The 66257-nt window shown below is 35.5% G+C and overlaps 1 protein-coding gene across 5 annotated transcripts; it reads left to right on the top strand.

Annotated features, from left to right (window-relative positions):
* The first annotated feature begins 32070 nt into the window (after nt 1-32070).
* Nucleotides 32071-58038, top strand: TMEM106B (transmembrane protein 106B). 5 transcript variants are annotated; one of them, XM_019443462.2, is made up of 10 exons: nt 32071-32280; nt 33716-33817; nt 34765-34858; nt 35301-35522; nt 38781-38844; nt 45393-45552; nt 49138-49278; nt 49529-49578; nt 55680-55733; nt 56507-58038. In XM_019443462.2, exons 4-10 carry the CDS (start codon nt 35303-35305, stop codon nt 56643-56645), a joined length of 828 nt encoding a protein of 275 aa, XP_019299007.1. In that variant the 5' UTR covers nt 32071-32280; nt 33716-33817; nt 34765-34858; nt 35301-35302; the 3' UTR covers nt 56646-58038. The 5 variants fall into 5 exon arrangements, with proteins under 5 accessions (XP_019299007.1, XP_019299008.1, XP_019299009.1 ...); XM_019443463.2 differs by lacking the exon at nt 34765-34858; XM_019443464.2 differs by lacking the exon at nt 33716-33817.
* The last annotated feature ends 8219 nt before the right edge of the window (nt 58039-66257 follow it).

The following is a 66257-nucleotide window of genomic DNA, read 5'->3' on the forward strand; positions in this document are numbered from 1 at the left end:
CTTTGACCCCATAATTGGTTCAGAGTGCTATTGTATTTTATTAATTCTCATCATTTTGGAAGATTAAATGTATTTTATTAAGGGAACCTGATAATTTTCTACAAGTCAAGGAGGAAGAAACATGGACAGCTCCCCTCCTGGTATGTACACTTAAGCAATATAAAAAATACTACATGTCAGAGAACATCAGGTTCTGATACAGATTTTAAGACATGAATGCAAAGCATCTCTAGTATCTGGTATTATGGCAAATATGGTTTGCTCATTTTATGAATCTGAGTTATTAAAAAAATGTCATGTAGCAGAAAAACTGCTATCTAGTATTCTGGTTGGTGCAGACCCTAAGAAAATTAGCCAAAAAAAAAAAAAAAATTAATCTTAAAAAAAAGAGAGAGAAAAAACACATCTTTCTACATTCTTTCAGGTGGACAGATCCCCCTGAAAAATGTGAGGGTGTTTGCCAAGCCAATGACTTTCTTCTCTGATCACTACATTCCCCTTCCTCTTGCCCACACAGATGTAGCCCTTGTTAATATGATTCTTCTAGGCATCCTGAATTCTTCCAGGCTACATTTATTTAGTTTAGAGGTAGACATTTCATCTAAGCTTGTCAAACAAGAATTTCTTTCCTGAAAACTTGGATTTAGCCTTAGAGGCTGCAGTTTTAGATATATAATATTTTTTTCACTAAAAAAGTGATCTATAAATAGTGTTGGATTGTTAGTTGTTGGACATTACAGTCTAAGTGATTTCACCCAGTTCCATGTACTAAATACCATCTACAGTTGATGACCACTGTGTTAGTTATCTGTTGATGCCTAACAAATTACCACAAACTTAGCCTCTTGGAAGTTTCTGTTTCAGCACTTTACCTGTGTCTCACAAGGCTGCAATCAACTTGTCTGCCAGGCTGGCTGTGTTCTCAACTGTGTTCTTGAGCTACAATTCAAATAGGCAAGTGTCTGTTTCTAAAACTTCTCCAGGTTTTTGGTAGAATCTCCATGCAACTGTGTGACTTATGGCCCAGCTTCTTAACTGGCTGTTGGGTCAAGACTGCCCTCAGGTCCTAGAGGCTACCTTCAGTTGCCTATCTTGTGGCTCCTATTTGCAGGCAGTTCACCACATGACTTTGCTTATTCAAGGCCAGCAAGAGAATCCTTTCAGTCTGCTAAGACATTTATATAACATAATCATGGGAGTGACATTCCATCACTCTTGTCATAGTGTTTGTCAGAAGTCATAGGTTGACAGGTTCTGCTTACAGTCCAGAGGAAGGAATTTTACAAGAGCATAACTCATCGGGAGCCTCCCTAGGGTAGGTTTGGCAGAACAACTCAATGAGTATAGCTACCTTTGATCTCTCCCATGGGCCCTAGACTACCCTACATCTCCACTTGATGTTAAGCAGGTAATGCCAAAAATAAAATGTTAAAAAAAAAAAAAAATTGCCTTGTCCCTATACATAACCCCCAGCCAAACTTGCTTCTCCATTTCAGTTGATGATACTACAATTTATACTTTCCTCGGGGCAAAATCATCACAGTCATCTATGATTTACCTTCTCACCCCACCTACCATATTTAATTCATCAGTAAGTGTTGTTCAACCTTCAAGTCCCAAATCTAACCACATATCAAATGGGTTGCTCATCATCCTAATCATGAAAAGTCTTCCTACAGGTCTCCCAACTTTAGCTCCCTACAATGAATTTATGGCACAGAAAACATGATTATATTTAAGGTAAGAATAAGAGAGCACAAAAAGAGGGAAAAAAGGACAGAAAAGGAAAGACAAGGTGGGAGACAGAGAAGAGCAGAAGAGAAGGTAAGTGAAGGAGAGAAGAGAAAGTTAAGGATAATGAGGTGTATATGAGAAAAAGACAAAAGAGGAGAAGAAAGGAGAGATGGGGAGCTGAGAAGAGGATAGACAAGGAAAGGGGAGAGTTGACAGAGAACAAGACAAAGACACAATGGAGTTATCCTCCTTTCTCCCTTTCCTACCATTCATACATGATCTATCACCAAATCCTATGGATTCATCTTCATAATATACCTGAAATCTGTCCATTTATCACTACCTCCACCACCACTACTCTAATACAAGCTATCACCTCTTGCCCAGACTAGTTTCAAAGCCTCTTAACTGGACAACCTACTTCTGTTCTAGCTGCATCTCACAATCTATTTGTCACATAGCCAAAATGATTCTTTTAAAATGTAAATCACATGATATCATTTCCCTACTAATTCCTCCCATGGCTTCCCATCATATGGACCAGTAATAACAATTCTTGATGAGCTGAACCTAGGCTAGATCTCTGACCTCGGCTCTGATTACTATCCTCTTGCTCACTCTTCTCTAGGCACACTGGATAACCTCCAGGCTGAAGTATGCCTCACAGTTTCCTACTTCAGAGTCATTGCTATTCCTCTGTGAGATGTTCTTCCTACAGATAATCACACAGCTGGCTCCCTCCCTTTGATCAGATTCCTGCTGGAACACCAAACTTTCAGAAAGGACTACATTAAACATCAGCCCTTTCATCATTCTTTTATCCTAATTTATATTTCTCCATTGCACTTACCAGTATTTGACATTTTATAATTTTTTTATTTAATGTTTGTTTGTTTGTTTGAGAAATACAGAGCATGAGCAGGGGAGGGGCAGAGCGAGACAGAGATACAGAATCTGAGGCAGGCTCCAGACTCTGAGCTGTCAGCACAGAGCCCAACATGGGGCTCGAACTCACCAGCCATGAGATCACAACCTGAGCTGAAGTCAGACGCTCAACCAATTGAGCCACCCAGGTGGCCCAAGTATTTGGCAGTTTTGATCCATATTGGTTTTTTTATCAGTGTTCCGCTACTTCCCCATGGGTAAGTTCCCTGAAGACAAACAAGGACTTATTTTGTTTACTTTTGTATGCCTATAATTTAGAACAGTGTCTAGCACACAGAAGGCATTTAGTGACTGTTGAATGAATACAAGGAAACTATAAATCTAGACTTATTCTAAAATCTCCACCTGTTAGCATGAGAAAATATGAGCTAAATGTCCCTACTATGCAATTTAATTTAAATTGAGTCTGATTCAATACTTTTTTTTTTTTAATTTATTTTTGGGACAGAGAGAGACATAGCATGAACGGGGGAGGGGCAGAGAGAGAGGCAGACACGGAATCGGAAACAGGCTCCAGGCTCCGAGCCATCAGCCCAGAGCCCGACGCGGGGCTCGAACTCACGGACCGTGAGATCGTGACCTGGCTGAAGTCGGACGCTTAACCGACTGCGCCACCCAGGCGCCCCTGATTCAATACTTTTGAAAGTCCCTTCAAGTTATAGTTGATCATTTGACAAAACACTAGATCCTTCAAATCCTTCAATGACTGTCCCCATCACCACTTCTCTCCCTAAAATAGTGATTACGGACATGGGTGACTAAGGAATGAGGCTCCTTGCAGCAACAAGAGATAGGTGACCCTTAGCTAATAAATTTATCATGTATTTTGTCTGGGATATTTTCTGCAATTACTACCTCTTGTTTGATGTTTGCTTTTTTATGATACCTGTATTTGGCTTGTTTTCATTACAGAAAATATCAGAATTATAAATGTTTTTATTTGTATAGATAATAAGCAATTTTTAATACTTTTGAATTTCTGCTCAGAGTTGGCTGAGTGTTGTATACCATTTGTTATAAAATATTCAATAGAAATCTGATACTAATTCCTGATCTAAAAAAAAGCATATACTTGAATTGAATATGATCAAAGACACTGATTCCACAGAAACCATTCCTTACACTTTTACTTGTGAATGTCTAAACTTGTTTAAGAAAAAGAACAAGAGTCCGCCTGTATTTTGAAGATTATCAACTGATGAATATTACTGTTTGAATTTTCTTCTCTAAAAATGCATAGAATATGATAGCATTGATATTTAGATCATGAACTTGTTTTATGATCAAAATTATACAGAAAATTTTGTTCTGACCAGTACTGTCTGCCTAAGTAAATGTTTTTATTTTTAATATATGAAATGTTTCCTTCTTGAGAAAAACTAATGTATTCTTTGAAGATGGACTCTCTCCCTTATATATTAAAAAAAATCCAGCTTTGCTTTAATGATTAGAGCTGGGTTATTATGTGTTCTGACTCAGAAACAAGGCATGAGTTTGCTGCAATCCATCCCATATTTGCTTATATGGTGTTTTGAGAACAAACTCAAACCATATCTTTTCCTTCATAACAGCCAGCAAAGCTATAGAAATGGGGGCTCAACACCAACTAAATCTTGATCCAACAAAGGTAATTGATGGCCTTGTCCATCCAAAATTTCAAGATTCTTCTACCCTGCCCCAAAGGTGATAGGTACGATTTCCATTTTTTTTTTTTTTTGGCCTTGTTTCTACTATACCTAATAAATGGATTTTTGTACTTTCCTTCTACATGGTGTTGAGTTCTTAATTCACATGAAAGATGTTGTTGACCTAAGAAGAACTGGAATAGACTTTCTGTAATTAACTGCTACAAGTTTCCCACAACAGATGGATATATAAAATTAATCCAAGAACCATGAGAAGTTTTATAGAGTAGAGGAGAAAAGAAGAGGAGGGAGCAAACTGTGATTAAAGAAATGGAATTCAAGGGGGTATACTTCGGTTTCCAAACCTACAAAAGAAGTTGTAATATCTTTTAGCAAAACAAAAGAACCTAGCAAAATAGCAGAAACTACAAAGATAATTTAAGACAGGTGACACCAAAGAACAGCGGCTACCTAAAAATATTAGGGACACCTGGGTGTCTCAGTCTGTTGAACAACCAACTCTTGATTTCAGCTCAGGTCATGATCCTGCGGTTGTGGGTTCCAGCCCTGCGTTAGGCTCCCGCTGAGCATGGAGACTGCTTGGGATATTCTCTCTCTCCCTCTGCTCCTCCTCCCTGCTTGTTGTCTCTCTCTCTCTCTCAAATTAAAAAAAAAAGTAAATTAAAAATATTAATATTTCTATTTTTTTGTCAATGTCTAAGATAACGTATTAAAAGTATGTGTGAGTTTTTCACCTTTGTTCTCAACACTAATTCCTGAAATTGTTAGCCACAATGTTTCAATAGTTTATGAAATTGTATTTATTACTTGACAGTTATTGAATTCCAGAAAATGTTTCATACATAATTCTGTTGTCTAAGTAAAGCTGAATTTTTTTTAAGTTAAGGCTGAATTTAAAACAAGTCATATTACATATAGTTTCCCTTTACATGAATGCTCTAAACTTTCTTATGCATATAAAAATTAAAAATAGCCAATAATTCTTAAAATAAACATTTTGATTAATGACCCAAGTATATGATTTTCTACCAAATCTATTCATCATTATCTTATTAGTAAGTCAGTTCTCTAATAATTTGGAATTTAAATTTTTTTTAAATTCTGGTTGTTTAGCAGATTTACAACCTTCAACTATTCAAGTTAGCACAGAATTTATTAGGTCAGTTCCCATAAATACCAGTTCCATGTATGTTTTCACATGTCAGACACAAACATATCTCAGATTCTCAGTTTTACACTAGATGTCTTTTACATATACCACATACACCCAGAATTCAGCTTTTACTTGCAGAGTTTTTCCACATTGACCTGAACAGATAATTCCAGATAAACAAGCACTTTAAAAGCAGAGGAAACACTAAAAAAATATAGGAAAATAAATTTCTTTAACAGGTATTTCACTTTAAATACATGAGTTTAAGAACTTCTAGTAGTTCTCCAAATAACAATAATATGCTTCCTAATATCAGAGAAAAAAATTTGTGTAATACATATAAATTCATGCACTGCATTTCCAGAAATTTAAAGTAATATTCTTAAATACAATTTTATATATCTTTAGTTTAACAATTTCCTTTTTTCCAATTACAAAGAATTCTTTGAAGTGTACTTTATCTTCAGATAAAAAATTTGGCATATCAGTTGCATATTTAATTATTCTTCAATCTCATCCTTATGTTTTTAATACTGAATGCTAACTACTAATCTTAAGGGAGAATGATTTAACTAAAAGTTTCAATTGATGGGTCTTTACTGTCAAACATAACTAACATTTTTAGGTTGAGAAACCATATTCCATTCCACAGTCAAATAATTATAATGAAAAATGCAAGTTATATAATAATACATGACTAAAAATTATCATGTGAAAACTATCAGTATGCTGACTTGACAAATTTTATGTGGTCTCCTTCAGCTTAAATGTGCATATAAATCATTTAAAAGAATGGGTCAAAATGCACATTCTGACTCTGCAGGTCTAGATGTAGTCTGAGATTCTAACAAGTTCCAGTGTTGCTGACGCTTACAGACCATGAAACATACCGAGTAGCAAGAGAAGATTTTAGAAAATTCCTTACACACTATATTTTAACTATTATGAATATTATCCTGTCACAGATCATGCTAACCTCCTAAATATGAATATAAATTAGTATTTGTGCTGGACACAACTGAAGTGACTATCCAACTCACAGATTCTTGTAGTGGCTTTAGTACTAATACCATTTCCCATCCACCTCCACCCTGATGAAATGATATTGATCCAATTAGAAACATTTGACATGAAGACAATAATATTCTCTCTGGATGATTGTTAAAGCTTACTCACTTTAATGGAAGCCCCTCAAAAAAATCTCAGTTTTCTGATACTGAAGTCCTTGGAGCTGCCTTTCTGAAATTTAGTTGATGAATTCATTTTTAATCTGAGTTAACTGTAATACCTATCCAATAAATCCTCCTCTTAATTTAAGTTAGTTAAAGGCGACAAGTGTCTCTTGCAACCCAATAAACCTCAATAACACAATTACTTACTTTATCAAAGTAAGAATCAAAATATAATTATTATAAACATCCCCTGTACTGAACGCCATACAAAATAAATGCCGGTGTGCTGTTCTATAGAGGAGCTACCGGCCATATGTGACTATGTAAATCAATTAAAATTTAACAAAAAACCTAAAATTCAATTCCACTGTCATATTAGTCACATTTTAAGTGTTTTATACCAATATGTGTCTAATGGCTAGCATATTAGTGCAGATAAAGGACCACTTCTCTCATTGCAGAAAGTTTCATAAGAAAGCACTGTCCAGAATAAATTAATTGGGGTTTGTGAGTATAGCTAGGTCTGGAAAAAGATTACTTAAACATGCTAAGAAATTCCTCCACTGGCCATTGTGCTAAGAACAAATTTTATAAACTATATCTCTAAGTCCTAATTTCTTTTACAGAAGGAAACTTCATAAACTGCCCATTCCTCTAAGAATGCTATGATATTCTTGACCCTATTTCTATGACTCTAGTCAGTATGCTTATAGTCATTAGTACAGTACATAGAGTTATTATTTGATAAAATGAATTTTCATTAACATAATAAAATTAAGTCTAAAATGAGAATTATAAATGTAGAAAAAGGCATTAAAGTATTGGATCACTAATTAAGTCATGATATCTATTATATTAAATAAAATATGCTAAAATATTCATATAAGTTAAATATGCTAAAATGAGGTCATTCTCAAAGAATTTACAATAAATCAGACTCATAGATTCATTGCAGACTGATGAGGAGGGGTTCAAAGGCCATTCACTTTCCATTGGTTGGGCAATGATGCCTTTCCTTGACAGTACAAGATATCACCTTGGTATTTTATTTAATCTAAATCTAAAGTTGTATGTCATACTTTATTTCCACATTACTTACACAGAAAAAGTAAAATATTACTTTTAAGATGTTAATGTCAGGGACTAAATATTTACCATACAGCCCCCCTAATAGGCACATATTCATTAAAGTGTAACATCAATCTTTAAAAAAAAAATCTTAATGCTTATTTATTTTTGAGAGAGACAGAGCTTGAGTCGGGGAGGGGCAGAGAGTGAGACAGAATCAGAAGCAGGCACCTAACGTGGGGCTTGAACTCGTGAACTGCAAGATCATGACATGAGCTAAAGTCAGACGTTTAGCCAATTGAGCCACCCAGGCATTCCAAATCTTTTAAAGGGAAGAGGAGCTATATGCAAACATACATACATATACCCACAAATCTGAATTCAACACTTACTTGTCTGAATTTTGAGCCCTGTGCCTTCCAGTCATTGTTTTCTCCCTGTATGAAAAGATGTAAGCAGGAAAGTAGCCCCCCACCCTTTTTTTTTTGTTTTTTGTTTTCAAACAACACTGAATCTAAGGGGCAATAATCAATTCTAAAAAATCCCCTTATTAATGAAAGTAATAACCAAGGTATAATCTGTATCCATGTATAAAAGTGTCTTTGTAGGAAAACAGCATATTCTGAAGGAAATTTACTTTGAAGCCAACACTTAAAAACTGATGTGTTCTCTAAAGTAACTCTTTTTCTGAATGATGTGTTTTTTTTACATTTATTTATTTTTGAGAGAAAGAGAGTGACAGAGCACAATGGGGGAGGGGCGGGAAGACAGAGAGAGAGGGAGACACAAAATCCAAAGCAGGTTCCAGGCTCTGAGCTGTCAGCACAGAGCCCGACACGGGGCTTGAACTCAGGAGCCATGAGATCATGACCTGAGCCAAAGCCAGATGCTTAACTGACTGAGCCACCCAGGCGCCCCTCCTGCATGACATTTTAAATTCAACATGGTACCTTTAATCTGAGTGTTATGATGAAAATATATTGACCATTTAATAGGTTTTTAAATAGACCATTTAATATCCATACCAAAGTATGGATAATACTTAGAACATAAAAAATTCTGACATTGCAATTTAATTATTTAGGCTTTTGAACAATGCAGAAAGTTTTGAGTATAGATGATGAATTAACTACTTGATAAAAGCAGTATGCTAATAAGACTTTGGTTCTGTATACATCAATTAATTTCAGTCTTTTTCATACCTCTTAAATCTCAAAATGGTGTCTGTGGGTGTAAATAATACATGTGTGTATGTGTGTATAAAAGAGAGAGGAAAAGAGAGACTGAATTAATGCAAGTGATCCTACATCAGGAAGAACTGCTGTGAGTACATGTGCTACTTACATTGGATCAATATTATTATTTGAAAATGACTCTTAATCATATTGCTTGTTAATTAAGTTACAATATCCTCTAAATCTGGAGACTATTATGGTCTCCATTATATCAAAAGCTATTCTATAATTGACAAAATAATTTTGGTGGGGTTTCCCAACAGATTTACCAGTACTGATTCCAGGAATTAAATCAACCTATTCAATTGAATGAATGTGGTTCAATTCCATATAACTGGCCTGTGCTCTCCTAACTCAAAAAACAACAGTCATTAAATTGTAATACATCTGATTACTCTGTACAAAAGCAACATACATCTAAGTGAGAGCAGCTGTGGTGAAACAAAATACTCTCTTCCCTTTTGGAGACCATTAGAAAACTAAAGCTGATAGATGAATCAAATCCACAGCAAGGGGGGGGGGAGGGGGGGGAAGCTCTAATAGAACAGTAAAACATATGGATAGTGCTCCACTGCAGAATTATGATCCTGTTAAAGGAAATTTCTCTCTAGAAATGTCCTCAATGACTCCTATGCTTGTTCACATTAGAATACCTATATTGTATGACAAATGGAAAATAAATCTGATTCAAGTATGCATTGTCATATTAAAAGACTCTGATGCTTTGCCATTACTCAAGTGTCCCATTTCTCTCTTCAATGTTAAAACAGATGTCATGATGTTACTATTAGCATTTCATGTTTATACTTTTCTGCATTTTCCTAATAAAATTATTTTTCACTGACTCTGTATGCTTTCTACTTACCACTGATACAAATTTTATTTCATATTTACATTAACATGACTAAGGAAATATTATCTTGCTTTACTATCATTACTGCTGATTACAGTGTTTGCAAATATCCAAGGTAAGTCAGTGAAAGAAAGACACGTTCAAGGCATTTCTACTGCAACAAAATGTGAGTTTTGTTCATGTAGTTTTTAAATTTTTGATGTACATTAACATGTGAATATAAATGTGAATGATTTACAAGAACATTCCAGTTGATTTAAAGTTGGTGAGCTACATAAGAAGAAGAGGGTTTAGGGGCACCTGGGTGGGTGAGTCGGTTAAGCATCCGACTTCGGCTCAGGTCACGATCTCGCGGTTCGTGAGTTCAAGCCCCGCATCAGGCTCTGTGCTGATGGCTCAGAGCCTGGAGCCTGTTTCAGATTCTGTGTCTCCCTCACTCTCTGACCCTCCCCCATTCATTCTCTGTCTCACTCTGTCTCAAAAATAAATAAACGTTAAAAAAATTAAAAAATAAATTTAAAAAAAGAAGAGGGTTTAGAATGGAGAGGCTTGTAGGATTCAAGTACATGGAGAGAACAGTAGAAAACTAAGAAATTTAAACTACAATGTCATGAATCTTTAATTGTAAGATCAATGTTTTGTAACAAATACTTTTCCACTGGGAGGTGGAGGAAGCAAAGGAGAAAAAATGTTTACCAGATGTTGGGCATTCCAAATAAGAAAAAGAAGACATTACTCCTATCACTGCTTCTGTAGCACAGATGCTATCTATCACTACAGTACTATAGTCAGACCATGTGGTCCACTTTAATGAGTGTCCTCCTAAGTGGCTATTAATTAGCATGTTCTTATATACTAAGTCTCAATATCATTCCAAAGTTTATAGTTGGTTCCTTACTTTCTTCTTTCTTTAGAGTATGCTTTATGAGTTTTATGAAGAAGTTCCAGTGATTACAAGAGCTCAGAGCATTTACATGGTTTTGGAGGCGGGGTGGGGGAACAAAGTATTGACAACTGGCAGAGAGGGAGTAGACAATAAATGAGCCAACCCCAATGAGGATAATAAGTAATAATGAAAGACTAAATAATAATGATGAGTGGAGCCAGTTCATTAGTTTTCCATAGCTCAGGCTTTTGCCTCACTTAACTGAATAAAATATATATGGTTCAAGTTGTAGTGAAAAAATATTCCTCTTTCTGATATGCATTTATTCATACAACAACTATTTATTGTTTACCTACCATATTTCTGGCAATGTGGTCTGGGATAAAATTACTTTTCAAACTTCCTGATAAACATGAATTTAGCGTCCTTGCCTTCTGCACTTATATAAGATAGTACCTTCTGACTTCATCCTGTGAAAAACTCTTAAGAGGTGAATGAAATACTGTAATAAAAGAAAAACATTGACATAACTTAAAAACACATGAATAAATCTTGAATTCAAACACTGTAATTTGAAAAACAGCCTGTATACCTGACAAGGCTTATATTTTCACTTTGAAACAACACATGGTCTACCCATTTGTCACACCTAAGAGATGTCTAGGCTACTTCTATATCTTGTGAACAGTTTCATGGATCTACAACCACCATGGCGATCAAAAATTCTTTCCTGAGGTGTTTTGTCAAAATGAAATTAATTTTTACTATTATGTGAGAAAATATTAATTTGGGGTATACCTGAAAGCATTATTTTTTCACATCTAGGTTGTATGTGAGGTTCCAACATGGAAAACAGGTCAGTGGAACTTTGGAATGATTTGTTCCAAGAAGGGAAAAATATAATCTTATATAATATCAATCATATAATTAAGTATACAGGCAATTATTCTAAGCCATATGATTTATTGGCGCCTGGGTCTTAATATTTAAAAATAAATCCTTCAGTTTCTTAAAAGACTATGTTTAACCCACCCACTTTCAGATAACTGTGAACAAAAATTTTGAGGTTTAATAATCTATATGTTTAGAATTATTTGTAGGTATTCTAACTGATATCAGCATAAAATAGTTAAGATAAATACTTCAGGGGTTATTTTTTATTACACAAAGTTATCATGGTTAACATATTTCTGCAATTTTCAGCTCCATTCTTTCATTCAAAATCAGTAGAATTCTGTACTCCACTTATGAGTAAACCACTTAGGCAGTTACCTGGAGAACACAGAATATCCATAAAAGAAAGAGATAGGTACAGTGAATATTCTCCAAAAAGAAAACTAAGCTATATCTGGAAATATAAAATTGGCACTAAGCATTTTATTTAAAACATATGAAAAATTTCAAACTTCATAAAAATGATAACTAATACACACAACGCTTAAAACAGATTTTGAAGAGTTGGAGTAAGAATTTAAAGAAATATATAAACCAATAGGGACCATAAGCATCAAGGGACACAGCAGAATATCTAACATACTAGGAAATCACACACACACAAAAAATGTATCCAGACTTGATTGAAAAGAAGGCAACATTCTGACAAACACCAGGGTAAATTTTATTGCCATTTCTTAGTGAAAAAGGAATACGGAAATCCACTGCCTGTTGCATATTATTATGTTTCCAGTTGATTGCATACTAAATTTTATATAGTTCTCATTCTATATAGTGAGTTTGGTGATTCTAAATATAAAGTGTTCATAGAGTCCTAATAAAGGAATCCTCCCAGGCATATTTGCAACAATGACCTCTATGTAATTAGCCAAGTTCTGGTGCCAGGAGTACAAAGAAACTAGTAAGAACATTCTCACAGATGATTGTTTTTAACAAGCTTATTTTTGTTTGGGTGTTCTACTTATTACATATGCATGTCTGATCTCTTGCAAAACTAAAGCCATATAAGAATGTCAAGGTTACAAGTGAGGTTCTTTAATTTTCCATTAGTCATCAGGTACTAGATTTAAACAGCAGACTGTTTCAATTGGTTTAGTTGGCTAGTGCCAAAGCCTATTCAAATGTTCTCTGTCTGTTGTTTACTTTTGTATTTGTAACTCAAAGTCTTGCTGCCAAGTATTCTATGAGCTCTCCAAAATATTTTAATGCAAATAGGTTGGAAATGTCATCAGGACAATTACATTAAGGAACAAGCTCAAGTAAATCCACAAGCAAATGGGGTTGGGGGGGGGGGGCACTTCCACATAGATCATTAATTCTTAATGATGAGGATAATAAAAGTAAGGCACTGATGATATACTATGTATATTAACATTAGCTGGGAAATAATGATTAAGCAGTAAAAACATAAAACTGATTGGAAGGTGATGAGCACATTCCAAGCAGAAAGCAGAAAAGAAACCAGTGGCAGGAAGAATAAGACAGGAAAGGCAAGAGAACAAGGACTGCAGAGTCCTGGCAGTGTTTGTACTTGGATTCTTTTGCGGAAGCCATCAGTATCCTGTTAAATAGCCACCCAGTCAACAGTCAAGCCCATACGCCCAAGGTCAGATACTGAGGGGCTAAATTTTGCAACAAATGTGACCAGACGAAAAAAAAGGGCACAATTGTGTGGAATTAATCAGCCAGCTCAGCAGGACCCAATTCTCATTTCTTTTTCTGGTATCTAACAATATTCTCTAACTCCTTCTCTAGATTAAAGTGCAAATGGCATGTTGCTATTATCATCTGATATTAACTACTTTAAGCCACCATCAACATTGCCTTTTGGTTTACAGGATTCAATCCATATCTACTATCTGTTTCAAAATTCTGAGTATCACATGCCTATTTTATAACTCATCGTAGTCTTTTCATCCAACCAAATCTTTTTTTTTTTTTTTGAAGTTTATTTATTCTGAGATAGAGAGGGAGAGAGCACATGCCCAGTGAGCAGGGGAGGGACAGAGAGAGGGAGAAAGAGAATCCTAAGCAGGCTCTGCACTCTCAGTGCGGGGCTCAAATTCACGAACCATGAGACCATGACCTGAGCCGAAATCAAGTCAGATGCTTAACTGGCTGAGCCACCCACGTGCCCCTTTGTCGAACCATACCTTAAAAATAAATCAGAACACAACTAACAGTAAACATGTAAAAGAATTTAAGATGTGTAATATACAATTGTTTTCATGACATTTACTATACATACTGAATTTAAAAGTTTTATCCAAATTATTTATGATCAAATCAGGCCAGGTGTATAGGAGACAATGCACCTATTCAAATACAGTCAAAGCATCAATTCCCATTTATTATCTACCCTCATTATTTTATTTTTACAAAATTAATTTCTTTCAAAATTATAGTATGCCATGTTAACATGTATTTCAAAAACAACATATGGTTCCTCTATTCCATGGTGTTGCATCATGGAGATGGTACAGTGAATGATAAAGATACATAGACACAAGAAGGAACTTTAAAGTTCACGCAGGTACAGAAGGTCAAATGGGTTCAACATCCTAGAAAACAATCTGGGCAACAGAGACACAAAATGAAACAAAAGACTGGGCAACACAGACCAGACAAAGGCAAACCTTCACAGAATAGGAATTTAGAGTCCAACCCTGAACATTAATGGGAATCATAGGATACCCACATCAAATAGGGCACCAAACTTATCAAGTAGATTTATGACCTTATTTGTGTGAGGGTAAAAATAACATGTATTGAGTCTCAGTAATGAAAAGACAAGACAAATAGGAACCTCCAGGCTGGAAGATGAAGCGAGGTGAAGAGAAGGAAAAGTGTACCTAATACTTTGACTTTTTATTAAGCATGAATTTTAAATTTTTATTGAAGTATAATTTACATACTTTAAGATGAAGATCCTAAGTATTCAGTTCAATGAGCTTGGGTAATTGCATGCAACCCTTCAACTATCCCTCAAAACAAGAACATTTATATAATCAACAGAAAGTTTCTTTATATCCCATTTCCTGTCCATTTCTACCTCCACCTCAGGCAATTACTTTGAGATTTCTGTAACAATTTCTAAAACAATAAGTTTTACCTTTTCTTGGAATTTATGTAAATGAATTACAATGTATGCATTTCTTTTTTTTTGCATGTAGATTTTTTATATCACAAAATATTCTAGAAATTCATCCATGCTGCTTGTATCAGTAGTCTGTTCCTTTTCTCTGAGTAGTATTCCATTATATGAATGTACAAATGTGTATCATTTGGTTTACCTGTTGATGGATATTTGTTGGGGGTTTTTTCTTTGTTTTAATTTTTTCTACTATTATCTATTATTATATTATTATTTTAAGAGAGAGAGAGCACGAGGAAGAGGTGTGTGTGTATGTGGGAGGGAGGGAGAGAGGGAGAGAGAGAATCTTAAGCAGGCTCCACACTCAGCACAGAGCCTGATGCAGAGTTTGATTCCACGACTCTGGAATCATGACCTGAGCCAAAATCAAGAGGAGTGCTCAACCGACTGAGCCTTCCAGGCACCCCTGTTAGGAGGGTTTTAATTCAAATATTGGCTTAATAAGAGTAGGCTGCTATGAATATTTATGTGCAAGTCTTTGTGTGGGTGTATGTTTTATGTTTCCGTACATAGCTGGGTCACAAGAGAGATGTATGTTTAACTTTATTAAGAAAGTGCCAGATAGTCCAAATAATTTATTTTTACATTCCCATTAACAACTTATGAGCATTTTAGTTTCTCTACATACTCACCAGTAGAGTTCCTATGTACCCTACAATATTGATACTTTATATTAGTATGGTAACTTTGTAATAAATAATAAAACAATATTGATACATTTGGTATTGTCAAATTTTTTGTTTTTGTTTTTAGCCCTTTAAATGGATAGCAGGCAGTGTATCATTATGCTTTTTATTTGCATTTCCTGATGATTAATGATATTCATTACTTTTTCATTTTCCAATTGTCCATTACTATGTATTCTTTTGCGAGGTTTCTGCTATGTCTTTTGCCCATTTTAATTGGATGCTTTATATTTTTAGTGTTGATTTGTAAAAATAAAGGTCTTTTGTCACATAATTGTATTTCCCCATCCTTAACTTGCTTATCTGATGGTGTACTTGATAAGAAGAAATCCTTAGTTTTGACAAAGACCAACAAATACATCAATATTTCCTTTTGTAGTCCTAATAAATCTTTTTAATAAATAATCTATTTAATAAATAATTTAATAAACAAATCATCTAATAAATATTTTCCTGCCCTAAGTTAGTAAGAAAATAGTACTGAGAATTCCCGTGTACCTTACACCCAATATCCCATGGTACATTTCTTATAATTAATGAATCAATATTGATAAATTTACCAAACTTTATTCTCATTTCCAGAGTCTTTACCTAAGGTTCTTTTTCTGTTTCAGTGTCTCATCCAGGACACAACATTGCATTTAGTTGTCATGTTTCCTTAGGTTCCTCTTGGTTTGTTACAGTTTCTCAGACTTCCAATGTTAATAATGAAAGTTTTGAGGAGTGTTAGTTAGGTATTTTATAAAATGTCTCTCAGTTAAGATCTTTTGTTTTTCTCACGATTCGATTGAGTGTGATGGTTAATTTTATGAGCCAACCTGGCCAGGCCATAGTATCAACATTTGGTCAAACATACTCTGGATATCTCTGTCAGGGCATTTGTGAATGAAATTTACACTTAAATCAGTGGACTTTGAGGAAAGCAGATTGTTTTCCATAATGGAGGTACGCCTCATTCAATCAGATGAAGGCCTGAATAGAATAAGATTGATCTTCCCAGGGCTAGAGAAAATTTGGCCAGCAGATAGCCCTCAGACTTGAACTGTAACATTGGCTCTTCCTGGGTTTCCAACTTTCTCTCTCTCTCTCTCTCTCTCTCTCTCTCTCTCTCTCTCTCTGTCTATATATATCTCGATATCAGTATACATATAGACAGAGAGATACATCCAGTTGGTTTTGTTTCTCTGGAGGATCCTGACCAATACAGTGGAGTTACAGGTTTGGGGGACAAAGACTTTATAAAGAAGTAAAGTGCCATTCTCATTGCATTATACCAAAGGTACATAGTATCAGCGTGACTTATCACCTTGATTGCCCGTCTGAGGTATGTGGATCAGATTTCTCAACTGCAAAGTTACTATTTTTCCCCCTTCTATACTGTGCTCTTTGGAAGGAAATCACCATATGCAGTCCACAGTTAAGGAGTAGGGAGTTATGCTCCACTCCCTTGAGAGAAGAATATCTACATAAATTATTTCAAATTTCTCTACATACATCATTTGTCTATTTATCCCCATTTATTTATTCAGTCTTTTATATATATATATATATATATATATATATATATATATATATATATATATATATATAAATGTATGAACTCAAGGATGTATATTTTATAATTTGGATTACCATCTACCACCACCTTATTTATATTGTTGCTTAAAGTGTAAAAGCTTTGGCCATTGGAAACTCTTTCCTTTGGCTGTTGTGTCCCTTTGATATATCCCCCTCATTGTGAGTTCCTATGACTTGTGTGTGTTTGTTTCCTTAAGCAATTTCTTATTTTCTGACACTACAAGTTTCTCCAGGCTCATCTTGTATAATTCCTGATTCAGTTCTAGAATAATCCATTTCTCCCAGGAGCTCTAGCTCCTATTATTAAAGAATGATATTAGAAATTAAGTTCTGGCTACTAGGTGTGGTCATTGGTACTGAGGTGTTATTGCTTCCACACCCTCTCAACTGATAGAGAAAGGAAATCTGTGTGTATACTAATGTGTATATACAAGAATCTGTAAACATTCCTGTATGTAATTATCCATATCCCTATTAAGCTAAATATGAGTTTATACTGGCATATACAAATGTAACCCATACTACATTTATTATTGTAGCCTCTTCCCCGTGCTTATCTGTAACTTCCCAGTCCAATAACAAAAACCTTGGCTCCACCTGTCTACCATCCAATTACTTACTGGTTCAATTCCCATATATATGTATGGTGGTACCAGAATTCGTATTCTGTAGCTCAACATGGGACAATTTTATGAACTATAGTACAGTGTCTATATACATTTTCTTTTGCCTTTAGACTTAAAGACTCTATTCATTTCTGAAGTTACTTAGGTCAGTATCTTTTTCTCCTAATACCTTCAGCAAAGTCATTTCATATATTTATAATAGATTTTGTCTACATCACTGCTGGGATCTCACACCTGGTAAATCTTTTTTTTTTTTTTTTTTTTTTTTTAATTTACTTACACTTAGGCTCATTCTTTGTATTGTAAAGTTCTATGGGTTTTGACAATCCATAGTGTCATGTGCCCACCATTACAGTATTATACAAAATAGTTTCACCATCCTAAAAAAATACCTTGTGCTTTTCCTCTTCAACCCTCTTTCGCTTCTGCTGAAAGCCTGGCAACCACTGATCTTTTTTACCTCATGTAACACCTACTTCACTACTACCTCATGTAGTTTTGCCTTTTCCAGAAGGTCATGTAATTGGAATCACAGTAAGCCTTTTCATATTGGCATATATATATAAATATATATATATATATATATATATATATATATATTTATATATATATGTTATAATGTTTACTTATTTTTGAGAGACAGAGCATGAGCAGGGGAGGGGCAGAGAGAGAGGGAGACACAGAATCCAAAACGGGCTCCAGGCTCTTAGCTGTCGGCCTTGACGCTCCGACCCAGGACTCAAACTCACGGACCACAAGATCATGACCTGAGCCAAAGTCAGATGCTTAACTGACTCGAGCCACCCAGGCGCCCCACACATTGGCTTATATTTTTCTATAGAAGCATCTAGTGATTCCAAATTAAAAGACTGGTCCTTTCACTCTTGAGCTGACTTTGTAGGAAGTTAATTGATCATGGGTCAATTAATGCATGAGTCTACTTCTGAACTCTGTTATGTTCTATTGATTCTATTCGGCTATTCTAATAACAATGATACATTATCTTAATTACATTAACTTTATAGCTTGAAATCTGGAATTGCAAGTCATTCAATTTTGTTGTTCTTTGGCAAGATTATTTTGGTTCTTCTAAGTTCTTCCATTTGCATATAAATTATAGAATCTAATTGTTGATTTTATCAAAAAAGACTTCGAGGATTTTGATTTATATTGAATTGAATCTATAGACCAATTTGAAGAGAAAGGAACACCTTAATACTGAACCTTCTAATTTGTGAAAATAGTATCTCTGTTTATTTCAGTCTTCATTAATTTCTCTCAAATAGATTATAGTTTTTAATATAGGTATCTTGCATGAGTTTTATTAGGTTTATTCCTAGGTATTTAATTTTTTTAATGCAATTATAAATGGTATTTTTAGATTTTTATTTGAAAATTATCATTACAATTGATTTTTGTATATTTACTTTGTGTCCTATGAACTAAAATAATATATTACTTCTGGAATATTTTTCTGGGACCCATAAAATATTTTACATACAAAATCCTGTTTCTTTACAATTTTGTTTATAAACTTCATGCATTTCAATCTTTTTCATGCTTTATTGCACTGGCTAAGAATTACGATGAAATGATGACACAAAGTCATTTACCAATTTATCATCATATATGATTCTATCCTCTATGATGAAATTTTTATAATCAATGAGAATTGAAAAACTAGTCAATTTACTTTTTTCTGCATTTATTTAGATGATCACATGATTTCTTCTTCTATATTGTTATTTTGTGAATTACATAGATTGAGTTTCAATGTTAGCCACTAGTATTATTCATTAATGTATTCCTGTATTGAATCTGCTAATATATATTTTTAAACATTTATTTATTTTTGAGAGACAGATAGAGACAGAACATGAGCAGGGGAGGAATGGAAAGAGAGGGAGACACAGACTCCAAAGCAGGCTCCAGGCTCTGTGCTGTCAGCATAGAGCCCGATGCAGGGCTCGAACTCACATACCGGGAGATCATGACTTGAGCCGAAATTGAGTTGGACGCTTAACAGACTGAGCCACCCAGGAGCCCCTGAATCTGCTAATATTAACAAATTTTGAATCTTTGATCATGAGAAGGTGTATGGGTCTATAACTTTCCTTTCAGGTATTGTATTTACCAAGTTTTTATATCAAGGTTATGCTGCTTCATAAAAATGAGTTGGGAAGTGTTCCTTCCTGTGTTTTTTTAAAATTTATTTAATATTAGTTTTCCTTTTTATTTAACATTTGATGTAATTTAATGGTAAAGTCACCTGAAATTTGAGTTTTCTTTGTGAGGTTTTGATAACAATTTAATTTCTTTAATACATGTGAGTCTACATAGATTTTTCTATTCCTTTATGTGTCAATTTGGTAAGCTGTATTTTTTAAGAAATTCACTCAATTATTTAAGTTACTGAATTTACTAACACAATGGAGAGATTCTCAACTTCAATATTATGGCTATTTGAGGCTTTGCTATGGGAGGATGCTCTATGTTTTGTAGGATATTTAGCAGCATCCGTGGCCTATATCCATAAGATTCCAGTAGCACCTCTTCCCTTCGGTTGTGACAACCAAATTATTTCCAGATACTGTGAAATATCCCCTCTGGGCAAAACTGTCCCCACCTGAGAAACATGGGCATGAAGTTATTCATAATATCCCTTTATTGTGTCTTTAATGTTTGTAAGATATGTAATGATGTCCCCTATTTTTTTAATGATATTGGTAATTTATAATTTCTTCATTTTTTTTGTTAGGGTTTTATCAAATTTATTAATCACTTCAAAGAATAAACTTTGACTTTATTTTCTCAGTTTATCTTTTAGTTCACTAATTTCTACTTTTACATGTAATATTTCATTTCTTCTTCTTAAGTCGGGTTTAATTTTATCTTCTCTTTTGTTTTCTAATGTAGAAGCTGTGCCTTCCTTCAACTTTTTTTTTTAAGTTTATATTTTAAAAAGGGAGAGACAGAGGGAGGGGCAGAGAGAGAAAGAGACAGAAAATCCCAAGCAGGCTCCACACTGTCAGTACAGAGTCTGGCACAGGGCTTGAACCCATGAACTGTGAGATCATGACCTGAGCTGAAATCAAGAGTCTGACACTTAACTAACTGAGCCACCCAGGCACCTCTCTTCTTTCCTAATATAGGCAATTAATGTGATAAATTTCCATTTTACACCAGTTTTGGATGCATTCTATAAATTTTGATATATTATGTTCTCATTATAGAGTTTAAAATATTTCTCACTTTTCCCCATGTGATTTCTTCTTTCATTCATGGATTATTCAGAAAAGAATTACTTAATTTCTAAGTATTTTGCCATTTTCCAGATATTTTTATGTTACTGATTTCTAATCTGTGGTCACAAAACATGTATTATATGTTTCTGATTTTTTTGAAATTTATTGAGACTTTTTTTATATGCTAGCAAATAATTGGTTTATCTTGCTGAGCGTTCTTTGTGCAGTTGACAGGAATTTGTGCTTTTAATTGATGGATTTCATATTGTATTAACTTCAGTGGATCAAGTTTGTACACAGTGTTATTCAAATTTTCTATACTTTTGTTGATTTTTCTGTCTATTTGATCAATTATTTATTATAGTTTTGTCTATTTCTCCATTTAATTGTGCCAATTATTGTTTTGTGGCTTTAAGACTCTGTTAGTAGCTGCATACATGTTGGGAACTGTTATATCTTCTTAAACAATGACTTTTACCACATGAATTTTCCCCTGTATCTCTGGTAATACTCTTTTTCTTGAAGTTTTATTTTTCTTATATTACTATGGTGGTACATTCTTTCTTATGCTTACTGTTTTCATAGTATATTCTCCCCTACATTTTTTACTTTATCTATCTTCAAATCTTAGTTTACCTTCAAATAATAAAGAAAAATATAAGAACACTGCAATACTATAATTCTATTTACATTTCTTTCTACATTTTGAGCCCTTTTTGGCATATATTTTACTTCTATGTATGTTATAAACTCAAACTATATCATAACTGTATTTACTCAAGATATACAGCTATAGATAGATATAATGGATGAAATACATAAAATAAAGATAATAAAAATTACTGCTATATGTTTATTCATATAGCAGGACTTCTACCTGGTATTATTTCACATTAGCCTAAAGAACTTCTAAAATTTCTGCTAGAAATGTTCTGGTGATCAGAACATCTCCTTGTATTCCAAGTATTCCACATATAGTGTGGTAGGTCATTTGATACTGTCCTGGAGATATCAGATATTTTCTTCCATTTGTCCTTTTTTCTGCTCTTTATATTTGGTTTGTATAATCTCTATTAATCTGTCTTAAATTTATAGAGTTTTTTCTCTGCTACTTCCAGTTAGCTGGTAATACTATGAAGATTTTTTTATGACTGATATTTTATTAATTTTTCTAGTATTTCAATTTTTTAACAGTTCCCATGTTATCCACTTTCTCCACAGACCCTGCAACGTATTTATAATAGTGATTTTAAAGTCCCTTTCAGATAATTTCAACAAATGAGCCATTTTTGTGTTTACCTCTATTAACAGTTCACTCTTGACCAAGCTCACATTTTCTTTTGCCTTCACACATCTCATAAGTTTTATTAAATGCTAGATATAAAAAAGAGAGAGACAGAGAGACAGAGAGACAGAGAGAGAGAAGGCTAAATAATATTTGCCCTAAAAAATATCTTGCCAGTTTTTCTATTGGACTTCTTTGCTTGGAAGTTTGAGTGTATTAATACTTTAGATTTGCTAAGTCTGGATTCTTTTGAAGCTTTAATTATAGTGTTTAGTTGCTTAAAACATGCTTAGGTTCTCAGCACTGGAAAAACTCTAGAGATTACTTGTACCTGATAGCTCATCCACTAAAGTGCTACTCTTTTAGCTCAAAAGCCCAGTTTCCAGCATGTCTGAGGGTTGTCTTTATTCCTCAGTCTTGCCTGTCTTACTGTGCCTGAGTGTAACCCTCTCCATCCCATTGCCTTGCCCCAGCCTTCCAAGGGCTGCTGCAGTACAACTTAATGAAGCTTGGAATCCTCAAAGGGACTGCTCCCAGCAATCCTGCTTCATTCCTGCCTTTCACATACTACTTCTGAGCACTCAGTTAAGACCTTTGGAATAGAGTTAAAGGGTGGATGCACACTTCCTCTGACTGGAGCTCCATGAGATTGTCATCTATCATTCCAACCCACACACAACCATTAAACATTGGCTGGTCTCTCTTTATGTCTGTTTATGGTGCATTTATGTAGTATAAAGGCAATGTATGCACCATAAACTGTTCTGTAAAAAATGAAAGCAGCTGTGATTCTCTCCTCTGTTAGGAAATTCTCATTACCTTTTGGATTTAAATTCATTAAAGTTTGTGTCCTCAGGTCTGATAAGTTCACCACCCCCCACCCACCCCCCACCCCCCGCCAATTTTTAAAATCCTTTCTTGCTTGTGCTTGTGAACTGGAGCAAAAGTCTCTTATCACTTCAAAATTTCTGATTGGGCTCTGTATTTTTCCTATATTATAATCCTTTCAGAACATCTCCTCAAGGGTTTCTGGACCCAGTTCTCCACTTTGCCAAAGTGGTGATAACTCCTACTAAAAAACTGAAAATACTTCTTCTTTTCTCCCCTAACCACTTAATTTTGCTGATTGTTCTCCCTTGCATTCATGTCATAAAAAGCTACTTGATCCCTTGTGACTCATATCTGGCCTTGTTTCTTATTCCCTGAGTTTCTCATACCAGTCATGTCTTCCTTCTTTTCTTCCTGTGCATACTTGGGTTTCCCTGTACTTTGAAAACAAGTCTGACCTTTGTGCAGACATATATATATACATATAAGTAGAACTTACCTTAAGGCTTTTGGTTATCATTAACCTCAATTATTGGATTAGTACCTGCCAAAAATGTATTACTCATTTTTGTTGGCTGAACTTGTATTATGTTGGCTTTTTGTTCAGGGTTTCTTATTCTATTTTAAGGATTGCTTCTTCCTGAAACTTTTTGTTTCTTTAATACTAACCATCTTGTCTAACCCTAAAATCTGAAAACACTGCTTCTCAGCTGGACTCACCTTTTGAACTTGACTAGTTATCTAACTGAGCACATAAAACTTGTTATCATGCTCTGACTTCATCTATATCTACGGCCACTGAAGAAGAAAAATTATTTTTGTCATTACTCCTTCCCTTTAAGTACAAGAACTCCAACTTGCATAGTCCCAGTGTCTTTCAAATAACATACTGGATTTGTTGTCTCACCTGGATTGCTGTTCTGATTATTTAACACATAACCTCAAAATATAAACATAGGCGATAGTAATTAACATACTATAATACTATAAGAATATATTATTCTCTATAGTATCTCTATATGATCTTTATAGAGTCTCTAATAATCTTCAGTTTTGAAAACATATGTATATATATTTTTACTATGGTGAGCTTCAACTAATTCTTGACTCCCAGTAGCTATTACAAATCTAATGGCCATCTTGGTCTATCAGCCATCTCATTGATCTCATTACAACAGTTTGTCAGGAAATAAAATATATTAAACAAGTTCATGAAATTTCAAATTATGTAGCTCTATTCCTCAGCTACATCATTGATTTTGTTTAGGTTTAAAAATTTCTTTCTCCAAATTCTATATTTAACTCCTCCCACAGTCTTTCAGGAAATACTCAGTACTAACCACATCCTGTTGATTCTATTTCCCAATTATCCCTACCTATTCATCTTCTCTGTTCCCCAGGCATCATTAACTTTGTTCTGGATCCTTCTCATATTTCTTATCTGGTCAGCCTCCACATCCCATCTACCCACTCCTCATTCATTTTCGGTAACAATTCCAGAATAATCTTTCCAAAATGCATATATGGCCATAATGATTAGCATTAAGTCATAACTCCTTAACGCACAGGATCCTTCATGACTAATTTGTTTTCTCAGTTTTAGCCTAATTTCATTTTGCATTTTTGTCCTCATATGTAGACCATGTTCTAGTCATACAGATGTTTATAGTTAAATATATCATACTCTTTTATAGCTCCAGGCTTGTGCACACCTTCTTTTCTTGCCGGTAACTCCATTTCCAGCCTTATTCAGCTAACTCCTTCACAAATATCTCCTCCTTTAGGAAGTCTTTATTAATCCCTAAGTCAGAACCAAATGCCATTCTCTATACCTGCTGTGCAAATTCTTATCATAGTACTTATCACATTATGTTGTAATTGTTGATTTACTTAACTCTCTTCCCCACTAGGCTCTAAGTCATATTAATGAATGTGATGCAATCAAAATTAAGAACTTCTGCTCTTTCAGAGATAGTTAAGAGAATGAAAGCACCACCACAAACTGGGGTAAAATTTTTGCACATCATGTCTGATAGAGTCCAGCCTTATTCAGAATTAAAAACTCTCACAACCATAAAAAGAAAAGAAAATAATAACAATAAAAAATGGACAAAATTTTGAACACTTCACCAAAAATGTTAAAAAGATGGCAAATAAGCACGTGAAAACATGTTCATCAGTAACCCTTAAAACCCTTTATATATTATATATATATCATATATATATGTATACATATACATATGTATATATATATACATATGTATATATATATATACAATAATACAAAACACCCATAGAGTTCCTAGGATTTTCTGATTACATAGAGCTAAAAAGTTTTAATTTAAGAGAGAAAATATCATTTACATTTACTTAAAAAAATTTTTTTATGTTTATCATTTTTATGATATATATATATATCATATATATATATAATATATATATAATGGACTATTACTCAAGAATCAAAAAGAATGAAATCTTGCCTTTTGCAACAATGTAGATAGAAGTAGAGTGTATTATGCTAAGCAAAATTAATCAGAGAAAGACAAATATCATATGACTTCAACTCATATGTGGAATTTAAGACACAAAACAGATGAACATAAGGGAAGGGAAGCAAAAATAACATAAAAACAGGGAGGGGGACATAAGAGACTGTTAAATACAGAGAACAAACTGAGGGTTGCTGGTGCGGGGGGGGGGGGGTTATGGGTGGGGGGATGGGCTAAATGTGTGAGGGGCATTAAGGGGACACTTGTTGGGATGAGCACTGGGTAGTATATGTAGGGGATGAATCACTGGATTCTACTCCTGAAATCATTATTGCACTATATGCTAAGTAACTTGGATGTAAATTTAAAAAAAAACAATAATAATAAAAGAAAACAAAATAAAGAAAAAAAGGGGGGGCACTAGCATTCCCCCCTACCCCCTGCAAAGAAAAGAACACAAGGAAATTTTTGTGGGTGTGAATAGATTCATTATTTTGATGACGGTTATGGTTTCACAAGTATATACGTATGTTTACACAGCATTCTTCTATCATTCACATGCCTTACCATATTTCATTGTTTTGTTGAGTTACCTAGTTAGCTTACTAGATTTTTATCAATATAGATGGACAGATATTATTTTTGAGATTGATTTCTTAGAGATTAAAAAAAGGTCCTTTCAGAAACACACATTGTTTCTGTTGAAAGTAGAACACTGACTTGAATGGACATTGTCCTGTACTGATACCCAATGCCCACTTCTGTATACTAATATTTACTAATATTACTAGTATTTCTTACTAATTTACTAATATTACTAATATAATGTTACTAATATTTTTACTAATATTTTTTAAGGTCATCATTATTAATTACTAGTGTTTGAAATCTGAAGAGTAATTTGGATATCAGCAGACCTGAACATGCGATATTTCACAGTGATATTTAAGAACTTTGAAAAGTTGAAATTAGCATGTCAAAGACACACATTCTGACATATCTCTTACAGATGTGTTAGCTTCTATTTGCCTCCTCTGTCTTAAATCTAAACCTAACTGACTCATCCTATGCATTTCTGTGACTCATGAAAATTCCCAGAAATCTTTTCTAGGGATCCCATGTTAGAAAATATAACAAATAATAAGATTAACAGACCAAGCTGTACCAAACTGTCATAATTTAGAAGTCAAGGCATGGAGGAGCTTTAGAAGCAGTGTTTAGGAAGAGACAACAAGCACAATGAAAATTAAAGGACAGTTTGAGGTTAGCACAAAAATCTTAGCACACATTAAGATGAAAATGTAAATAAGGGGAACCTGGGTGGTTCAGTCAGTTAAGCCACCGACTTCGGCTCAGGTCATGATCTCACGGCTCCTGAGTTCAAGCCCCGCATTGGGCTCTGTGCTGACAGCCTAGAGCCTGGAGCCTGCTTCGGATTCTGTGTCTCCCTCTCTCTCTGCCCCTCCCCTGCTCGTGCTCCTTCTCTATCTCTCTCAAAAATAAATAAACATTAAAAAAATTTTTTTAAGTAAATGTAAATGATATTTTCTCTCTTAAATTAAAACTTTTTAGCTCTATGTAATCAGAAAATCCTAGGAACTCTATGGGTGTTTTGTATTATTGTATGGAGCTGTGTTGTCTAAAAGAATATGTCGCAGCCACATGTGGCTATTGAGAACTTGACATGTGGCTACTCAGAACTGAATCACAAAATTTTTTACTTCATATGAAACAAAATGTAAAATATCTCATTACTTTTTATGAAACAATAATGTCTTACGCATATTGGGTTATTATAATTAAACCTACAAATTTCCTTTTATTTTTTCTAACATGGCTACTAGAAAAGCTAAAATTACATATATGTCTTAAATTTATTGCTCAATTACATTTTTGTGGGACAGCACTGGTATAAACACTTTCCTCCAGTGCTTGAACTGATAATTGGCATCTCAGAGGAAGAATTTCCATATTTATAGTTAGCTCTTTTAAGTTCTAGTCATTCTATTTTGAATAGAGGAACAAAAGAAGAAAGAATTCTAAAATTTTGATAACAGTGTCATTGTATTCTTTTTTTTTTTTTTAATGTTTATTTATTTTGAGAGAAAGAGAGTGAACAGGCGACAGGTAGAACGAGAGGGAGAGAATCCCAAGCAGGCTCTGAGATGTCAGTGCAGAGCCTGGACGTAGGGCTCAAACTCACAGACTGTGAGATCATGACCTGAGCTGAAATCAAGTGTCAGACTTTTAACCTATTGAGCCACCTAGGCGCCCCAATGTCACTGCATTCTGAAAGCACTGGAAGGATATCGCTGTGTTGGTGAACAAATGTTAATTGGTCGTTTTGTTATAAAAAGAAGTCTCTAGTCTAGTCTCATAAGAGAGAGGTTGAGATAAAGGTAGCCCCAAACTGGTCTGTGCAAGAGAAACTCCCCATTTTCATCTCTAGCAGCTTGAGAAAAAGGGGTTCTGGGCTTCAGAACTTATAGAAAAGCATTTGGGAAAAAGCTCAATGGAGAGTGAGGGTGGGCTGCTGGGGAAGGAGAGATGGAAGAGACTGGGCTTAGGAAGAAGGGGAATCATTACAACATGACTCTTGGCAGAAAATGAACTTCGAACTTTAGTGAAAAATCAGTGTCTGATATTGTTTTAAGTTGTTTCGTTGGTTTTTGGGTTTTTTTTTGTTTTTTATACTTAAACCACTTTTTAATTTCTACAAGTCTTTGGTAAACTGTTGCACATACAGCTTTTTGTTCATGGTGACTTGTGATATGATGGAAAAGAACTGTGTTTAAACGTGTGGCAAAGGGATATAGAGAGAACAAAGAAGCATCCAGAAGCAGTGACGAGACAGCACACAGTGACCAAGACTTGAGCCAGGAGCTAAGCACATCGAATAATGACAGTAAATTATCAGCAGAACTGTAAGCCCTTCTTCTCAGAAATATTTAGAAAAACTGGGGAATGCACTCCATTGAGGAAGTGTAATGTAAGTAACTAGAGTCCTTTCTTCGGTGCCTCACAGGTGGAGACAACACCAGGTGAAGTTGTCACACAAAGGAAACTTTGTTTACAGCAAGGACAGTAGATCACTGTGACTAACTTCCAAAGCCATGATTCCCTGAGTGGCATTAAGTGGGTTTCTTTTATTTAGGGTTAGGATGACTATTCAGAAATGGGAGCTTTGACATCACAAGGAAAGGTGCGTATAACACTGCACAGGCACACTTAGAAAACATGCCGATACACGCATCTTAGGCTAAATAAAGCTTGTACTCCTCCATGGGTGGAGACTTTAACATAATGAAGCAGAGGTAACTGTCGGACAAGGAGAAGGAGCTAATGGGCATGCTCACAGAGCAGTTATAAACTAGATGATGTCTGGAGCTCCTGGTCTCAGGTAAGGCATGCTGGGCCTGGCTCACTTTTGAAATGGCACTGGGAGTTTTATCACTAATTTATTGTCTCTGTTATAGTTAGGCTCTGTCCTGGCCTCTCAGAGATGTTAGTTTTTGCATTTCCTTAAAATTTCCTTAAATCATTAAGATTTCCTTAAAATCATTAACTACTGAGGTTTCTGCTTTTATTTGTAATTCTGACACCTTCTAGGGAGTTCCGCAAGTATGTTAGGGCAAGGAGAGCCAGTAAGATCATGGAAAATAGCTGGGGGCCTAAAAATGACTTCCTTTTCTGAGGACCCCTACCTCTTTCTACTTACAGAAGGTTCAGGTTATTTCATTTGCATATTGCTAGAAAGGGTGATTCAGGAAGACTGGAGAACTAGAGAGTTACACTGGGTAATTATGTATGCAGAATTGCTACTCAATTTTCAGTTTCTCACCTACTTCCAGTTCCTATTTCAGATTTCATATGTAATGAAAAAATATAAATTTATTTATGGGCTCTAACTCGGTTTTTAATTATTATTTTTATTTGAGACAGAGAGAGAGAACACACATGCAAAGTGGTAAGGGAGCAAGAGGAGAGAGAGAGACAATCCTAGTCGAGCCCAGTACTAGTCAAGCTCCAGGCTCAGTGCAGAGCCCCACCTGGGGCTCGATCCTACGAACTTGGGATCTTGACCTGAGGCAAAATCAAGAGTCAGATGCTCAACCAAGTGAACCACCGAGGCACCCCTCTAACTAGATCTTTTAAAACATTTTGAGGGGGCGCCTGGGTGGCTCAGTCGGTTGAGCGGCCGACTTCAGCTCAGGTCATGATCTCGCGGTCCGTGGGTTCGAGCCCCGTGTCGGGCTCTGTGCTGACAGCTCAGAGCCTGGAGCCTGTTTCAGATTCTGTGTCCCCCTCTCTGTGACCCTCCCCTGTTCATGCTCTGTCTCTCTCTGTCTCAAAAATAAATAAACGTTAAAAAAATTTAAAAAAAAAAAAAAAAACATTTTGAGTCAAAGGATACTAGATGTGGAAATAATAAGCTCTCTTACTATAGAAGCTCCCTTAAGACTTACACTTTAAATTTTTAATTAATTTGATTTTTTTATTCATTCTTACCTCAAATTTATTGCATTATATTAAAGGATTACTTATATGGTTAAGGCATTTGTATTTTTTAAAATGATGACCCATAAAACACTGAATCTATTTGGACATCTTTCCACAATTCATCACCTTAGGTGCCACTGAAGAACTCTGAAGAACCTCTGTAGCCAGAATCATGGGTGTCCCATTTCATAAATAAAAATTAAAACTCATTCCTTTAAATGTTAAACCCAATTTAAATAATGATGATACTTTTTTAATTGAGGAAATTTTTAAAAAGTTGTGAAAAGAGGATGAATCTATTCAGAGTTTTCTGAAATGTGGGTCACCTAGTATTAATATACCATGATTGAATCCTCTATCTCTAATTCATAATTATAATTTCCTAAAACAATTTTTGCGAACGAGAAAATGTAACACCGTTATTGTACTGATTTAGGTCTACATACAACCATTTTTATCTAAATGGGTTTTATAACCCATTTTCTTGCCACATTAATACTTTGTCATTTTACAACCAGGGTTTTTCCAGTGGTCTCAATGGACGGACTTCATGAAAATCTGTGAACCCTTTGAAAATGTATACAAAATACTGTTGTGTATCTCTGTTTGCCACTAGAAGAGGGGGTCTCCAAGATTCTGATTTGTGTAGTCAAGCTACTTACTTTGAAAAGTCAAACAATGTTAGTGGAAGATGCCAGCCCCTCCCCCTTCCTCCACCTTTGAGAAAGATTTGGCTAAACAAGAGAGGCTGAATGATTTAATCAATGCCCCATTATTCGGCATTTAAGTTAAATGAACACAGTTTGTACAGAAATCTTTTGAGAGTTCTCATTAGCTTTAGGATAAATTCCAAAGGGTGGGCTTGCTGGGCGAAAGAATGTGAAAATTAAAAGTTTTAATACTCTTTTTTAAAAAGTCTTTTTTTGTTTTTTGTTTTTTTAGTAATCCCTACACCCAGCAAGGTGCTGGAACTCACCACCTCACCACCTGGAGCTAAAGAGTCAACAGGCTCCTCCGACTGAGCCACCCAGGTGTCCCCAAATGTTTAATTCTCTTGATATGTATTGCTAAAATGCCTGTCAGAAAGTTATGAAACTACATTTTCCCCAATATTGGGTGAGAAGGCTTATTGGCTCACATGTGTATGTAATAACTTTAAACCTTAAGTTGCATATTATTTTGACTTATATTTCTTATTTTTACATCTTAGTATTCCACCAGTTAAACACACTGATCCCGTCCGAAGAGAAATAAAACACTGTCACTTCCTTTCTTGGTTACTATGTATGCTGTGACCGTGATTGTAACAATAGGTAACATTCATTAAACGTTAAATTCTCTGAAGGCAGCGAGTCTAGTCTGCAATCGTATTGTTATTCTCATCTTCCAAAGGAGATAACCTAGCCTTTGAGACGTTGGGGACAGTAGCCCCAAAACCACAGCGATAAGTTGAAGCACAGGGACTTGGGCTGGGATCTTACCCTGCTGTAACCACGGACTTAAGGAGGAGGGGGCAGGAGGGGGAGTGGAGGGCGGTGAACCATGTGCAAAACACAAGCAAAACCAAAACAAACAAAACTAGGGCTCCTGCCAAGCTTGGTTTCCTTCTACTGGGTTAGTTTCTAAATTTTAAATGATGTGATTTTTCGGCTGTCAGACGCGTGTCTACCAACCAGTTTATCCTACTCCCAGCGTCGCCGAGTGTCAATCAGGGACGACTCGCAAGGCGTGGATAGAAAGCTTCTTAGCTGAGGGTTTGAAGTAGATAGTGTATGTTTTTTCCCCCCTTTGCAAAAGGAAAAGGCCTGACAGGAAAAAAAGAAAAAAAAGGAAAGAAAGAAAAAGGAAGTACTATTATTTTTAAATTTTCCAGGGCGAGAGCGGCCAATTTTTACCTTCAAGACTTGAGAGAGACCAAGGTAACATAACCTGGAGGGTGCACAATCATAGTTGCCCTTCCGGACGTTAGCAGGGCGGAGGAAAGACGCATGCGTCGTGCGCACTGCTGGGTCACACACCTCCTAGGAGAGAGCTCTGCGCAGGCGCGGACGCAGGTTGCAGCAGCGCCAGGCCTCAGCCAAAGCCGTCGTTCTGCTGCCCCTCCCCCGCTCCGAATCCGCGGCTGCCGCTTGTAGGCCAGTAGTCCCAGCCCCAGCGATCGGGACTGCAGACCCCGTGACCCTATCCCCTGGCCAGTGCGCGCCGGAGCAGCTCGGGACTGCGCAGCGCTCTGCGTGCCGGTGAGTAATCTGAACGCGCAGGCCCTCGGTCCCTTTTTCGGAGTAGAGCCCAGCGGAGGCGTCCTGGGAAGAGTCAAGCGGGAGGAAAGAGGTAGAACAGGGGAGGCCGCAGGGGAGCCAGCCCAGCCCAGCGACCCAGGGGGCGCTCAGGGTTGGATAATGGCGGTGTTGTGTCACCACCTATCCGGACCCAGTCTCCTGCCTAGGGTTGATTCCAGGTTCCCACACCTTGTGCGGCCAGGTGTCCCCTGCTTTTGCTCTTCTTTAGTTTTTTTTTTTTGCACGGTTGCTTTGATCTTATCTTTAACCTTTCCAGAGTAGGCTGTGTGCTGTGTTTTGTTCATGCAGCTTACAAAAGGTGCCGACTTTCGTTATCATAGAAGAAAACGACCCATTTAGATTGGATGGAATGCTGTACTTTTTCCCCCCCTCTCTGCTAAGTCTTAGATTCATGTTGGGTTTTCAGTAAGAGATTGCGATGAAAACATTGCATATAGGGAAAAGAAAGGGGGGTGTAGCACCTCTTCATAAACCAATGGGTTTTTAGGAATAAAAGTGGCTAAATACTGTTTGATGTGAGGAATATCCAGTAGGGAGGGCGGGGATACCTAGTGCCTAAGTCTGGTGCTTGTCAGTTAGCGTTGCTGAAATAAACACCTGTCAGAGGCAGACTCATCAAGACAACTGTTAGATACAGAAAGAAAACAGGTCCAGACTGAGAGCCACTTGATCTTGCCCTCTGTGTCTCCCTGCCCGCCCACCCCCCTTCCCCCAAAGGATTCTTTGGGATACATCTTAACACTCCTGTTGTGCTAAGATCCCAGAAAGGATGGCTCGGTGGCCACACTGCTGAGGCCCCTGATCCCTGCCTAACTGATATTCCAGACAGGTCCCAAGGTCAGTGTGTGGAGATAGTGATGTTAATTCACCCCTGAACCACCTGTGACTGGCAAATTGGTTTGGCCTGGGTTTAATGTCACTGAGACAAGCCAAGAGAAGATGATCCATTTGTGGACGTTATAGATCATTTATGTTTTTCAGCTTACATGGATAATGTGTACATAGATTTTTTAAAATAGTAAAATAGTGAAAATAAGCACCTTCATCTTTCTACAATTTTAAATTGATCTGGTTGTGAATATTTTTTATCCTGCTGTATATACTATGTTTGAATGATCCCAGGATGTGGGTGGCATGCCAGTATTAAAAAGTAAACTTTTCTCCATATTATACTATAACTTGAATTACTGAGTGTCAATTTTCCTTACTCAAATCAATGAGAATTTCTAAAAGACATGCTTATCTCTTTGTATGAATGTCTATAATAATACATTTTTAGGAACTGATAAAAGATAAATGGTCAAATTTGGAAAGAGCAGAAACGTTATTTGTAATTCTGCTTTCCCTTTTTGTTAATTTCCCCTGAGAATATCAGCAGATTGGATTATATGACTTTTAAGTTCATTTCATCCTGAAAATTGTATGACTCAACTGCAGTCCTCTTGCATTACGTACCTGCGGAGGTGATTTTGTATAGGTATGGTATATATGTAGGTACTACCACTTATTCTTACTTGGTTTTAAGTTTATGTTAAATGTAAATTTAAATTTTACCCATGTTATTTTTGATACTGTCACCCTAAAGTTTTGAAATTAATTGTTCTAAATGTTGCTTTGTATTGGTGAATTCTGTTAAGTATCTTGGGATATTAGTTTCAACATAATTTTGAAATTTCAACTCTGTCAACTGTTGAATGAAAGACAAATCTGCGGGATTTGGTTTTGAGTTGTTTTTGTTGAAAGTTTAAAAGTTTCAAGCTAGAAATGTGAGAATGAGAAGGATTGTGGATTTTATTTATCACAAAGCGCATGAATTTTAAAAGGCTGAAAAGTACTACTTCTACTTTTTAAAAAATTTAAAAAAAATTTTTTTAAACATTTATTCATTATTTGAGAGACAGAGCGTGAGTGAGGGAGGGGCAGAGAGCGAAGGAGACACAGAATCCCATGCAGGCTCCAGGCTCTGAACTGACAGCACAAAGCCCGACTTGGGGCTCGAACTCAAGGACCATGAGATCTTGACCTGAGCCGAAGTCAGATGCTTAACCGACTGAGCCACCCAGGCACCCCAGAAAAGTACTACTTTTGACTTGGAACCACGGTTTAGGGGTACAAGAGCACCTGGTTCCGAGGGTCCCAAATTGACGAGGTTCGACCACTCACCACTAACAATATCCAAAGGCAGAGAGACAAATGGTAGCAAAACAAGAGAAGAATTTATTTCAGTGAGGCCAGCATGGGAAGACCGTGACTAATGTCACAAAGGTGGTCTCCAAAGTGCTAAAAATACTTCTGAGTTTATATAAGGAAAATGGGCAAAGGTGGATGGGTACGTGCAGGTAGCCAGTAAGTTCAGATCGATAATTGTCTTGGGGTCTGGAAAGCCCTTATTGCTTGAAGGGCGTGTTTTGCTTACCATCACAGGATGCTTGGCCCTCAGGGTCTTTTGCCTGAGAAGAGATAAGCTGGAAAGAAGAATTTAAGCACCTAGAAAGTACAGACTGAGGAGGAACAAGAGGTAGTTAAAGTCTTCTTTCAAACTTACCTGGTGATCCAATATAATAACACTCATAATCTGCCTAAAGCAACTTTAGCCTTTAGTGCTAATTGGTTTAAAGGTACAATATGTTTTTGTTGTATTCCAGTGAAGACCGCTTTCTTTTCAGAGAAGCCTAGAAAGTGCAAACTTATGTGCAATTTTAATGTTTGAGAGCCCATTCTCATCATGAGTCTGATATGATACCATTTTATAATAATTTGTTAGAAAAAAACACTTTGGATTCTTGGCTCCCTTGTTTCAACTGTTACCCTGATTAAATATAATTCTAATCCAAAAAGTAATTTGAATATTCCCTTGAAGTTTGCTCTATGTTAATTATATTGGTATAAAAATCCCATAATGTTCTTGAGTGTACGTACTTTTACCCTGATTTTATCGTAAGATATTTCTTTTTCTTTAGACATGGGAAAGTCTTTTTCTCAGTTGCCTTTGCATTCAAATAAAGAAGATGCTTATGATGGAGTCACATCAACTGAAAATATGAGGAATGGACTGGTTAATAATGAAGTCCATAATGAAGATGGAAGAGGTGGAGATGTCTCTCAGTTTCCGTATGTGGAATTTACAGGAAGAGATAGTGTCACTTGTCCCACTTGTCAAGGAACAGGAAGAATTCCTAGGGGTATGTGTTACTGTGTTATTTTTCCTTTAAAGAGTTATTCCAGGCATTTGCACTGGATTTGTAATGAATTTGTAATGATAGCAAACCCATAGATCAAAGCACAGCCCTTTGTGTTTTAAAAACTTGTAGGATTAAAGTTAAAACCGTGTATCAGTTATCTTCAGTTAAACGGACACAAAGAAACAAACATAAACATTTAAAAAAAAACCATAAACACATTCAGGTTTACAAAGCAGTAATGAAAACCACCCCTCTACGGCTAGTCTTGTTTTCTTTCCCCCTTGTGATACTAGATATGCAATGTCTTTTGACTGAAAATTTTTAGTCCTATTTGGTCATAATCACGTTGGGCACTAGGAACAATTTAAGTAATTTGGTGACCTAATATTTTTAGTTCACGATGTAAAGAATAATAGCAAGCCAGTCATGCCCTAATTAGTTATTTTTAAGAGGAACTACATGAAAAGGGTTGGTAAATGAAGATGGGTCATATGGGGGGGGGGGGAGGGGGGGGTCAGTTTGTGGCATATCATAGGGAAATTCAGAAGGGAGTAATCTTCATGTGTTGTTTGTAGCCTACACAAACTTTAGTAGAAGTGGCGACAATAGAAATCATGAAAATACTTTGTGCCATCCTCATTTTCTGCCTGGTTGAAGTTGATAGGTAACCCTGGAGAAACCATGAGGGAAGGGCAGTGTCCACATAAGATATACCAGAGTTTCTAAGCAATGCATTAGGTTGGGGAAGTTTATATATGAGTTGGCCTTTCAATGTGATGGCTTTATCATTGCAGGGATAAGTACCTGATACAGAATAAAAGGATTTTTGTAGGTGAAGGGATTAGTGCCTTAGGCTAAGACAGGAGAAAAAAAAAAAAGGACCATTCTGGCAATCGGGTTATGATTTTGAGGTATAACCACTTGGCTTTTTTGGCAGCCTGGAAGTGGATTGTGGATAGTAGAAAGTCAAGGATGACTCTGAAGGTATTTTTGTCTGAATAGCTGGAAGAATGGAGTAGCCGTTAATTAAAATGGTGAAAAGAAGGTTTGAATGTGTATATCCAGGGAGAGATCAGGAGTTCTGTTTTAGAGATGTAAGTGTGGAGATGCATATTTGACATCTAAGTGGACCTATTTAGTAGGGACTTAGTTATAATTGTCTGGAATTCAAATGCAAGGCCTTGGCTGGAGTCATCATAATACAGGTGGTACTTAAAGCTGAGTTGGATGAGAGCACCAAGCTTATCAGCGTGAATGGAAAAAAAAGAGACCCTAATGCTGAACCTTGGGACATTTCAACATTTCAAACTCAGTGACAGGAGGAAGATTTAGCAAAGACAATGAAAAAGCAGCTAGAGTAGAAGGAGGAAATTCCGTTGTATCTGTGGTGTCCTGGAAATAAAAGTGGAAAGTGTACCAAGGAGGAGAGAGTGTACAACTGTTAGATGCTACTGATAGATCGGGTAATGTAAGGAGTGAGAACTGACCATTGGATTTGGTGATGTGGATAGAGACCACTGGATACCTTTAAAAGGGCAGCTGTGGCAGGTTGCATATAGCACGTATAGAGTGGGATCAATAGTGCATAGGAGGAGTGAAGTTATGTAGTAAGAAAGTAGTATTTTTGAGGAGTTTTACTATATAGATAAGCAAAGAATAGAGACGGCAGCTGGAGGGGGGCTCTGAGTCAGGAAAGGGAGTTTTTAAAAGATGGAGTGAATAATTTGTATGCTGATGAGAATGATACATAGAGGAAAAAAGGTGATAGTGCAGGAGATGGGAGAATTATTAGATGTAGCACACAAGAGCAGGGGGCTGCTCTTACAGAGGAGCGCCTGTAGTTTACTCTTTGTAATAGGAGAGATTGTAGAGTGTATGGACACAGAGACAGGTAGGTGCATAGACGTGGTGGTGGGAGCTTGTGCAAGTTCTGTTTTGTCACATGATGAGCTAAGAGTGAGGATAGGGAAGGAGCTATTGGAGATTTGAAGACAAAGTTGAAGTCTGAAATTGTGGTTTTGGAGAGTCAGATTAAGAGTGTGACCTGGGTAATGTATGATGACTGACATTAAAGGCCACTTGAGATTAGTGATCTAAATGAAGCCAGTGAGCATAGTTGTATGTTTTTCTCTGTTAATATTTAGCTGTATGGATATCACCGTAGGAGCTAAAAGGTTACTTTTAAGCAGGATTGTAGTTTAGCCATATGAACACCACCAAACAAGACGGGATATGTGTACACACAGAAAAAGACATGTGTATAATATATATTTAAATGTGGTGTGAGGAGGTAGTGTAAATGAGGAGAGAGTTGTGGAAGGGGCAGGGAGGAATAATGGAAGCATTGCAGGAAGCTTTAAAAGAGAATTTGACTATGGGGCGCCTGGGTGGCTCAGCTAGTTAAGCGTCCGACTTCGGCTCAGGTCGTGATCTCATGGCTCCTGAGTTCAAGCCCTGCGTCGGGCTCTGTGCTGACAGCTCAGAGCCTGGAGCCTGCCTTGGATTCTTTGTCTCCGTCTCTGTCTGCCCCTCCCCTGCTCACACTCTGTCGTTTTCTGTCTCTCAAAAATAAATAGTCATTAAAAAAAAAAAAGAGAGAGTGTGACTCTAGTGCTTTAAGAGTTATTACAAAGAGCCTAGTTCTGATGAGATTGGAAAAATTGGCGTATTAAAGATCTACTTATCTGTTAAATCTGGATATAGCCCAACCCAGGAAACAAAGGATGGATTTTGGAGTCACATAATGCAGACAATGTGTGGCCTAAATGAGTTGTGGAAGGCTCATTTTGTATAAGCTCTTGAAGCATGAGACTTTCTGTGTGTCACTTTTGATTTTCAAGAATATAGTGTAGGAACCTCTGTAGTTATAGTGATTTCAGGACAGCAAGGTAGCGCTATTTCTTCTGCCCTTATCCAGATACCCAAATCAGAATCTAAGTGGAAAATACACAGTTGAAGGAAGTCTTGGTGAATTCAGATCTTCTGAAAGCTGGGACTTTTTAGATTTTTTTCAGTAAAAAGATTACTCTTTCTCATTCTTTGTATTATTTTGTCTGGACATCAAGCTCTGCAAGATAAATTACCTCTTTTAGAACTCAATGTCTACTTGATAATTTTTGAAGATTTGAGAGCAGTTTACTGAAGTAATGAGATGAGAGCTGGGTTGTAGTCTGATCTTTCTAAACCACCCTTAGATAGAAATCTACTATATTGTAATTAATAGTGTTAATAAATTTCTAAATGTACTTTTACTTTTAGGGCAAGAAAACCAGCTTGTGGCATTGATTCCATATAGTGATCAGAGATTAAGGCCAAGAAGGACGTAAGTGATAAGAAAATAGCAAATTTTTTTGTATTCTTTGCTTTTTGAATTATGTGTAATTACTCTAGTTTAACACTATTAAAATGAAAAATGTCACCAGGTTGTTAAATTATGCCATCAGATGCTTTGTATTATTTAAAAAAAAAAAAAAAAAAAGGATTCCTGGTTGGGGTAAGGTCTTCAAAGCAGCATAGCATCTGAATTTTCTCAAAAATCTATTTACTAAAACAGACAAACCTAGAATAGCAGTAGGAAACACAAACATTTTCATCAAAAATGAGTGTTAAGGTTCTCCTACGCACCCTAGAATGAAGACAGAGCAAGGATCAGAAAGTGTTAGCAGCTGTGGGGAATTTGTGAAGAGAAACAAAAAGAATTGCAGAAGGTCCTAAGAGCCCTGATATACCAAGCAAATGCTCTGATACATAGTACCCAAAAAGAAGAGGATCCCACTTCCAGCAAATACTTATGGGAGTAACCTGTCAAAAAATAACCTGGGAGGCCTCCACTTCCTGTACCTTGGAGAGAGGGCAGAAAAGGTACACAGAGGCCACAGAGATTCACTAAGGGGATTTGAGAAGATCAGAAGGAACTAGACCACCTTGAGCCCTCAAAGACCTTAGGAAAACTCACCAAAAACTCTTGCAAAAGGACAGACATATCCTAAGGAAAAGCCTACTGGGGATTAGATCCATTTTTTACAGGGAAAGAATAGGGGAAAAGGAGGAAAGTTTCAAAAACTAGAGAGAGAATCTCAGAACCATAGAAGTGGACATATATACAGGCCATCTTAAAAAAAAAAAAAAAAAAAAACTTTATTACAACAGAGGATGGAGTTTAGGAAAGCCACCCTGGCCCATCCTCACGGAAATGGAAAGCTTCTGTGAAATGTACAAAAACATCTCATTTAAACACGAGCAACAAAAAATATTGCAGTGAAGTGTCACACAAAGTCAGTTAAAAAGAAAGAAGAAGAAAGTGAACTGAAATAAAATGTTAACAGATCATGGAAACATATCAGAAAAACAGATGAAAACTGTAACTTAAGAAACCTATAGAAGCTCTGACAGAACAGCATGAGTCAGAAATTGAAAAGCTCAGAAATGAGATGACTAAACAATATGAGGACGTGAAATAAGACTATGAACCCCTGAAAGAATTAGAAAAAAATAATTTCAGATATAAAGAGAAGACTGAAAGAACATAGTGCAAACAGATACCATGGAAAGTATGGCAAAGGATATAGAACGTACAAAGGAGTAAATGAAAACACAGACACATTAATGAAAAGTATTTAAGGTAAAATGGTATAGAACACAAGGAAAGAAGATTGAACAAACATGTAATTGAAGCCCCTGTAGAAAAACCAAAGGAATCAAACTGAACAAATACTAAATACTCAATTCGAGAACACTTCCCTGAGGTAAAACAAGACATGAACCTGCATACTGAAAAGACACGCCATGATTTTAAATTGTGTGCTACCCATCCTAGTGAAAGTACTGGACTTTGATGGTAAAAAAAACAAAACAAAACAGAAAAACCCTTTGAAAAATCCCAGGCAAAAGGATCAATGTATAAGGGACAGAAAATCAGATTGGCATGCTTCTTGACCACTGTGCTCCAAACAAGTAATCAGTAGAGCAGCATATTTAAATATGTATCATTGGAAAGAAAATGAACCAAAAATTTAAAAAAGTCAATGTGACCCTTTATTATAAATTATGTAGATGGTTATGCATATTCAAGAAATTAGGCTTAATTCCTTTATAATCTTAGGATGAAAAAAAACTCTCTATGATTCAAAATCCAGTGAGGAAAGAAAAGATTAATTAATTTGACAAAGTATAGGTTAACTTTTACAGGTTGAAAACAAAACCTTAGTTGAAGCCAGAATATAAATGGCAAACTGGGAAGCGATGTCTGCACGTTACCACAAACATATGGCCAATATCCTTACACTATAAGGAGTTTCACAATTTGAGAGGAAAAGGCCACCACCAGACAAAAAGTAAGATATGAACATCTCATCCACAAGAAAGAAATGCAGATGTCCTTTAAACATGTGAAAAGATGTTCAGTCTTGATCATAAGAGAAATACAGATTAAAACATTGAAGTACCATTTTTTACCTATCAGATCAGCCAGGCTCCAAATTTTGACAGTGTATTTTGTTGGCAACACTGTGTGAAATGAGCACATCCATACCTCGGTGAAAGGGAATTTGATGTTATCTAGCAAAATTACATAACACATTTACCCTTTCCCTCAGGAATTCTACTTTGAAAATGTTTTCCTGAGGATAATTGTCAAATAAAGTATGGTTTTTATCCACCGTGCCAGTGTTTTATAATAGCAAAGGACTAGAAGTAATATAAATGTCCAATAATAGGATTCGGGTAGAATAAGTCACGCTACATCTATACAATGATAACATGGAAAAGGAAGAACTCTGTATTTCACTACAGTTCATATCTAGAGTACGGTTTTATCTGAAAACACACACATGCATGCAGAGAAGGAGAGAGAAACAATGGAATGATAAACCTAAGACTAATACAATTGATTACTCTCAGAATTTGGGAGGGAACTTGGAAGAGGGAACAGGTAAGCATGTGAGATCTCTGTGTGTATGTGTATATATTTATATTGTTTGAACTTTACAACCATGTACATTTTTTTTTAAATAGAATTTAAAAGTTTGGAAATTGGAAGTCAAATTTAAAAAATGCTAAAAATTGAAACAAACTGAAACAAATGATGCTAACTGTATATCCGGTTGTTGGCATGACTGCAGATGAAAGAATCACTTTAAGTGACTTGAAAACATTGCACTTTGACTGTCAGTGTCTAGGAAGATGTGTTCTAAATGACAAAGATAACTACCAACAAAAGCTTAAACTGTACTCAGTAGCTGCATTGTTAGGAGTAATGTTAGTGTAATTTTGAAACTTCTTTATGTAAAGCAGATAAGTAATTATGTACTAATGTCATTAGGGAATAAGATTCTTAGCCTAAAAACAAAGTGATACAAGTACAAAATCAAATAAATTTGTTTTTTTCGTTTCTAACCAAAGATGGAATCATAGGGACTAGGTTTATTCTTATGTCTGAAACAACTAAAAAACTGGACAGATAAATGAAACAATATTTTTAGACAGTGGACATCAGCCAGTACAGGCCAGTGATATCTGAGAAAGGGAAAGCTAATGACGTAAACCCTATGATTGTACTACTTTACTATCTAGGAAAAGATATCAGATCACAGTACAATGGAAAGAGTGCAGACAGAGCTTAGCAGTACCCCTAAACTGAGGAGATAGATGGTCCTGGGAATCTCGGAGGCCAAGACCACAGTTAGTAGGGCAAAGTACCAGAGGATAGAGAGTTACCACTGGGTACTCTGTGAGTGTCTAGCTGAGTACTGATCAGTGTATATGTGTGAAGAAAGCCCCTGAGGCTGAAGGAAGAACCATACAAAACAAAACAGAGGGAGCAGTCCCTAACGCTTATATAGGACCAGAGATAGTTTCCACCAATCAGTGTGGAAAATCTCATGATTCAGAGGGAATCGGGTGGAGTACTCAGAAGGTTATTTCCACAGTAACAGAATTAGCCCTAGATTAAAAGCTGCAGTACTCATGCTTAACAAGGCCTAAAAGCAAACGTCAAAAGGTTTAAATTCTTTTCAAGAAACTCAACTATATCCCAATACAGAGCTCAAGAGTATATGTAGGAATTCCAAACTATCCTGCATTCAACATGGTAAAATATATGAGTCTGTCATCCAATTAAAAATTACCAAGCATGAAAAGATGAAAAATATAGCCCATAATGGGAAAGACCATTTATAGAAACAGACCAATAAATGGCATAGAAGAAAGCATTTGACAAGGACAGTGAAATACTTACTTTATATTCTGTAGTTTCAAGAGATGGGGCTTAAGAATAGACATGGAAGATATTTTAAAAATATCCAAATAGAATGTTTAGAAATGAAAACTACAATATCTGAATAAGATGAAAACTACATGGGAAGAGTTAACAATAAATTAGACACTTCAGGAAAAAGGAGTGAATTTAAATACATAGCAATAGTAAATATTCAGAATGAAATATGAAGAGAAGAATGCTGTTGGACGGCAACCTAGACACCTATTGAGTACCTGTGAAATCAGTCACTGTTCTAAGGCCTGGGATACAAATTTTTCAAAAGTATCTTTGGTATAAGGGAATTATGAATTTATTGAGGAGATAGACATGTAAGCTAGTAATTACAGTACCTTTGTCTTACCTGTTAGAGGTATTTCCAGCGTACTATGAGAGCAGAGTATGCTAGAATCTAAATTATTTTATGGAATTAGGGAAGGCTCCAAAGAAGATGAAGCATTAGCTGAATCTTAGAAAAGTAGAAAAAGTTGAGGTAGACCGTTTCGACAGAAGGAACAGTATGTGCATAGATGAGAGTAACAGGCTGGCATTCAGATGTTTGCCTAAAGTAAATGCTGCTGTTGGAAAGTGGTAGAGATGAAGCTTGAGAAAATAGCAAGGTCCACACCATTAGTAAGCTAAGAAATCTGAAAACCGTAGGAAGCCCCTTAAGAATTTTTAGGAGTTTCAGATGTGCAATGAAAAAACAATGACTCATTTTTTAGTGAAACTATAATATTTTACGAACAACTGTGGTTCTTTAAGTTGGGGGAGTTGTGATGAGGTAGTTAGGAAATTATATTTATTTATTGCTTTTGTCTGCATATTTTAGCTGTATCATTTAATCCTGAAAACAAATCTACACATTTTAGAGTGGAGGAAAAAAGTAAATTGCCGAAAGTGTTGCAAGTAGGAAATGGCAAAAGTAGAAATGTAACTTGAGTCCAAATAAGCCACATGATCTTTATAGCTTTATCAGTTCTATACGTCCTAGGATTCATTACTGTCCCTAGAGCCATAAGAAAAATGATGACTGGTGAATTTTATAATAGACATCTATAGTCTCCATCAGTGTACTAGCCAGTTTTTCAATTTGGTAGGAAATACTATGTGGAATGTTTATCCCATCAGATTCATGGCTGTAAACTTGGGGTGCAGAGTAATTTAAGACATTGATCATATATTAACACCTGGAGCTGATTTATAGGCCCTAAACCCTAAATAGATTACGGCGGGCTCACCTAGCACTAATTAAAAATAACAACACTAAAATAGAAGAAAATTCAACAAAGTTCAGATTTTTTTAGTCATGATTTTTGAACTCTTTTTTTATACCTTTTTTAGGGGTTTGGTGTAGAGTAGGTACTATAAATGTGTGCTGAACTATTCAGTAGGTGATCTAGTAGTGATCATCACCCTACTCAGGTTTCGAGGAAATCTAGAGTGAGTGAGTGGGAACGTCTTTGTTTGCTCAAAACAGTAGTGTGGGCCTAGTAGTAGTGACTTAGCGAATCTTTGTTTTATTTTTTTTTTTAAACCATTTTGTTCTCTTTTCTTAGACAAAATACTCAGAAACATAAAACATGTGCAAGACTCATTTGAAATAGCAGTTGTGGGGCAGGCAAAGATTACGTCTATTAAGGCATTTGGGAATTGGTGGGGAAGAGAAAGTAGGAGAAAGGATAAAATGAGAATTTATTTAATGACTAGAACATAAAGAAATGATTAAGTAATATAAAAGACCTAGTTTTAAAAAAAAAATAAAAGGTGCTGTGGGCTTTGAGCTGAGAGGTGTTTATTGGAGAAACCAGGAAAATTTTACTTTGAAACCCTATTTTGAGGATAAAATTGAAGATAGAAGCAATTTTTATCTCTGGAGATTGGAAATAAAGAGCGGGAGATGGAAGAGATACCTGTCAAGGAGAGTTAGAAGACTAGGAAAGGCATGGAAGGTTTTTTGTTTTGTTTTTTTTTTTCTTGTCTTATATCTGCATATTATTATCCCCTTTCTTGATTTTCAAGAAACAGCTTAATAGCATCATCAAAACAGAGTTGATTGATGTAAACAATATTTTAAAAACTGAGTACATAAATACTTTGGGATGAGGAGACTCAAAAAGTCTTAGTGAGACTTAGTGAGATTGATGAGGCATGTGGTTATGTCATTATGCTTTTAAGGGCTTCACAGGTGGTTCTGATGAGCAGTCACTTTGGGAATCATATAATGGCAAAACTCACGTGAAAATTCTGCTCTGCTAAATTCAGAAGGGAGAGAAGGGACTCTTGAAATCCCTGTTTTTATAAAGTTCTCTAGCTTAATTAATTCTAGTGTGCAGCCTGGTTTAGGAATCACTGTAGATAATATTCTGCCTTCAGTAATCCTGAAATCCCAGTCTCCAAAAAGGTACATACATCTTTTAAGGAGAACATTTTAACACTTTATAGACCAGACCCAACACTACTAATTAACTTTTATAATATAAAAAAATGGTAAAATTATACATCTTTTCCTGCTGGTATAATAGGGGAAAAATTCAAGTTGAAAATATCTTCTCTAAATGTTTCATTATGTAATTTTTGATGCACATCTATTTTCATACTCTCACTTTTGTTTTCAGAAAGCTGTATGTGATGGCTTCTGTGTTTGTCTGTCTGCTCCTTTCTGGATTGGCTGTGTTTTTCCTTTTCCCTCGCTCTATTGACGTGAAATACATTGGCGTAAAATCAGCATACGTCAGTTATGATGTTCAAAAGCGTACAGTATATTTAAATATCACGGTAAGTACAAAATTACATTAAAATATTTGACTATATTCCTTTATTATATTAAGTACACTTTTGTCCCTCTGAGAGAATATTAAATGTGACACTGGTCAGTTTGCTTTCTGTATATCTGCTGTTGATCTTTTCTATCATTTCTGGTTGTGCCGAAAATGGCAAATAGTAAGTACTGGTGATTGTGTATACAGAATCATTTAGCATTTGAAATTGCCTCTAAAATGGTAAATAAACTAAACTGTTATTGACAAAAGAATATAGTCTGTTTACTTTTCAGCCTTTGAATAGCTTCTTGCAAAGTGTTAAAAGTAGGTTGATTCTATAAATGTTATAAAGGTAACATTTTCTTTTCCTTATATATGGTGAAATACAATTTTTACCGTTTTAACAGATTATTCCTGTATTGTGTCTAAAGATAAGGTACAGGGGCGCCTGGGTGGCGCAGTCGGTTAAGCGTCCGACTTCAGCCAGGTCACGATCTCGCGGTCTGTGAGTTCGAGCCCCGCGTCAGGCTCTGGGCTGATGGCTCGGAGCCTGGAGCCTGTTTCCGATTCTGTGTCTCCCTCTCTCTCTGCCCCTCCCCCGTTCATGCTCTGTCTCTCTCTGTCCCAAAAATAAATAAAAAACGTTGGAAAAAAAAATTTATAAAAAATAAAAAAAATAAAAAAAATAAAGATAAGGTACAGGGGCGCCTGGGTGGCTCAGTCGGTTAAGCGGCCGACTTCGGCTCAGGTCACGATCTCGCAGTCCGTGAGTTCGAGCCCCGCGTCGGGCTCTGTGCTGACAGCTCAGAGCCTGGAGCCTGTTTCCGATTCTGTGTCTCCCTCTCTCTCTGCCCCTCCCCTGTTCATGCTCTGTCTCTCTCTGTCTCAAAAATAAATAAATGTTAAAAAAAAAATTTTTTTTTTTAAATAAAGATAAGGTACAAGTGCCTGTTTGATTTCTCTTATAAATTAGTATATGGGGAAATATCCATAGTGTTTTACTGTCCAGGAAAACACTGCTGTCTGTGCTGACAGCTCAGAGCTGGGAGCCTGCTTCCAATTCTGTGTGTATCTCTCTCTCTCTCTGCCTCTCCACTGCTCACACTCTGTCTCTCTCAAAAAATAAACAAACATTAAAAAAAATTTTTTTTAAAAAATCATTATTTGAAAGCTTATGCTTGTGCTCTCTTGACTTACAAATTAAGTGGATTCTCACTGCTCTCAGTAACAATATGTCTGATAGTACTAAATTTTTTGTCCTTTTTTTTTGTCTTTCTTAATGTTTATCTTTGTTATCTTTCTAGCTTTCAATATATGATTGATCCTTTTAATATTGGATCAATATTAATTTAATATGTGGCACTTCAGAAAAAGACCTATACCAACATTATTTTGTATGTATAAAGGATTCCAAGATTCTTCTGAATCCCATTCTTTGGCCTGTATCAGAAGGTCCATTGATCTCAAATTAACAATCTCTTTCCTGCAGTGTCTAGAAATTAAATTGACATGGGTATTAAGAGCCAAGTAGATAAAAACGTTTGTATATTTAGGTAAAGATTATTTCTACTATATTAGGAAATTAAAAAAAAAAACCTCTACATTTATAACTATGATTTAAATTAATACATAAATGTGATCATGTAATTGCTGGTCACTAGTACATTCTTTTTTTAATCCTTTTTTACTAAGATTCTTCTTTCCACTTATCCCTTATTGCATCTTTTCATCTTTCTCCATAGTTATATTAATTTATAAGCTCACATAATCAGCTTTTCTTAAAGTAATATTTATTTTAAAAAGAATATTTTGTACATATTTTACACATGTTGGTTTTCTCACTTGTTAATACCTTGTAGAAATCTCTCCTCAATTTCTGGCTTAGAGTTACTACATTCTTTTTAATGGGCTGCGTAATATTCCATGCAATAATTTAATACTAATCATTTTTGTGGATGGTCATTCACTTTCTTTTCTTTTTGTTTTTGCCACTATTCTCATTCACATCCTGATGTTTTTATTTCTTTGGAATAAATGCTCAAAAGTAGGATTGCTAGGTCAAAGGATATATGTATTTTTATTTTAATGGATATTGCTAGATTACTTACCAGAATGGCTGCAATGCTTCACGTTTCCCAGTAATGTAAAAATTGACCCTTCTGCTCAAATCCCTACCAAGAATAGAATTTGTTGCTTTCTACAAGCTTTACTAGTTTAATGAATATTAAGTTTACTAGCTTATCCCTAACTCTAAATGAATTTGAGGGTTTTTAAGTGTTTCTTGGCCAATTGTATTTGTACTCTTTTGATTTGTTTATTCATATGCTTTACTTTTTTTGTTTGTTTTTACCTCTAAAGATTTTGTCATTTTCTTTTCAGTTTGTGAGGGCTCTTTGTATATAAATGGTAACCATTACAATCTGCCTTATGAATATTTAAGATTCATCATTTAGTTACTATTGATTTTCATTTGTGATGACTGTTTTAGATGTTTTGTTATCTGTTATTTCTTGATTTAACATTTTTTTTTCCCACTGCTCATTTTCTAAAATAATTTGACATAACTGTGAATTAGAATTATGGAAATTGCCCCTGCTGTTAAGTACAGAAATGATATAGCTCCATTTCTTTCCAACAAATAGACTTGAATCTATCCCATTTCTTCTCCAAAGTGACCCAGTAGAAATCTCTACTCATGTATAAGTTAAAATACCAATTTCTTTTAGACAAAAAAGTTTATATGAAGTAGTTTAAAATTTTAAATGGTCATTTTTGTACCTGATAGAATAGGAAATACATTACTAATATAGTCTGTGAAGATATTTATATATTAACATTTAGTAGAAATTCAGATGAAATTTAAAAATTATTTTTATAGAATTTTTCTAAGGCCATAAATACATTTTCTAACATTCATTTTCTATATTCCTGTAATGTACATTTTCTGGGCCTGTTGTTTATTTTTTAATTTTTTTTCACATTTATTTATTTTTGAGAGAGCACAAGCAGGGGAGAAGGAGAGAGAGAGGGAGACACAGAATCTGAAGCAGGCTCCAGGCTTCAAGCTGTCAGTACAGAGCTTGATGAGGGGCTTGAACTCAGGAACCGTGAGATCATGACCTAAGCCAAAGTCGGATGCTTAACTGACTGAGCCACCCAGGCACCCCGTAAACCTGTTAATTTTTAATTGTGTGCTTATTGTCGGCATATTATGTACATAGTATTCATCATAAAACCAAATAATTAGCTTATTTAATATCCTTTGATATTTTTGGCAATATTTTTCTTCCTCCTAATAACTGAAGTGTGGCCACAGCTGAAGTCATTTTTTTAATGTTTATTTTTGAGAGAGAGACACAGAGCATGAGTGGGGGAGGGGCAGAGAGAGAGGGAGACACAGAATCCGAAGCAAGCCCCAGGCTTTGAGCTGTCCTCACAGAGCCTGATGTGGGGCCCAAACCCACAAACTGAGATGGTGACCTGAGCTGAAGTTGGATGCTTAATGGACCAAGCCACCCAGGCACCTCTGAAGTCATTTTTTTAAATTGATTTTGGATACATATTTGTTATGCTTATACACTTTTTGCCTTTTCTTTTACAGAACACACTAAATATAACAAACAATAACTATTATTCTGTTGAAGTTGAAAATATCACTGCACAAGTTCAGTTTTCAAAAACTGTTATTGGAAAGGCTCGCTTAAACAACATAACCAATATTGGCCCACTGGATATGAAACAAGTAAGTTTCCATCATAAGATACTTTGGAGGAGTTCAATGACTTTTGACTTTCTATATCATATTAATCTGAGGGAGGGGAAGGATTTCCTCACAAACTTGACATGTGTTCTTTGCACGTATAAGAGAAAGTCTTAGACTCAGCCATGCAAAAGGAGAGATTTCTAACTCTTTGAAATTGTGAAACATGTCTGAATTCTTTGATGCTTTGGTCCTCTTTCTAGTTGGCTTATTTTCACTTTTTGTCTTTCAGATTGATTATACAGTACCTACTATCATAGCAGAAGAAATGAGTTATATGTAGTAAGTTTTAATATTTGAATAATGTTCTCTCATTAAATTATAAAGTATCAAGAATAGAGTTTACAGATATCTTTTTGATTTCCCACAACCTTAGCAGTCAGGAAATCACATTTGGAATACTTCTGGCCTCTGATCATCTCTATTGTCTTCTCTCTTGTCAACATGCATAATATTTATGTGTAGTATGTGTCTATACCCTTAATATTCATTTTTTCTTATTTTTCATAATTAAGGTCAAATACACCTTGTCACCTTTTTAAAAATTATTTATTTTTATTTAAACTCAAGTTAGTTAACATATAGTGTAATATTGGTTTCAGGGGTAGAATCCAGCGATTGACCACTTACTTATAACACCCACTGCTTATTCCAACAGGTGCCTTCCTTAATGCCTATCACCTGTTTAGCCCATCCCTCCCACTGACCTCCCCTCCAGCAACCCTCAGTTTGTTTTCTTTATTTAAGAGTCTGTTATGGTTTGCTTCCTTCTCTGTTACCTTATTTTTCCTTCCCTTCCCCTATCTTCATCTGTTTCTTATAATCCACATATGAGTGAAATCATGTTTGTCTTTCTCTGACTGACTTATTTCATTTAGCATAATACATGGCAAGATTTCATTCTTTCTTGATCACTGAGTAATATTCCATTGTATGTATGTGTACATTATATATATGTGTGTGTGTGTACGTGTGTGTACAGATGTATACACACACACCACACACCCTCCCCCCCCCCAACACACACACACACACACACACACACACATCTTCTTCATCCATTTATCAGTTGATGGACATTTGGGCTCTTTCCATAATTTGGCTATTGTTGATAGCACTGCTCTAAACATTGTGGTGCATGTGTCTCTTTGAATCAGCATTTTTGTATCCTTTGGATAAATACTGAGTAGTGCCAATTACTGAGTCGTAGGGTAGTTCTATTTTTAATTTTTGGAGGAACCTCTGTACTATTTTCCAGATAGGCTGCACCAGTTTGCATTCCCACCAATGGTGCAGAAGTATTCCCCTTTCTCCACATCTCACCAACATCTATTGTTTCTGGAGTTGTTCATTTAGCTAATCTGACAGGTGTGACGTGATATCTCATGGTGGTTTTGATTTGTATTTCCCTGATGATGAGTGATGTTGAGCATTTTTTCATGTGTCTCTTAGCCATCTGTATGTCTTCTTTGGAAAAGTGTCTATTCATGTCTTTTGCCCATTTCCTCAGTGGATTATTTATTTTTTGGATGTTGAGTTTGATAAATTCTTTATAGATTTTGGATACTAATCCTTTATCTGATACGTCATTTGCATATATCTTCTCCCATTCTGTAGGCTGCCTTTTAGTTTTGTGGATTGTTTCTTTTGCCATGCAGAAGCCTTTTATCTTGATGAGGTCCCAATAGTTCATTTTTGCTTTTGTTTCCCTTGCTTCCAAAGACATGTCTAGTAGGAAGTTGCTCTGGCCAAGATCAGAGAGGTTGCTGTCTGTTTTCTCCTGAACGATTCTAATGGTTTCCTGTCTTACATTTAGGTCTTTCATCCATTTTGAGTTTATTTTTGTATACAGGGTAAGAACGTGCTCCAATTTCATTCTTTTGCATGTCCTTGTCCAGTTTTCTCAACACCATTTGCTGAAGAGACTGTCTTTTTTCCATTGGATATTCTTTCCTGCTTTGTTGAAGATTATGGCCATACATTTTGGAGTCCATTGCTGGGTTCTGTATTCTGTTCCATTGACCTATGTGTTTCTTTGCCAGTGCCATACTGTCATGATGATTACAGCTTTGTGATACAGCTTAAAGTCCAGAATTGTGATGCCTCCAGCTTTGGTTTTCTTTTTCAGGATCGCTTTGACTATTCAGGGCCTTTTCTGGTTTCATAAAAATTTTAGAATTGTTGGCTCTAGCTCTGTGAAGAATGCTGGTGTTATTTTGATAGGGATTGCATTGAATGTGTAGATCGCTTTGGGTAGTATTGACATTTTAACAATGTTTGTTCTTCTAGTTCATGAACATGGAATGTTTTTCCTTTTCCCTGTGATGTCTACAATTGCTTCCCTAATTTTCAGCATACAGATCTTTTACCTCTTTGGTTATGTTTATTCCTGTGTATCTTACTGATTTTGGTGCAGTTGTTAATGGGATCAATTCCTTGATTTCTCTTTCTGCAAAGGATTATTGGTGTATAGAAATGCAACCAATTTCTCTATGTTGGTTTTATATCCCGTGACTTTGCTGAAAACATATATGAAATCTAGCAGTGTTTGTTTTTTTTTTTTAGTTTAGTTTTTTTTTGTTTGTTTATTAATGTTTATTCATTTTTGAGAGACAGAGAGAGACAGAGCATGAGCGGGGAAGGGGCAGAGAGAAGGAGACCCAAAGCCTGAAACAGGCTCCAGGCTCTGAGCTGTCAGCACAGAGCCCGATGCGGGGCTCGAACTCACAAACTGTGAGATCCTGACCCGAGCCAAAGTCAGATGCTCAACCGACTGAGCCACCCAGGCACCCTGAAATCTGGTAGTGTTTTGATGGACTCTTTCAAATTTTCCACATAGAGTGTCATGTCATCTGCCAAGAGTGAAAATTTGACTTCTTTCTTGCCATTTGTATGGCTTCTATTTATTTTTGTTTTCTGATTGCTGAGGCTAGGACTTTCAGTACTATGTTGAACAACAGTGGTGAGAGTGGACATCCCTGTCGTGTTCCTGACCTTAGGGGTAAAGATCTCAGTTTTTTCCCATTGAGGATGATATTAGCTGTAGCTCTTTCACATATGGCCTTTATTATGATGGAGTATGTTCCTACTATCCCTATTTTCTTGAGGGTTTTTATCAAGAAAGGATGCTGTATTTTGTCAAATATTTTTTCTGCATCTATTGAGAGGATATATGGTTCTTATTCTTTTATTAATGTGTATCATATTGATTGATTTGCGAATATTGAACCAGCCCTGAAGCCCAGGAATAAATTCCACGTGATCATGGTGAATAATTCTTCTAATGTATATTCTGTTAGATTCTATTTGCTAGGATCTTGTTGAGAAGTTTTACATCCAGTTTCATCAAGGATATTGGCCTGTAATTCTCCTTTTTAGTGGGGTCTTTGTCTCGTTTTAGAATCAAGGTAATATTGTCTTCATAGAATGAGTTTGGAAGCTTTCCTTCCATCCTATTTTTTGGAACAATTTGGAAAGAAGAGGTGTCAACTCTTCTTTAAATGTCTGATAGAATTCCCCTGAGAAGCCATCTGGCCCATGACTCTTATTTGTTGGGAGATTTAAAAAAAAAAATTTTTTTTTATTGTTTTTTTATTTTTGAGAGAGAAGGAGAGACAGTGTCAGTGGGGGAGGGGGAGAGAGAGGGAGACACAGAATCTGAAGCAAGCTCCAGGTTCTGAGCTGTCAGCACAGAGAGCTATGAGATCATGACCTGTGCCAAAGTCTGATGCTTAACCGACTGAGCTACCAAGGCGCCCCTATTGGGAAATTTTTGATAACTGATTCATTTTCTTTGCTGATTACGCATCTCTTCAAATTTCCTATTTCTTCCTGTTTCAGTTTTGGTAGTTTGTGAATTTTTAGGAATTTGTCCATTTCTTCTAGATTGCCCAGTTTGTTGGCATATAATTTTACATAGTATTCTCTTATAATTGTTTGTATTTCTCTGGTATTGGTTGTAATTTCTCCTCTTGCATTTGTGAGTTTTTTCTATTTGGGTCCTCTCTTTTCTTTTTGATAAGTCCAGCTAGGAGGTTATCAATTTTGTTTATTCTTTCAAAGAACCATTATTTAGTTTCATTGATCTGTTACACGTTTTTTGTTGCTGTTTCTATATTGTTTTTTGTCTGTATTATGTCCTTTCTTGTGCTAGCTTTAGGCCTTATTTGCTGGTTCTTCTCTAGCTCCTTTAGGTGTAAGGTTAGGTTGTGTATTTGGAGACTTTTCTTCTTGAAGTAGACCCTTTTTTGTTTTAATTTTTTTAACATTTATTTATTATTGAGAGACAGAGACAGAGCATGAGCATGGGAGGGACAGAGAGAGGGGGAGACACAGAATCTGAAGCAGGCTCCAGGCTCTGAGCTATGAGCACGGAGCCCAACACGGGGCTCAAACTCACAAACCGTGAGATCGTGACCTGAGCCGAAGTCAGATGCTTAACCGACTGAGCCACCCAGGCACCCCGTTGAAGTAGTTCTTTATTGCAATATACTTCCCTCTTAGGACTGCCTTTGCTGTATCCCAGAGGTTCTGGTCTGTCATGTTTTCATTTTCATTTGCTTCCATGTATTTTTTTATTTCTTCTTTAATTTCATGGTTAACGCATTCATTCTTTGGTAGGATGTTCTTTAACCACCACATATTTGAGGACTTTCTAAATTTTTTCTTGTGGTTGACTTCAAGTTTCAAAGTGTTGTGATCTGAAAATATGCGTGGCATGGTCTTGATCTTTTTGGACCTGACTGATTTGTGACATGGTATATGATCTATTCTGGAGAATGTTCCATGAGCACTTGAGAAGAATGTCTGTTCTGTTGCTTTAAGATGAAATATTCTGAATATATCTGTTAAGTTCATCCTGTCCATTGTATCATTCTAAGACATTGTTTCCTTGTTGATTTGCTGTATGCGGAGTATTAAACTCTTTTATTATTATGGTTTTATTATCAGTAGGTTTCTTCATGTTTATCATTATTGATTTATATATTTGGGTGTTTCAGGTTGGGGGCATAAATATTTACAGTCGTTAGATTTTCTTGATGGATAGACCTCTGAATTATGATAGAATGCCTTCTTCATCTTTTGTTATAGTCTTTGTTTTAAAATCTTGTCTGTCTGATATAAGTATGGCTACTCTGGCTTTCTTTTGATGTCCATTAGCATGACAGATAGTTCTCCATCCCCTCACTTTCTTTTTTTTTTTTTAATTTTTTTTTTTAACGTTTATTTATTTTTGAGACAGAGAGAGACAGAATATGAATGGGGGAGGGACAGAGAGAGAGGGAAACACAGAATGGGAAGCAGGCTCCAGGCTCTGAGCCATCAGCCCAGAGCCTGACACGGGGCTCGAATTCATGGACCGCGAGATCGTGACCTGAGCCGAAGTCGGACGCTTAACCGACTGAGCCACCCAGGCGCCCCTCCGTCCCCTCACTTTCAATCTACAGGTGTCTTAGGTCTAAAATGAGTCTTGTGTAGGCAGCATGTAGATGGGTCTTGTTTTTGTGTGTGGGTTGTTTGTTTGTTTTTTTAAACCCGTTCTGATATCCTATGTCTTTTGATTGGAGCATTTAGATCATTTACATTCAGAGTGATTATTGAAACATAAATTTAGTGCCATTGTGTTACCTGTAGAGTTGGTGTTTCTGGTGATGTTCTCTGGTCCTTTTTATTCTTCATTGCCTTGGTCTTTTCTGCCCCCCCCCCCCCCCCCCCCCGCCCCCGTCCCTCTTCCTTGCAGGGCTGGTTTAGTAGTCACAAACTTCTTTACTTTTGTTTGTCTGGGAAACTCTTTTTTTCTCCTTGTATTCTGAATGACAGCCTTGCTGGATAAAGAATTCTTGGCTGCATAATTTTCCCATTCAGCACACCATGTCACTTTATTTACTATAAGAACCATAGTCTCACACATTTTAGTATTTGTTGACTTTAGTATAGCAGAACTAAAAATGCTAGTATTGTGTAATGTTCTCTTATTGAATTTCTAAAGCTTTTACATTGGGTCTAAGTGATTATTAACTCTTAAGTAAAAAAAAAAAAAAAGATATTTTTTTATCATCTTTTATGGTATCAGGCTGATACAGAATTTCTAACAAACTGTTTACTACAATTTCAAAAGATGAATAAAAAGTAGCAGTAATTTGTAGCCAGTGTGCAACAACTCTACAATTGCTGTAGTAAAACATGTCTGCTTTTAGAATAAAAAGTCATGAAAATCTTTATCATTATTAGGTGTAGAAAACATTCCATCAATAAATGCTTACGTATGTCTTCTGTATCATATCTCTTTTAGTTTTAACATAGGGAAAGGAATCCTAATTAAGTGATTTTAAATTATAATATCATAGCCATGTTTACTCACATTGTTTTTTTCTTTTTAACAGTGATTTTTGTACACTGATATCAATCAAAGTACATAATATCGTACTCATGATGCAGTAAGTATGAATTTTTTTTGAAAGAAATATTTATTTTTTAAACTTTAGATTTATAACTTTGGCTTATAGCATACACAACACCTTTATAAGTATCAGTTCAGTCGGGTTTGAAGCCTTAAAAGAGTGCGATGAGATGAGTAAATATTATCCCACTTTAAGAATGAGGAAATCGGAGCTCGGAGAAGTAGTGAAGGATCACATGGCTGCTGAAGAGTGAATCTAGACCTTGCAAGAACACAGGAAAATGGCAGGTGTTGGGATGAAAAAGAGGACAAAGCTCAGCATCCATTGTTCTGTTATCTATGGTAAATAGTCCTTCACAGTTATAAGAAGTACTGTTACTAATGTGCAAATTGGGTGTTATTCTAGGCCATTAAAACATTGTAGGTTATAGGTTTGGTGTTTGGACCATCAGCTAATGGTCCAAAATGTGATGAAAGAATGAAAGAATTTTCCTGTGATGAGAGAATTTTGTTTTTAAAAGTGAAATGAACTTACATATTTTTAAGTAATGATAAATGTTCTGAAAACATGGTATTTCTTGTGTATAATTATTGGAGTAGGGCTTGCTAAACCAGGATTTATGCTATCTGTTGGGCAAATATTCCCTGAGTGGCCCATGTCCACAATATTATCATTAATCAGTCTCTCCCTGGAGAAAATTTTGCTATATGAAAGTATTCTCAGTTCACAAAACTTCTATGTAAATAATAATGTGTCTCCCTATTTGAGTTTTTTTGTTGTTGTTGTGTCTCCCAATTTTTCTTTTTTAGAGTTACTGTGACAACAACATACTTTGGACACTCTGAACAGATATCCCAGGAAAGATACCAGTATGTTGATTGTGGAAGGAACACAACTTATCAGTTGGGGCAGTCTGAATATCTAAATGTACTTCAGCCACAACAGTAAAAATTGAATGATATGCCCGTGGAGAAGAAGAAATCCCTATCGATATTTTCTAGAACTCTGAAGAATGAGGTACTTACTTCCTGATAGGAGATCTTAAATTGAAGAAACCTAAAGTTTACACCTTCCATTTTAGGGGTACAAGTAAAAGTATGTGGACTCGAACATTACTGCAGCGATCCACTCTGTGTCATGTTGTCTGTACCAGGATCTTTTACTTGAATCTAAATTTGCCAATTGATTTTCTTCTCCCCCTCTCCCTAGCGGGGGAAATTGAGACTTCCCATGTAGGACAGTAAATAATTTACAATTCACAGCTTCGGCCACTACTGAAAACCTAACTTTGATGATGGACATAATTTGAGAAACTTTATTTCTGAATGTTTTTATAGAATATTACTGAGAGCCTGTTATTCATGAAAGACTTTTTAAAAATAACCTTTTTTTTTTCTGTTTTATAAATTCCCATTGCTACATAGTAGGATTTCAAGATATTTTACCTTTTAGCTAAACATTTGTAGTTTTTCATTTGTTGAAATTCTACTCATTTGCACGTTTTTGTCAGTCTTATTTCAAGCCAGTGCTTGCAGAACAGTAGAAAGCAAAATAATCTTTGCAAAATTCTGAATCTAAAATTTTTGAAAGCTCCCTGTTTCACATGTCTTTCCATCTAAGTAAGTTTTGTGAAATTTTTGTGTAGTCTTCAAACATCGTTAATGTATAATATTGTAAATAAACTGTGCATGGCTTTTATACAGCTTAAATAAATGTCAAATAAAGTACAGATTCAAAATAAAGTAAGTTGCTCATAAAAATAAATAAAACGGGAAATTGAAATTCAGAAACTTATAGAATGTGAATATGGTTCCAGTTACATACAGGATCAGGCATCAAGTGATTTTGAAATAAAGTGTTTTGATGCTCCACTTTTTTTTAATGTTGCTTTTCAGACTAACAAGCTGTGGAGACACTTTTCACAGCTCTTTGGTACCCGAGTCACCCAATGTTTCCCATTTTATGCCTGTTTTCAAGGAGGAAATTGTGTCTTTGGTAGAAATTCTCCAAGAAATCTTATTAAATGATGGTGGCTATATAAAAATTAAACCTATATTATGCCTTTTAAAAATTTAATCACTTTGCACGTCACATGGATATCAAGCCTCTAGCAGTTAACGTTTTTAAATTTTCAACTTTTTGTTTGGATTTTATTTAAAACTGTTTTCAAGTGGAAATTATTGACTTTTGCATTTTGTCATCTTATATTTTTAATACCATTTTCTGTTTGGGCTTTGTGCCTTTTCACTTACCAAGTTCAAATTACCTTGTAAATATATACCACTGAGGGTAGGGACCAACTGTGATACCAAAAAAATAAATAAATAAATAAGTGGCTTGAGATTAATTTCTTTCTGTTCCCTAGAGACAGAAGTCAGGTTCCCTTTCCCTCAAAGTGCCTAACTTAGGTCTGAAACATACCTGTTTATCAGTCGGACTCTCTCAGCTGTTACACACAAGCTTTGTTTAATTATTTAGAGCTAATGAAGTCTCCTTTCTGCCTTTAAAGACACTCAGGTCTCCCCTTAGTGTTGTTATAATTTCCCCCAAGTTTTCCTGAGTGAACATTTTAAATGGGTAGAATACACTTTTTTTTTTTTTGGACTGTTGTTTTACCTTAATCGTTGCTAACTCACCCATCGTTGCTATTAAAGTCACCCCATTACATTTGTTATAGACTCACTAGTCAAACCCAGCCTTCATGTTTTTTTTCTTCTATGATTTTTGACTACTCATATTCTCCTTGAAACTGAACACTCCTCTAATGTTTCGATTCTATTTGTATTTTTCAAATCATTCTCATTTCATTTTCCCTCATTCTGTCTTTTGATCTTTCAGTGACTATTATCTAGACCCTCTTTTGCTTCAGAATTTCTACTCCTGTGACTTTAACCAACAATCATCTATATTAGGGCTTCCAAATCTTTCTGTATACCTGACCAGTCACCTGTCAGGCTTCTTCTCATTTAGTGAGTTACCTAGAGATGATAGTATTTCACTGACTGTGTAAATCATAAAGTGTTTCAAAAATGTTTATCATATTCTGTTCTCTCCTTGTCCTTACTTCAAAATCACCCTTCATTTTTTCATAATCATCCTTCAGATATGCCTCCTTCAGAAATCAATCCAGGTTTATTTTTTGCTCTGTATCTTTTAACTTCACAAGAGTATGTAGTGTAAGTTGAATGGATTTTTCTATTGATTTGTGGTCTGATATCCTTTTGGAGTGCATGCATAGTATTTGCTGAAGATACAGGAAAGTGAAGGAACATTTGCTTTTAGTGACTTGGTTTTGAATATTTTTTCTTCATTTTTAAAAATTAAAACTTTATTGTACCTACTTTCCATGAAGCATAAGGTAGAAAAACCTAGAATTTAAGATAAGTGCAAACCTGTAGTAGAAAAAAAGATCACCTGTGACTACTTTCAGAGAAGTTTTAAATAACTTGCCAGAATAAGCTTGGAACAGAGCAGGTATAAGTTAATAAAATTACGAAAATACATTCAGGTGAAACAGAATTACAGCCATTAAAAAAAGAAAAAAACACAGGGAAGGCGAATGAGCATTGCCCAGTGTATTTTTTCTTACATAGTAATAGGATAGATAGCAATATGTTTTTTAAAACTGCTTTCAGATCTTATTCAAAGGATATGGTAAAGATGTTATAATTTTTTTCCCCCTGATACTCTCAAGAATAACTTTTTCTTAAATTACACTTTTAATAGACTGGTCATCCTAACCAAATCCAATACTATAACAAGTCTCTGTGTGTTGATATTATATGTATCTAACATATGCCCTTGTAAAAGCTTTCATGTTTCTCTTATATAATTTACCTGGCCCTGTGAGTCAGACAAAGGAGAGGGGCAGGATCCTTATCTTTTAGAAGAGGAGACGTGGCATGGAGAAAAGTTAAGGGACTTTGCTGAAGATCACATATTCAGTAAATAATCTTAGGGGGCCATACCTAATTTTTCTGTCTCCTATGTGTGTGCTCTGTCATTTAAAATAGAGTCCATTGAGAAGCCCTGTTGACTCAGGTTAGTATGATTAAAAATCAGAGAAAACATTCACATAGTTCCTAGTGACAATCAAAATAATACTGATGGACTAAGATTTGCGTATCTTTAAGTTGGTACCTGAAATATTTTAAATGGAAAATGAGCATTTGTGAAATACTTTGGAGCATAATCTATAGCTGAATTTTTCTGTTAAAATTTAGTATTTCTTGATCATTCCAATAAAGATATGACTGATAGGTTGTCACACAAGGCTATATATAAATAATAGAGGTTAATGTATTTGAGATTTGAAATAAGAACAGTGTGAAAATATTAGATACCAGATAAATTGCTTGAAATTGCCAAATAACCGTCTTTACTATGGTACATAATATGTAAATAACTGGTTTTATTTGTGAACAGTTTTTCTGTGCCTTTTTCATTTATTTAGGCCAATGAGGTAATTATTTTCTCTAAGATTTGTGACAAAAAAATTCAGTTTAGATCTTCTGAATTGTATTTTGGAAGTGATATAGTAGTGTTACAATAGAGAGAAAGTGATTGCCAAAATACAATAAAGGTATCATTATTGCAATATAGGGGTGTTTTGTTGTACAGAATGTCTCCAACCCCCTTCCACACCATTTTTTTTTTTAATTCTTAGATAAATAATTCTTTATATAATGATTACATTTTATTTAAGAAAATAGTTTGTTGGGTACTTGACCCCAAAGGAAGTCACTGCTCAGTCTAGCAGTCTAACTATCTATTTAGTTAGATAAAGTAACTAATATCTATTAGTTACTTTGTCAGATACTGCAGCAATGTCTTATGTGCATTATCTGATTATTCCTCAGAAAGCCCTCTAAGGTAGCTACTGACGTTGCTCCCCATTTTAAATCTGAGGAAATAGAGTTTTAGAGAAGTTAAGAAATATGCATAAGCTTGGAAGTGGCAGATTTCAGATTGAAAACATGTCTGATTGACTCAAACATCATTGCTCTTAAAAATAGCATATTTCCTTTTCAGCCTTTGAAGATGTTTTCTTTCTAAAAATATATTGGTTGTTGTACTTAATATATATAAGATTTTGAAGTTTTTGATAGTATTTTCAAAAATACTATTAGGAGACTTTATTATAATTTTATAGATCTTTGGTGTGATAAAAAATGGCTTATCACTGATTTTTAAAATAATTCATACTTATCTGTTTGGATTTTTTTCTTTTTAAAAGATGTAAAATTTTAAATTTACAAATATACATCAGACTTCTTTGGTAGGCAGTGTGAATTGAATTTCGAGTTATTACGTTGGAAGCCAAAGGTTACTTACCATAGTGTCATAAATCGATTTGTAGCTCATAACATCTGGAAGCAGCAACTACCTGGCTCAAATACATCTAAGAATAATTAATTTTATTTCTTTTTTGTAAAATCAGATTTTAAATGAAATGTTTATCTGAAACTATTTTATTTTAAAAGAAAAATATGTGTTTGAAAAGATGGGATTAAAAGACTGTTAAACATTATTTCTTTAAAAAAAATTATTTTTACATGAAAACAATATATTTGTGATCTGCTTCGATCAAAACTTTTACTTCTATATCCCAGGTCTACTTATTTCAGAGTAAAAATTTTCACTTAGCTTAAATTTCTGATTAGAACTAATATTTGTGTATTTTTGTGCTTAGTGAGAATGTAAATTTCACAGTGGATTTTTGAAATTTATCCTTAATTTGGATAAAAGCAAGTGATATATTTATAAAATTACTATAGGGATAAAAATGGTAATTTCCAGTTTAAAAAAAAAAAACGAATGTGATTATGTTTGTAGTTCTTTTTACACATGTTTAGCATAGGCTCTAAATTAAATATCTGTATTGACCCTAAAAATATTCCGTAAATTAATTTAACAAATATATGGCAAGTTTTTCATAGCTAAATAACTCTTATAGAAGGAAATTGTTGCCTTCTGTTTAATTACATTAATTGAAATGTGTTTAAGGAAATGTTTTCAGCATATTTTGTATACTAAAAAACAAAAAGGACTAGTATTGGGCCAATGGCCAAGAGGTAATATTACTACCGTGTAGACTATTACTGTTCAAATTGTCCCACTTCCCCCAGAATTTTAGAAACTAGAAGTCTGGGAGATACTGTATCAGCTGTGGTGGAGTGACTCTCAGTGCTGTAGGTACTATTCATCTTTTAGTTCTTGTGTGAGATGGAACACATGCCAAGTTGCAAAAGATTCATAACTTCATTATGTAACAGTATGTTTTAGGCATCAGATATCAGCAAGCTATGCCTTGTGTGTTTTGTCTTAGATTCACTTGTAGAACTAAATTAAGTAAGAGTTTGGAAAATGCTGAGTTGACCTAACTGGTCAGATATTTGAATGATGGCATTACTGGGTAGATTCTAATTATGGAATAAAGAAGAATATAGAATGAAAGACTATGTTTGGGCACTTACTCTTTGCTTGTTTCATGGATTAGCCTCCATCCTAACACTAAATTCCCAAGTTAAACAGTTCTGTAATTGTAATTATTGTTGCTGTTCATGTAACAAAACATGCTTATGTTAGCAAAAGGAATAGAAGTGCCCCCAAATGCTATTTTTTTAGTTACTTGTAACTGTTGCTCTTGTAATTGTGTATGAAAAAATAAAATTTGTAAACATTTTGGCATGAAAAATAAAGTTTGTATCAGTCAAGTATATTGGTTGTACTTTTGAAATTCTCTTCATATAAACAATCCTGGTAGATACTGAAAGTCCATTACTTCAAAGCTCTCAGGTCCTGTTAGTTCTTACCCAAATTCCACTTCTGCATCATCTTTGATTTTCCTTTCCTCCACATAGCTTCCATTCTGTTGTCAATTCTGTCTGTTCTACCTCTGTAGTATCTCGACTCTGTAACTAAAAAAAAAAAAAAAAAGCCCAGGCAGGCCCTTACTGTTGGTGTTGAGAACCTTTCATTGTCTGGCCCCACCTAAATTCATATTCCTTTTTCCGGTCATTGCCTTCACCTGTGTTCAGGCCAAATTGAGATGTTTGCCATTCTTTGGAAATAGTTATTTCCATTTTCTATACTTTGCTCATTCTCTTCCCTTTTTCTGTGAAATTTATTTGGACATTTGTTTTAAATCCCTCAATCTTGTCTGTTTTTCAGTTTTCATCCCAAGTGGCCCACCCACCTATCCTCTCTTCCTGAGTATTCACCCAAATATTTGGTGACTTCTTTTCCCTGAATGTGTACTTTTAAAATAATTGCCCAATCACAAAGAAGATTTTGGTTTTGTTTTTGAATCTAAAACTTTTTGTTTGAATTGAACGTAAAACTTGCTTTAAACTTTTGTTTTAATTGATATTTACTCAAGCATTTTTTGCCAGCTTACAGTTAAATGTTCTAATTACAGTTAAAAAAAACTTGTATCAAGTAGCATGATCTGAAGTTAGATGAGATGTAACCAAAACTAACTTGATAGAATAATGGGGGTGGGGGGTAGGGGGGAAAGATTAGCTGGATGTGTTCTCCCTAGCCAGTTTCTCAAGGGAGAAAGAAGAATCACCAGCAAATTCATGAGGTTTTTTTTTTTTTTTTTTTGCTTGTTTGTTTTTGTTTTTTTTGTTGTTTTTTTTTTTTTTATGGTAGATTCTTTTCCTTTAATCAGTGGTTTTCAGAATTTTTTATTACTATTTTAGTTGTGAACCTATTTCTTTAAGCAACATCTTCCATAGAACTCCAGTATTTTCCAGGATTTTTAAAAATTTTTTTAACCTTAATGCCTAGGGCTCATTGTCTCCCTGCTTCAAAGAATGAAGAGGTGGACACATCAGATCAGAAAGTAAGAATAGTACGAAAGCCCTCTTTACAGAGAGGAGACCCTTGAAGGTGAATGCCGGTAACAGTAGGCAAAGGTCCTTATTTTATAAGGTTGTGGTCAGGCTACCTTCCCTTCCCCCTCATTCCTTCTCAGGTTCTGCCCTTATTGGCTGGATAACTCTAGGTTCTGGCTTGTCCATTCCTGATTGGCTTGTTTTCCATTGTATAAGGGGTGGTCTATGGCCATACTGCTCTTTGTGGGTCGTAAGTTTTATAGTCTACTGATTTTTAGTCAGGTCTTTTGTCAGGTTCCTGAGGGGAGTAGGTGGATCTGTTAGATTCTCAAGAGGAACCTTAAGCTCAAAGGGGTTTGCTGTGGTCAGATCCTCCCAGCATTGTTACAAAATTTGTGTTTTTCCCCACCCAGAGACCTCAGCTCCTATCCTTCCCCTCTCTGCCTACTGAAGCCTATCTTTTTCCTATCCTGTAATAACAAAACATAACCACTTGGACTTAGTTGAGAACAGAATCCCTGGAGTCCATGCCTGCTTTTTCCCCAGTGGCCCCTGAAGCCAGCATACAACCACTTGTTTAGTGATGATAACAATTTTGTTACGTTGCTTTGGTGTATGACTAGAACATATTTCCTACGTGAGCAAATACAAGCTTAAATTTATGTTTTAAGTTTATATTTTATGGATAGCTTTAAAAATGACAATAAAGGGGGAAAATGGAATTGCTAACTTTCTAGTTAGTGATTTCCATTTTTACATATATTTCAAATGATTAGTCTTCAAAGGGAACTAAAAAAAAAAAAAAGATTTTAAGACTACTAGCACTTTTTTTAAGAAAATTACCAGAAGAGACTAGAACTACAAAGAATTCTAAACCCATATCTGTTTCAGATATTTATTTGCTTTTTAAATTTTATTTAAATCCAAGTTATTTAACATGCTGCAAATATTTAATTCTTAAATTTTAAAGGGTACACTTCTCAAAACTGAGTTTTCTGCCCTGTTGATAATTTGTGAACAATTATTTCTACTGTTGAGAACAAATACAAAAGGAGATACTGGGTATATGTGACAACCTATGTAAAGTTAAGAATAAGGTTAAAGTTAAACTTTTTTATAGAAAGTGTTTATTCAGATGTAAACTTTCATGTATCTGAAATTGTCTAATTTGAGTGAAAAGCCTTTTAGCCCAAAAGTTACTTGTTCACATTATAAATTGTAACTTTTCAAAATTACATCCCCACTTGTTTATGTGTTAATTTGTGTACTTACTAGATAACATTGCTTATATAAGCAATATGGAATTTTCTAAAAGTACATTACTTGAATATTCATATTATCACACTTACTTTAAAACCAGCACCTTCTTGGGGCGCCTGGGTGGCGCAGTCGGTTAAGCGTCCGACTTCAGCCAGGTCACGATCTCGCGGTCCGTGAGTTCGAGCCCCGCGTCAGGCTCTGGGCTGATGGCTCGGAGCCTGGAGCCTGTTTCCGATTCTGTGTTTCCCTCTCTCTCTGCCCCTCCCCCGTTCATGCTCTGTCTCTCTCTGTCCCAAAAATAAATAAAAAACGTTGAAAAAAAAAAAAAAAAAAAAACCAGCACCTTCTTGGGACGCCTGGGTGGCTCAGTTGGTTAAGCATCTGACTTCGGCTCAGGTCATGATCTCACCATTAGTGAGTTTGAGTTCCATGTCGGTCTCTGTGTTGACAGCTCAGAGCCTGGAGCCTGCTTCGGATTCTGTGTCTCCCTCTCTCTCTGCCCCTCCCCTGCTTGTACTCTGTCTCTGTCTCTGAAAAATGAACAAATGTTAAAAAAAGTTTTTTTAAACATGTTTTAATATTTTCAAGGTCTTTTATTTGTAATAGCCAATACAAAACACATGGTTTAGTTTTTTATATATATATAGCTATATATGTAGTTATATAGTCATATATATACATATATAGTTATATATAATGTTTCATCATTACTTTGCCATTATTGATTTTAGTGGTGGCTTCTGTAATATGATGCAGAAAGGAGGCCAAAACATTGCTGTTGTGTTAAAAATCAGCTCATTCTTTGTGTGTACTTCTGTAAGTCCAACTGACATTTTACTGTATGAAGAAGATTGTATGTAAGACCACACTGATTCATTTAAATACTCTGTATTTTGATACTATTTAAGTTACCAGTAATTTACATGACACCTACTGTGATGTTGTGATTTATAATAAGAAATCAGTGTTTGGTCTTCATTGCATTCCTTGCACTGAAGTCCTAAAACCCTTGGAGTTTCTAAGTGATAAGAGTGATAAAATTGCCTTTTGTTATTCATAACAAATCCTTTTTGAACCACACCTGAATTTATGCTAATGAGGTGGTATTTGGAAAGTCCCTAAGAATGGGGGGTGGTTGCCCTTGAACCAACTTTGTGATTAGAGGTTGGAACTTTCAACACCGCCTTTGAGATTTTTGTGGAGGAGAGACTAGAGATAGGAGTTCAATTACCAATGGCCAATGATGTAATCAGCCATGTTTTGTGTAATGAAACCTCCATAAAAACCCAAAATGATGTGGTTTGGAGAGCTTTCAGGTGGAAGGTATCCAGGTGCTGGGGGCAGGGGTGGGGGTTAGGGGGTGGTGACAAATCTCAGTTCCAGGGACACAGAAGCACCCGTACTGAGGACCTTCTGCTCCAGGCTCCAGGCTCGCCCAATGTACCCGTTCATCTATATC

Source organism: Panthera pardus, unplaced genomic scaffold (assembly GCF_024362965.1).
Source record: "Panthera pardus isolate Hobbes unplaced genomic scaffold, ASM2436296v1 HiC_scaffold_8, whole genome shotgun sequence".
Lineage (NCBI taxonomy): Eukaryota > Metazoa > Chordata > Mammalia > Carnivora > Felidae > Panthera > Panthera pardus.

Excerpts from the sequence above, each read along its gene's own strand:
- TMEM106B (XM_019443462.2), top strand. The coding sequence starts at position 35,303 with ATGGGAAAGTCTTTTTCTCAGTTGCCTTTGCATTCAAATAAAGAAGAT. Across the intron at positions 38,845-45,392 it reads AGATTAAGGCCAAGAAGGAC|AAAGCTGTATGTGATGGCTT; the intron begins GTAAGTGATAAG and ends TTTTGTTTTCAG. Across the intron at positions 49,279-49,528 it reads GCCCACTGGATATGAAACAA|ATTGATTATACAGTACCTAC; the intron begins GTAAGTTTCCAT and ends TTTGTCTTTCAG.